General features: G+C 39.1%; 1 protein-coding gene across 2 annotated transcripts; it reads left to right on the plus strand.

The window, feature by feature from the left end:
* The first annotated feature begins 1,095 nt into the window (after window positions 1–1,095).
* STX7 (syntaxin 7) lies at window positions 1,096–47,335 on the plus strand. 2 transcript variants are annotated; one of them, XM_036120812.2, is made up of 10 exons: window positions 1,096–1,218; window positions 7,281–7,431; window positions 33,660–33,729; window positions 36,505–36,598; window positions 37,294–37,431; window positions 38,227–38,279; window positions 38,857–38,953; window positions 40,189–40,261; window positions 43,112–43,194; window positions 45,986–47,335. In XM_036120812.2, exons 2-10 carry the CDS (start codon window positions 7,347–7,349, stop codon window positions 46,076–46,078), a joined length of 786 nt encoding a protein of 261 aa, XP_035976705.1. In that variant the 5' UTR covers window positions 1,096–1,218; window positions 7,281–7,346; the 3' UTR covers window positions 46,079–47,335. The 2 variants fall into 2 exon arrangements, with proteins under 2 accessions (XP_035976705.1, XP_035976706.1); XM_036120813.2 differs by lacking the exon at window positions 1,096–1,218 and adding an exon at window positions 4,987–5,061.
* Window positions 47,336–72,089: the final 24,754 nt, after the last annotated feature.

Consider the following 72,089-nt stretch of genomic DNA (forward strand, 5'->3'; position numbering starts at 1 on the left):
CCTATTATAGAAGCTGAAATACCTACTTTATTTGATCACAGAATGTTTTACAAAAATTTAAAAATATTGATAAAAGGGATTTCACATAAAAATCCGAATTTCCTAAAAGTGCAATCAGTGCTAATTGAATCATGCTGCCTTTAGATGGGATGAATTCCTTCTGCTTGGCCAGCATGCTCACTCTATTGCCCCCTTTTTAGAGGCAGAATATAAGTTGCTGTTTATTAAAACACTTGCACTGTAGTTTTCTTCAGGAAAGATGTGAAATAGGAAATATTTCTTGTTCCCATTTTTCTGTTAAAAGCAGAATAATTAAAAATAAACTGAGAGACCCTTGTGTTTCTTATTCCTGTCTGACCTCACTCACTTAGGTACATATGTATGTATAATACTAAACAACCTAGAATTTGTTCAGGGGGTACCAATTCAAAATATTCTGGTTTTGGTTTTTTTCACCTAAGTGCATCTGGACCTTTCATGCCCTGATGATCCTTTCAGAGTAATAGTGTTGCCTTAATACAGGCAAAGGCCAAGCCAATCTATCTTCTAATTAATTTGCTGAGTATTTCTTTCACCCAAAGCAATCGATGCTTTTATCTAACAATTACATTGTTCCAATATTTACCATCAGAATATTTTCTGCTACTCCCTACCCTTCAAGGATGCTTAGAACGACCTGTACGTGCTATGAAAACTTGTCTACTAAATGGGCACACGAAGGTGACTGTTCACTGTCATTGTTCCTGCTAGGATTGCATATTTGCGTTAGCATTTTTTTAATGAAACTGTGACTACATTCTACTGCAGAGTAAGGACAAGATGGGCAGGACCTGATGGGGCGGGCTGAAGACACGAGTCTAGGGAGGCCGCCATCACCCGATAAAGACAGATGCTCTCCATTCCCTCCTCTTGTTTTTTGGACACTGGCTAAGGCGTTTGTCTTGCGTAAGTCGAGGCCTCAAAAAACATCTCCCTTGCAATTTTCTTGGTACCTTATTCCTTAGCTTATACTCAGAGGGGGCGGGCAGAATGGCTGTCACTCAATCCCGCCGGCCAACGAGAGGGGAGCGAGCCCCGCCTCCTTCCCGGAGCTGTACTGCGGGCATGCGCACTGGGCGTCACAGTGCCACCGCCCATCAGCTGAGAATCGTAGCTGGGGGCTCTGGGGCCCGTGGGTACCCGCGGCCAGAGGAGGAGGAGGAAGCCGAGGAGGTTGGGGTAAGAGCAGCCTGGGGGGTGCGAGGGAGGGTCCCTGGCCCGGCGCCCCAGAGGCGCGAAGTCCCCGCGGGTGCCGCGCCTCCTTGTTTGTGCGCGATGTCAGGTGGCCTCAGCCTTGCGCTTTGCGGCTGTGGTCGGGAGGCGGAGGGAGGGCGCTGCCCCAGCCCCGGAGCACCACCGCTGCCCACGCCCCCGGTCAGGCCGGCCCGGCCGGCCCCGTCGGCCCCGCGCCCGCCACGCCGCGCAGCAGCCCGGCCGGGGCGCTGGCTCCGGTGCACCCGAGGGCTGCGCGCACCCGGGCGGGGCCGGCGCCGGGGCCCGCTTGGGGCTGAGCTCGGGAATCCTGCTTCTGCCTGGAGCGGGACACCAAGTGACCTCTTCCTCTTTGCGACTAATGGAGTTAGAAAACACACTTTAAAGTTCTCTTCCCGAATACAGAGGAACTGAAAATAGATGGCTGTCGTAAAGGAACCCTGTACATTTATTCGGAGGCTCATTGTAGTTGGTTTTCTGTCTGGCTTGAAGGCAGGCTAACTTTCTTTGATCTCAGTACACGTCATTAATTGGTTTCCATAAAGACCTTTAAAAATACATAAAATATTTTAGGACTCCTCCCCCACCGCGCTCCTTGTTTTTTAGGTTCTTACTTTTTAAAAATTCAGACACAAAAAAATAACATTACCTTTCTGGTCAAATGCTGTATTTTTTTTCCTCTCAAGTTTCTTGTATTTGCTTTGTTCTTCTATACATACATTAATTTTTATTTAATTCGGATCAGTGTATTTTGACTATAACTTCATATAATTTAAAACTTGTGCAGAATCTGGAAGAAAATGATTATGAAGTGCTGTGCTGTTGAGTAATGTTGCAGGTGGACGTTTCTTCTGGAGCGGCCTTAGCCTCACCCCTGCAGAGACTTCTAGCAGTGTTCAGCAGTGTCTTGTGATGTGGACGGCCTCCGCTTTGAAGGCCGCTTTGAGAAGTTTGTCTCAGACTGTGACTAATTAAGAATTATGCTCTTGTTTCAAACTGTTTGTAGAAGTTATCATAGTACCTCATTAATGTCTGCATCATTTTTCTTCAGATATTTTACTTCTGCTCCTCCCGATAACATAGGCTCATTTTGGTTAGGATATCAAACTTTAGCCAAGTGCTGGGGGTGGAAAAATAAATTATATAAAACATCCATCAACAGTAAGTCCGAGTAAAGTTTGCCGTGATTCCATTTAACTCGAAAGTTTGGTGTATGGAAGGGTGAAAAATAAACCTTGGCATTGTGAGTAAAACCAAATAGTATAATAGTTTAACACATGGAGATGCTGAGCTAAAGAATTCAGTTAATTTGGTTTAGATAGAGAATGCTCACATCCCTAGAATGATCGCCTTCACATTCATGGAACAGCTACCGTGCACCTGATCTGTGGATTCCTCAAGGCTGACAAGGTTGTCTTGTGTTTATATCGCCGAGGTAGGGATAGATAATAAGCAGTATACTACCTAGATCATTTTAAATGGTGATTAGCACTATGATAAAAGAAGTTAGATCAACAGAGAGTGGCAGGGGTGGTGACTTCTCATTTCAGATGCAAGTAGTCACCAAAGACTTATCCAGCATGCAATGAGACTTTGCTGGGGCAAAGGAGTCAGTCATGTGGAGATCATGGGAAAAGCCTTCTGGGGATAGGAAATGACACTCAGCAAAGGCCCTAAGGCAGTAATTAGCCCAGTACATTTAGGATCTGAAAGAAGACACTGGAATGTAATGTCTTAGGATTGGCAAATATTTATCCTCAGACTAGGTGTGTGTTCTTAGGAAATAGGTACATTTATTCATTCAGTCTACAAATATTTATTAAGCACCTATTATATAACCAGGTACTGAGACTAGATTAGCGCACAAAACAGACAAAACCTTGCCCTCCTGGGAGTTTACATTTTGGGGCACGGGGTGGAGGGACGTCCAGTATTTTATGCTAGTAATCGCAAGTAAGAAAGTGAAACTGACTATTGTTCTGTCCATGCTTGATTTATAGAGCATGAGATTTATGCTTATTGGGAGTCTTGGGATTCTGCAGTGTGTCCAGGAGTAGTACCTGGGGTTAGTGTTTGACACTTAAGATTTCACAGTTCCCTTTGTTCTTTTATTTGTGCTCTACAGAAAGTCTTGGGAATATCCTCGTTGTGAGTGTTGCACTTTGATCCTGTCTTTCCTTCTTTCCCTTTACAGTCTTGATGTATTTTCATAGAAAGGTAATTGTTGAGCTGTCTACATAAGCACTATTCAATAGAACTTTATGCTGTGATGGAAATGTTCTACCCTAGAGCTATACAAGCCCCTGGCCTCACATGTGATACTTGAGTACTTGATAGGGCAGGTACAGATAAAGAGTTATTATTCTGAGCAATAAAACTAGGAATTCTGAATGAGCTTTCAAAAAATATTCATCAAGAGTTCTTTAGTGCTTGGTAGGTCTGGGCTAAGTGCTGGAGACTGATGTGGAAAGCAGCCTTCAGCATAACTTGGTTGATTCTAGTCTATATGCAAAGATCATAAACTTTTAAGTCATTTTATAGTTAGCTGTAGCTGTAGTTTGTCTGTCTGTGTATATTTTCGCAGTAAAGTTAGTCATTTGCCTCCTTTATTTCTCATATTTCATCATCAGAGGGGCCAACCAGTGTTGTCTCCTAGATATCACCATTAGCAGAATAAGAGAGAAAAGGACTAAGCTATTCTGTGTTCCCTTGATCTATTCGTGTAGCTATCTGTTCCTCATCCTAAGAGCAGAGTTGCAGGTCTGTTCCTCATCTGAAGAGCAGAGTCTGCAGAAAGGTGGTAAATTTGTTTTGTTCTGTTTTGTTTTTTTAATTGAGTGGGTTCACCTGTCCTGAATTTTTGTTATATGATGAAGCAGTATGGTTTAGTGTTTTAAAAATATGGGCTGTAAGATGTAGTTCCAAATTTTAGCTCTTAGATTAAGCAAGTTACTTATTCTAATTATGCCTTGGTGTCTTCATGTGAAAAATCAGAATAACAAGTGTACCTACGTCAGAGGTCTGTTGTACGAGTCAACTGAGAAAATAAATCTAAAAGTCCTAAGGGCAGTGCTTTGGAAATATGTTAGCCGTTGTTAATCTTGTTGACTTTTAATGTATCTTTCTCTTCCATCATTTGCAAATTTCTTTTCATTCTTCACTTAACACAGAGCTGAGGTGATAACCACTGTTCCCTTTGTCTAAGGAGATTCCAGCCAATCCAGCAGCAGCAGCTCTTTGGATGAAGGAAACCCAGTTATCTCAACAGCAGAAACTTTCGAGAATTTAGTTGCTTGAGTAAAGGGATGAGGAAAATTGGTGGTGGTTTAAGCTAATTGATTGATTCTCTGAAGAGGAAAAAAGGGGGCCTTGAAAAAAACAGGGAGAAGGCTTAGGTTAGACTCTTATGAGTTTCAAGGATTAAGGGGAATTCTATACTACTATGTATGTGGAAGGAGGAGCCTCCTGAAGACAGTAAATGAGAAACATTTCCTCATTCATATGTTTGTGTTGGCAGTGAGCCAGTTTTTCTAGAGCTCTAGTTGATGGGGGAAAGGAAAAGAAGGGTGTCAGTGAGCCAGGAGAGAATTGCTTCTATCCATCAGTGGAATATTATTTGGCAGTGAAAAGGAATGAGCTATTGATCCATGCTACATTATGGATGGACCTTGGCAACATGCTAAGAGAAAGAGGCCAGTCACAAAAGAACACGTGTGATTTTATTCATAGGAAATGTACAGAATAGGCAAACTCATGAAGACATAAAGTAGATTTGTGGTTGCCTACAGTGGGAGAGATTGCAGAGACATGGTAAGTGACCATAGGATTGTACACTTTATTTAAAGTTTTTTAAAATTCTAATTCCAATATAGTTAATATACAGTGTTATATTAATTTCAGTATACAGGATTGTACACTTTAATGGGCGAGTCATGTGGTTGTCAATTATATCTCAAGCTTTTATTGAAAAATAAGATGCAGAATTTCAAGATCTAACTGGTGGTTTGTGGGATGCATGCGATAGTGTTGGTTTCAAATAAATTCCCAGGTCCAGTCTTGTTCTGTCTGGGCCCAGCTCTTCAGGGGGCTGCAGGCCCAAGTCCAAGGCTATCTGCCACCTTGCTGAAGCAGTTCTGCTGTCTGAGTTGAGTTTAGGTCTATCTGTAGGACTAGGTGAGATCTGAAGGACCCAGAATAGATAAATTAGACCTATGGATCAATGAAGGATGAATGGAGAGCATCTAAAAGTTCCCAGGGATTCCATGGTGGCCAGGGACATTCCACATTGCACCAGAGTTTCAGATATGGAGGCAGTACTGTTGTGCCTGTCTCAGCAGTTCTCCAGGTGTCCTTCCTGCCAGCCCGCACCTTAAGAACAAAGACACACATTTCCTTGTGCCCTCCCCCTCCCCTACCAGGAATCTCTAGTGGTTTCTTACTGCAGCGTATTAAAACTAAACCTAGCATTCAGGGCCCTCCCTCTTCTGTGAGTTTTGTATGGTAGCAGTCATGGGTGGCTTTGGAACCCAAACCCTGGGATTGAACCCCACCTCCACATGGTCAGTGGGTTGGATTACCTTTACAGTAACTTAATCTTTATAAGTCACAGTTTGCTCATTGTTAAAACAGGGTTTATTTGCTACTATCTATTTTAAAGGGAAGGCTTTAAAAATTAAATTAGACGGTCTATGTGAAATGCATTTCATTTCACAGATGGGCAATATATTTCGGGTCATTTCTCTCTGTGTTGTCTCCCACTTGTCCCAGCCATGAATCACCTGATCCCAGGGAGACTGGCAACCACCCCTGCCTTTCAGAAATGACACACTGCAAATACCCTGTACACATGTTCTGGGTCTACCCATCCCAGGCTTCACATCTTTGCCTTTGTCATTTTCCATACCAGTCATGCCCAGGGAGTCACATCTTCTGTTTCTGTTTCATAAATTCTTTCTAGATAAGGGCAATAGTGAAATTTCCTTTTCCTAGCCTCTCACTTTTGCCTGGCACATGACCTTTTGCTGATTTATGTCGCTCTTGTTGTTTTACTCTACTTAAAGTTTCTCCCCTCTCCTAAATGGCAAACATGAATTGAGCAGATTCTTGTTGTTTTGCTTGCTTGCCACTCCCTAGTGTTTCGTTTGATGCTAGGCATGTAGCGGACTCTCAGTAGAGAGTTGGTTTTACAAATTGACTGCCTACAATTTTGCCGCAGCCAGTGCACTCAGTGAAAAGATGGGTGTGGAGTTATTGAGAGTCTTTGCTGTGCCCAGTCATGTATGCAGGGACACCCTTTCCGTCCTTCTTTCCAAACCCCAACACGTGTGGTATGGCATGGATTGAGAAAGAAAGGAACTCCCTCTCACCTCTTTCCTCCCCAGCTTTACTTCCTGTCCTGATGCCAGCTTCTGGAAGAGGAGAGCTGTTCTCCTTGCTCTGTTGGCAAAGTGTGATGAGCATTTTATGGAGCATTCCTTTTTTTCCTCACTTGTCAGCTGTGCCTCTCTCAGAGTTGACTTTTCCTATTAAAAGTAGAGACCCATTAGTCCTGTGTTCCCAAGCTGTTCCTCTGTGTGTTAAATTAGATATAGTGACGTTTCTGGGGACACCCTGAAGTCTGTATACCATTGAATAAATATGTAAATACCTGTTTTGTGTCAGGAATTGTTTAAATGTTGGAGAAAGAAAGATACATAGCATGTGGGCCCTGCTTTACAGTTGCTTGCAGTTAAGGAGAAAAATATATAAACAATTAAAATTATATACAGAAAAGGGACTTGGTAACTCTTCCTTAGATCAAAGTTTTCAAAGGGAATGTGCAATTTGAACCTTATTTTAATTGTTTAACATGACTGTGTCCTTTAAAAGGCCAATATTTTTGATAGCCATGAGAGTTTTACTATTTGATGTGTCCCTTTGGTATATTTCAACCCTGTTAGGTTAATCAACCTCCCAGATTGATAATTGATAATTTGGAAAATGTAGGCCAATAACTTTAAAAGTACAGTTATGTGACTTCTGTTTTTTAGGTGACTGCTTAGAAAACTGCCCAGTCTGCCAACATCTGATGAAATTAGTGAATAAGCAAATCAGCTATGTCTTACACTCCGGGAGTTGGTGGCGACCCTGCTCTGCTGGCCCAGCGTATCTCTTCTAACATCCAGAAGATCACACAATGTTGTAAGTTGAAATATAAGTTGACTTCACTGTTTTTAATTCTTAACTGAACTTAGAGATTCATAATAGGACAACTCCAGTGACTGAGAGAGGGAGGAGCAATCCTCTAAAAACAGATTTTAGAAGGCTAGAACTCTTAAAATTAAAATTAAAAAAAATTAAAAAAAAAAGAAGGCTAGAACTTTTTAGAGTGAATATGAAAGATAATTACATTAGAAGAGATAATACGTACTGCACTTTTCTGTAGAATGCCAGGCACATAATACACTATTTTATTAATGAAATAAAGATTTAAAAGGATAGATACTTATATTTGCTTTAAAATCATCTGGTTCTAGATGAGATTAAAGAGACTTGTTCATTAAATCCCATAGGATTGGAACTGGGGAGCACCAAGAAGAGTTTACATTTATTAAAAATAAAGTTTTGTAAAGGGAAAAATACATGGTCCTTTATTAAGGAGCAGGGAGTGACTAATGAGGCAACATTTGAATCCTTTCAGACAGATCTAGAAGATAATTCTCAGAATTCCCACAAACTACCTTTGCTATACCTATCAAAAACAATCCTAGTAGACCAATCCCATGTAGCATTTTATTGGAAATTATTACTCCGTGGGATGTATAGAGATAGATAGATAAATTGTTTAAAAGATCACTGTAGCAGATTTGAGACTAAAGTTTTTTTGTTTTACATTTGTTTCCAAATCATAGCTAATCACATATGTGGATTATTCTAGTCACCTTGTGATGATCAGTATTTTGGCCCTTTGGGCATTACCTGAACTCCTTTTTTAGAGTGTGTTAATACAGCATTATTCTTTAGCTTACTTTGTTAAGTCTCCTGTCCTCTTTACCAGAATGTGTTAACACACTGTGAAAATAAAGAATGTTTTCAGATGACCAGACCATGTTTTCTTATCTAATCATTAACTTCCCAGAAGTTACTACTCTGCCTAAATGATTTCAGTGAGATGTCAGCATGTTTTGGAGGCAAAAGGAGTAAAAGTAGATTATAGATGGTTCTAAAAAGGTGCTGCTGTGCACAGTGGTATAATATGAAATCCAAAGAAAACAAGATTTTGTTCTTTCTTAGAAGTAGTGCTGGTCTGCCTCAGGCTCATGTGTGAAAATTAAGAGAGGTTATAATTTTAATTTACAGGAGTGGGAAAATCAGGACCTTTATGTAAGAAAGGAGACCAGGAGGCCTTCCTCCAGAGGACAGGGCAGGTCTTTTGTGCTAGGAAAGGTGAACGTGTTAGGAACCCTGGGAGGAGGTAGAGGAGTGAATGTAGGCACTCAGATTATAGAGGCAGCAAGCATCCAGTGGTGTGACAAATACACGAATTGGAGATTATGTGCGAGCTTGAACTGGAAGGAGCTAAGAGTTAACTTAAGTCATGTCCCCTGAGAAAGAGATCAATTGATCCAGTGAGATGAGAAGTGATACGTTGGGCCAGAGTTGCATATCCATGGCGTAACTGATAACTAAGTATGTGACTGCATTGTGTGATTTAGGGCAGCTTTGGAGCGTGGGGGAGTGTGGTGGTAGGACCCACAACTCTGTCTTGTGGAAGGGGGTTAAGAAGACTAGGACTGGGGTGCCTGGGTATCTCAGTTGGCTAAGCATCCAACTCTTGATTTTGGCTCAGGTCATGATCCTCAGGGTCATGAAATCGAGGCCTGCATGGGACTCCCTGCTGGGTGTGGAGTCTGCTTGAGATTCTCTCTCTCCCTCTGCCCTTCTCCCTGCTCACACGCCCTCTCTTTCTCTCTCTCAATAAATAAAATCTTTTTTTTTTTTTTAAGATTTTATTTATTGAGAGAGAGAGAGCACGAGCAGGGGAAGGGGCAGAGGGAGAAGCGGGGTCCCTTCTGAGCAAAGAGCTCGATGTGGGACTCGATCCCAGGACCCTGGATCATGACCCAAGCCGAAGGCAGATGCTTAACCAACTGAGCAACCCAGGCGCCCCTCAGTAAATAAAATCTTTAAAAAGAAAAAAAAAGACTAGGACTGTTCAGCCGTGAGAAGCTACAGTCACCACATTCAAATATTGGAAACACTGCCTTATGTAAAATACAAGAAAGGTATTCTGCATGATCATGAAGGTCTCCACAAAGGAATAGAAGCAGCAGTAGCCAGACTTCAGCTCCTGAAGGAATGGGGCTTTTGAATAATCCTAGTTATTCAGGGATGGAATTGCCATGGTCAGGAGGAGTGCAGTCCCTGTTACTAAATGACGAGCATATGGTGGTCAGATACTATTTCTCAGGCCTATTAGTAAGAGGTTTAAACATTGGAGTAATGGTTCAGACTGAGTGACTTATAATTAGGATATTCTCTCTCTATTCGTTCAGCTAATAATTTATTGAGCACCTGCTGCTTGCTAGTCATGGTACCAGACCCTGGGAATCCAATAGTAAGCAAGAGCTCCAAGGCCCTGTTCTCATATAGTTTATAGTGTAAGAAGAAACCGATGGTTACAAAAAAAAATTAATGGGGATGGGGGGATGGGGTAACTGGGTGATGGGCATGTAGGAGGGCACGTGATGTAATGAGCACTGAGTGTTATATGCAACTGATGAATCACTGAACTCTACCTCTGAAACTAATAATACACTATATGTTAATTAATTTAATTTAAATGAAATTTTTTAAAAAGTAAAAAAAAAAAAAATTAATGAACCACATGGTGTCCTATGATGAAAATGAGAGTGCTGTGAGAGCAGGCGCCTTGGGGGAAGCTGCCTTAGCTGAGATGGCCCCCTGAGTGAGGATGAGAAGGGGCTGGGGGTGAGAGGATGTAGGACAAGAGCATTTAGAAGCAACCAGTAGCTGGTATTAAAATCCTGAAGCAGTCCAGAGCTTGGGGTGTTCAGAAAATAGGCAAGAAAGAGAAGCCCGGTGTGGCCGAGACACAGCACTTGAGGCAAGAGTGTCGGAGATGAAATCAGAGAGGAGGCCGAGTAGGCCACCTGGAGCCTTGGAGGCTGTCGGGGGAGTTTAGATTTCATTCTAAGAAGGAAGACACACAATCAGATCTGTGCTTTGAAAGGATTGCTTTGGCTGCCGCTGCTTAGAAAGTAGATTTTGGGGAATTTGAGGTGGGGACACATTGGCCATCGCAGGGGTCTGGTGAGAGAGATGTTGGCTTGTACCAGTGGTGGCAGTGGGGACGAGAGAACTGATGGATGTCCTTTGGAGGCAGAGCCAGCAAGACTTACTGATGAATGTGGGTGGATTGAGAGAGAGAGGGGGGAGTCCAGGGTGACTCCATGGTTTTTGCACTGAGCAACCGAGTTTATATACCAAGGTGGGAAGAACTGTAGTTCAGAAGTGGAGAGAATTTTGTTTTGGCCAAGTAAAGTTCGAGGTGTCTTTTAAACACCTAAGTGGAGATGTCAAACATCTAGTTTAGATATATAAATTTGGAGATCAGAGTGTCATCAGAGAATAAATGGTATTTGAAACCGTAAGTCTAAAATAATCACAAAGGAGTAAGAGCAGAGAGCTGGAGCATTCAAAAATGTGGAAGTCAGAAAGGCAGGGAGAAAGCATAAAGAATCAGAGTGACCAGTGAGGTAAGAAGAAAATCAGGATCTGGTAGATTTCCAGAAATCAAAAAGAAGTGTTTCAAGACTGAATGAGGCATCAGCTGTGTCTAATGCTGCCAAGAGACTAAAAAGCAGAGAATTGAATCGGGCATACTGGTCACTTCGAAAAGAATGGTCTCAGGGGTGCCTGGGTGCCTCAGTCGGTTAAGCATCTGCCTTTGGCTCAGGTCATAATCCCAGGGTCCTGGAATCAAGCCACGCATAGGGCCCCTTGCTCAGCAGGGAGCCTGCTTTTCCCTCTCCCTCTGCCTACCACTCTCCCTGCTTGTGCTCTCTCTGTCAAATAAATAAATAAAATCTTAAAAAAAAAAAAGAAAGAAAAGAATGGTCTCATATTCATGTTCTGGGTGTAGAGGGAGAAAAGGAGGGAAAAGGACTGACCCTTTTTTAGCTAAAGAGACTTATTAGAATCCTACTCACCTCTGCTTGTATCATTGACCAGAGTTTACATATAGTCAAGTGGCTACACCTAGCTGCTAGGAAGTCTGGATTGCACTATGCTCACTAAAATTGGGGCTTGCTCCATTTAAGAAGAGAAAAATCAGTATTTAGTAGGCAACTGGAAGATTCCACCATTGAAGTAGAAAGAGGGTCAAAGAAAAGGTTGCATTTTTCCACTGCACAAGAGAGAGTCTAGTGAGAGTATAATTGCAAAAGAAAGGTCTCTGAAGGCGAGAGGGGTAGGGGAATGGTCACCAGTGCCCAGTTTGCCTTTCGTCCACTGTACAGAGCCCAGTGTGGTGCAGACGGTAAACGTGGTGGGCAAAGATGGAGGAGTTCTGTCTGAGTGGGCTGGTTTTAAATGGAATAGGAGGCAAAGGCATTGGACAGAGAACGGGATGGAAGGCTGTGGGAAGTTTATGGAAAGAAGAGAACGTGATAGTTGTAGTTTTGACAACGGAGAGGATTGACATACCTCAGTATGAAGGGTTGTTTGGCAGGTTGAGTACTCACTTGAGATTTGGGATCATGAATTTAGTGAAACCAATCATCACTGTATTTTTTCTAATTTTGAGATTCAGTGTCTGAATGAAGGGACATTTAGATGAGGTAGAGTTAGTTATTGTTAAAGATCTAACCTGCTCCACGTGCATCACCAATACGGATATGAAGAAATCACGTGGAAGTGAAAGGCAGAAGTGTGAAATTTCAGTTCATTTTTTTCCCATCTGGTAGTGCTAATAATACTGGATGTGATTGAATAAGGTGGTACTTTGCACCACATTTAGGTGTTTCTCTTCACACTACATTTGCATCTTTTAAATTTGTGTCAATACAAATTACCTAGTTGTACAAAGGAAATCTAAAGAGAAGATGCTAGAAGTAAGGTAATACCCTTGTTAGAATATGTGCATCTGTTCAACTGAAGCTAAAGTCTTCCTAAATACTGCAGTGGGAAAAGTTTATTTTGACATTATTTTTTTTTTTTTCAAAGATTTTATTTTATTTATTTGACAGAGAGAGAGACAGCTAGAGAGGGAACACAAGCAGGCGGAGTGGGAGAGGGAGAAGCAGGCTCCTGGCAGAGCAGGGAGCCCGATGCGGGGCCCGATCCCAGGACTGGGATCATGACCTGAGCCGAAGGCAGACGCTTAACGACTGAGCCACCCAGGCACCCCTATTTTGACATTATTTTTGATTAAGATCAGTGAAAACTTGTAAAATATTAATTTGTATGGTTTAATTTATGCCAAAAAAGAAAATAGCAATCAGAAAGAGTTTTGATTCTTGGAGGGACCCAAGAATAACATTTATTAAGATTAGAATTTTTTCTTTAACTAGTGTTATATTCTGGCAGTACTGTTTTGCAAAGAGTAGAATAGATGAAACAAGATATTTTTAAGCTTTTTTTTTGTTTTAAGATACTTTTTGTTAAAAATAATCTGTAGTCTTATCAATTTGCTTTACTAGTGAATTAAACCATATTACAGTGATATAATTTATATTAAATAAAATATTTAAATATTGTAGGGGCGCCTGGGTGGCTCAGTTGGTTAAGCGACTGCCTTCGGCTCAGGTCATGATCCTGGAGTCCCGGGATCGAGTCCCACATCGGGCTCCCTGCTCAGCAGGGAGTCTGCTTCTCCCTCTGACCCTCCCCCCTCTCATGCTCTCTGTATCTCATTCTCTCTCTCAAATAAATAAATAAAATCTTTAAAAAAAAAAAAAAAATTTAAATATTGTAAATTCTTAAATATAAAATAGAAATAGATTATATTAACATAACTTTTTAAGAACGACTAATAAGCTTAACAGATTAGAACTTTATGAGGGATTTTTCTGTGGCGCATTTAAAATAATGAAGAAAATACATTTTTTTGTCTTAATGGAACTATTTATTTGAAAATTTTCCTGAATATGGAATTTTATTGACAGATCGTATGTAAGACAGTGGGGTCGGGGTAGAGGTGGGAGCATTGAGGAAAGTTATTTAGATCCCAATGTGATCTTGATTAAGAAAATATTTTTATCCTGTGAGAGAAAGTGTTTTGTTACTGACTCTGTCACAGAGTCAGCTAGGTGTTTGTGCCCCAGCTTCTCCGTCCTTTGCCCGTGGTATAGACAATATTCTGTCAGTGGCCCTACCATGGCATCCAGTCTTTCTCAACCCAGCGCTCCAGGCAACCATTCCCAATAGGCTGGAGTTGTCTTGTAAACAAAACCATTTTGTTATCCCAGGTCTAGAAGCTCATCATGCATCAAAGAAATGCTTAGACTTAATGCTCAAGCTTTGGATTGAGATGTTTACAAGTAATATTTTTATTAGTAGTTTCTGGAAATGAGATATACACCCACTTACCCTTTATTATCTGTCTGTATTTTCTTTGAAACAAACTCCTACCAGTGATGTGTAGTACAGGATGAACAAGCTTTTGTGGGTTGAAATGGCTGAGCCTGTTATATAAGGTAAACCAGAATAGGATATTTTCACTGGGATCATTCATCCTTGTGCAAGCAAAAAAAAAAAAAGAAAAATAATAATAATACAGTATTATTGTATTAATGTATTCAGGACACCCAGAACACACAAAAGTAACTCATGTTTTTGAAAGAAACAGAATAAATATATTGAAATTCATCACATAATGAAGATTTTTTAATCTTTAAAAAGTAGAACTATAATATATAGAGAGTAGTACACCAGTTATTAGTGTATAGCTCAATAAATTGTCTGTTACAACACTGCACATACCAAGAAGGAGAACATTACCAGCCCCTTGAAGCCCTTCTCATGTTTTATCCACTCCATACCCTCTAAAAGTAAACCTCTAACGTGACTGCTTAATAGTCCCAGTTTCTTAACTTTAATAGAGTCATGTATTATGTTTTATGTTGGGCTTCTTTCTCCCATTATGTTTGTGCAGTTTATCCATGTTGTTGCGTGTAGCTGTAGGTCATTTTTTTTCATTATTATTTAGTATATTTAGTATATTTCATTATTATATAGTATTCCATATTCAACCAGACCACAATCTATTTAATTCTTTCTACTGTTTATGTACCTTTCGAATGTTTCTGGGTTTTTGTTTGTTTTTGTTTTTTGCTGTTATGAGCAGTGCCGAACATTTTTGCAGGTTCTTTTGTCTCATGTATGTACCTAAGAGTTAGGTTGCTGAGTTATAGGGTGTGTGTATATTTAGCTGTAGTGGTTACCTAAAGTAGTTGTACCAAGTTATACTCCACCAGCTGGTGTATCAGAGTTCATTTTGCTCCAAATCCTTGCCAACATTTGGCACTTACAGTCTTAAATTTTATCCCTTTAGCCATGGTTCTGTCTCATTGTGATTTATATTGCAATTCTCTGATTAGAATCAGACTTTTTAGAATGTCGCTGAGTTAGGAAAATCAATGAGACGATAGGAAAGGTTTCTAATTAAGCAAGCTCTCTTTGAGTGTGTGCACACTTCCTGAAATCAGATCCTGGTAGCAGTGTGACCTTGAATAAGCTCTTTCATTCCCAGGACGTGATTTTCTTACATATATTTTCGGTAGGCTGGATTATGGTCTCTTTCGACTTTAACAAGCTATAATTGTAACCAAAGTTTTAAAGAATCTTGAAAGCTCTTCCAACATATGCAGAATTATTCTCTTTGTTATTAAGAGACCAATTGCCGTATCTGGATCCATAACACATACTTTTAAAATTCCATAATTGAAGTAGTCTTCACAAGGCCAGCTAGAGTTCCACTAAAACTCGTGTATTATTTCTAAGTATTAGAAGATGGGAAAGTTGCAGTCACAAGGGATTCTGGTATGAATTGTGTCTGCATTAATTAAGGTATGAATTGAAGGAAACTGTTAAGTAGAAATATCAGCAGCTGACCATGAAACATAGTCATTAATGGGATGCCTGGGTGGCTCAGTTGGTTAAGCGTCTGCCTTCTGCTCAGGTCATGATCCCCGGGTCCTGGGATCGAGTCCCACGGCAGACTCCTTGCTCAGTGGGGAGCCTGCTTCTCCCTTCCCCTGCTGCTCCCCTGCTTGTGTTTGCATGCACTCTCTCTCTCTCTGACAGATAAATAAAATCTTAAAAAAAAGAGAAACATAGTCATTGAAATAAAATTTAGTCTTACCACTGATCCTAATGAGAATTCTGGCATTTGAGTATTTTTTAAAAAGAATAATCTGAAAGAGAAAGAGAGTGGCTAAAAGTTAGCCTATGGGAAATGAACAAATTAGATCCATTGGTAACATAAAATATTAGCCACATTCATGAGTGCAGAAGTTTTCTGCTAAAATATGCATAACATGTCATATGTGCATGTGTGTTCATTCCAGAGGATTTGGGAAAGCAGAACCTTCTAGGGAGGCATAAAATGTGTGAACTTAAACCCATGTTGTAAAGGTGAAGAGAAGGTGACTAGAAAATGTTTATGTTGAATCTTCAGTTTCATTTTTTATCATTTATCTCCTGTAGATTAGTTCAACACAGATTTGTTTAGAGTTGCAAAAATATTATTGGTTTCTTTGTGTTGTAATTAACTCTCATTCTGTATGGGTCCTTTCCTTATTTATTAAAAAGGATTAGTGATTGCCTCTTGTCCTCGTAAGTTCCTAGGACTTTGAGATGAAATATAAAGTCTATATAAACGTGACTCCTTTTGTTACTTTTGAGAATGAATACAGTTCTTTTCATTAGAGTCTGGTGAAGGGGCCCTTGTTTTTGCATCTCAACACATGACTAAACAAAAGGGAAGCAGTATCATCGACTTCTCTTTTTTGGTGCCAGCGCCAACTTTTCTTTAAAAAGGAGCTCCAGTCCTAAGAAGTTAATAAATTTACTAGAACCGAGTATTTACCCAGGAATTAGGGATGTTTCCTTTTTTTTTCTGGGGTGCAGTCTCTTGGTGGGTATTGGTGGATGGAAAGGTGGTTTATGGAGGAAAAAGAGAGGAAAACTTTTTCTCCCCCCCCAATGCTGTTTGATATATCTACTTTTAATATCACACATCGACAATATTTGGTTGGATTCTTTTCCCCTTGAGCAGAAAAACTTCAGTAGCTCTGCTCTCATTGCTGTAATTTTCTTCATACCTAGGGTGTTGACACAGCGTAGAAATAGGTGTGGGAATTAATGCCCGATCCAAGAGAATTTTAACAGAGAGCGACAACTTTTTTTTTTCTCTCTGGTGGCTTTTCCTACATGACCAAACATGAGTGCTGTTTATGACAGAATGTGAATCTAATGACTACAGAATAACGTACACATAATTATATTCTTTCATTTTGTTATGAAAACAAGATCATACTATACATTTTTTTTCTGCCTGCTTTTTTTGCCTTCTATATTGGCCAAATAATTTTCCATTATATGGGTGTGTCACACTTCATGTAACCGAACCTCTATTAATGGACATTTTATCCTAAGATTATATGTTTAAAAGTCGGGGAACTTCCCATTTATGCTGCCTCCACACATGATCCTCCTGCATTCTACGTAGATAAGGTATGGTGCTGATTATATAATAAAAATTCTCATGTATGTTTCCACACCCATGTTATATAAAAACATTATAATTATTATTAGATTTTTTTCACTATATATTTAACATGCTTAGTACTTGTATATCACAGAGTAGCTTCTCTTTTATTAAAATAAAATTTGGGGTTGGTTGTGTAATGACCTCTCAGCGGCCCTGTGGTGCTGCCTATCTGTACATTTTAGTTGGCTCGGTGTTGGTGTGGGAGCCAGACCGCAGGTGTTAGGCTAGGTTGTTTAGTTTGGGTTTCCTGTAATAGTTTTGACAGTTCTTGTCCTCCTCTCTTTGACTCTTTTTTGTTGTTTTTCACCAATTACTGAGCAATATTTTCTGTTAATGAGTAATTGCCTTTTATACTCATTCCAGACCGGATTTTGTTTTTTAAAGCAGTTATTAATTGATTTGCCTGTTAATTTATTTGAAAGAACCTAAAAGCCTTACAAAATAGTGTTCTGTAAGTCTTGGTACATTTATTTTTCGCAGTCTTTTTTCTTGTTGGAGTGTCATTATCTTGGTCATTATTTGAAGAAACCGTTGTTGGGGTAGCATGTCTGATGTTGAGTATTGCCAGCTACTTCTCTGGGATAGCTTGGCTGTTACCCCATTTAAAGTCCAACAGAATGTCCACAGACATCAATGAGATTCCTTCCTAGCCTGTGGACTATTATTTTCTTATTGAGGACTATGAAAACTGTTAGCTACAAATCCCACTGAGGCCCACTTCTTTGTGAATACCCAGAGCACTGTCTTGCTGTTGGGGCTTGGGAGGAGAGCTGGGCAGGATGGCCCAAATACATCCAGTGATTTAGTTGTATAGTATTGCCCGTACACCCTGCTTTATTCAAAAGTCTCTAGAAGGTGTGTAAGTTAGTATCTTTTAACTATGGGCATACCTTGGAGATATTGTGGGTTTGGCTGCAGACCAATAAAGTAAGTTAAATTTTCAGTTTCCCAGTGCATATAAAGTTATATTTATATTATACTATAGCCTATTAAATGTACAGTAGCTTTATGTTCAAAGAAACAGTATACATACTTTAACTAAAACATACTGTATTGCTAAACCATGCTGACCATCATCTGAGCTTTAAGGGAGTCATAATCTTTTTGCTCCTGGAGGGTCTTGCCTCGATGTTGATGCCTGCTGACCGAGCAGGGTGGTGGCTGCTGAAGGTTGGGGCGGCCGTGGCAATTTCTAAGACAACAGTGAAGTTTACTGCATCAGTTGCCTCTTCCCTTCTTGAACAATTTCTCTGTAGCATGTGATGCTCCTTCATAGCATTTTACCTATAGCAGAACTTACTTAAAAATTGGAGTCAATCCTCTCAAACACTGCCCAACTAAATTTATGTGATATTCTAAGTCCTCTGTTGTCATTTCAAGAGTCTTTACAGCGGCTTTATCAGGAGTAGACTCCATCTCAAGAAACCACTTTCTGGGGCTCCTGGGTGGCTCAGTCGGTTAAGTGTCTGCCTTCGGCTCAGGGCATGATCTCAGGGTCCTGGGATTGAGCCCCACATTGGGCTCCCTGCTCAGCGGGAAGCCTGCTTCTCCCTCTCCCCCTCCCCCTGCTCGTGCTCTCTCTCTCTCTCTCTCTCTCAAATAAATAAAATCTTTAAAAAAAAAAAAGAAAGAAAGAAAGAAACCACGTTCTTCGGGAAGCAGCCCCGCATCCACTAAAGTTCGATCAGGAGACCGCAGCAATTCAGTTACATCTTCAGGCTCCACTACTAATTCTAGTTCTCTTGGGATGTCTGCCACATCTGCAGTTTCTTCCTCCATGGGAGTCTTGAGCCTCTCCGAGTCTTCCATGAGGTTTGAAATTGATTTCTTCCAAACCCCTGGGAATATTGATGTTTTGCCCCTCTTCTCATGAATCATGAATGTTCTTAATGGCATCTAGAATGGTGAACCCTTTCCAGGGATTTTAAATTTACTTTTCCCAGACCTATCAGAGGAATCCCTATCTATGACAGCTAGAGCCTTATGAAATGTCTTTCTTAAATAAGACTTGAAGGTTGAAAGTTGAAATGACTCCTTGATCCATTGACTGCAGAATGGATATTGTGTTAGCAGGCATGAAAACAATATGAACACTGTTGAACATCTCCGTCAGAGTTCTTGGGTGGCCAGGTGCATTGTCAATGAGCAATAATTTTTTTTTAAAGATTTTATTTATTTGAGAGAGAGAGGGAGAGAGTAGAGGGAGGAACAGAGGGAGACAGACAAGCAGATTCTGTGCTGAGCTCAGAGCCTGATACGGGGCTTGAACTCATGACCCTGAGATCATGACCTGAGCTGAAATTAAGAGTCAATTGCCTAACTGACTGAGCCACCCAGGCACCCCAATGAGCAGTAATATTTTGAAAGGAATCTTTTTTCTGAAGAGTAGGTCTCAAGAGTGGGCTTAAAATATTCAGTAAACCATGTTGTAAACAGATGTGCTGTCCTGCAGGCTTTGTTGTTCATCTCTAGAGCACAGGAAGAGTAGATTTAGCATAATTCCTAAAGGCCCTGGGATTTATGCAGTGGTCAATGAGCACTGGCTTCAACTAAAAGTCATTAGCTTCATCAGCTTACAACAAGAGAGCCAGGCTGTCCTTTGGAGCTTTGCAGCCAGGCACTGACTTCTCTCTGGCTATGAAAGTCCTAGATGGCATCTTCTTCCAGTATAAGGCTGTTTCATCTACATGGAAGATCTGTTGTTTAGTTTAGCCACCTTCATTAATTTTCTTAGCTAGATCTTCTGGATCTGGGGAAAAAAATGTTCTAGATGGGGAATAACAAGTACAAGGGCCCTGCGGTGGGAGCAGGACTAGGGGAATGGTGAGGAGGCCGGTGTGCACAGAGCACAGAGAGGGGAGAGTAGGAGCTGAGGTGGGGTTGGTGAGGCCTTGTGGGCCACTGTAAGTACTTGGGCTTTTATTCGAGGTAGAACAAGGGTTTTGAGCATTTCAATAAATGGGGTGTGGAAACAGATCTGAGAATTTTATCATGCAGACAGCATCACACTTCATTTGATCTGTGTAGAACTCAGTGGAGTCAGCATAAGTGGTAAGTTCCCCAACTTTTAAACACAGTCTTAAGGATAAAATGTCCATTAACAGAGGTTAGGTTAAATGCTGTGCAGCACATTGATCTAATAGAGGAGGCATGGTGTTGGGCGAGTTCTGGATTTGTCAAGTGGTTAAGATAAATGGAGAGAGGGGCTGGAGTCCTCGAGGATATATGCTAGAAAGTAAATATGATGAACTGACCGTAGAGTTTAGGTTGGGTGAGGAGATGACTGAAGACCTGGGAGGACAGGGAGGCTGTGTGAGGGACAGTGGCAAAGTGGTAGGACCAAAGGATAGAAGGTCCTGGCAGGTCAGAGGCTTGTTGTTGGAGCCAGGATCCCAGTGGCAGTGAGCAGGACATAGAGGAGGTGGTGGGTTGTAAAGAGTGTGCATGAGAGTAAGATGACAGAAGAGTTACAATTATTGGCACCAAGCGAGCATTTGATAGGATCTTGGAGCGTGTGACTAAGGTGGAATGGGGGACAAGATCTTTGGGGAGGAGCGTGCAAAGAACTGAGGCCAGATTGGTGGAAGGATCACCAACATGTGTATTGAAATCAGAGAGAATTGAGGCAGGAATCAAGAGTGACCGTGAGGCAGGAGCTAAACCCATCAGTAGGTGAGGGGGTGTAGCCAAAGAACACAAAGTGATCTCATCTGTATTGGGTGGGTCATCGGGATGCGGTCGAGGCTTTCTGTGTGTCCATTCTTTCTTGTGCTCCTTGTCTTCCCTTCTGAATTTGCCTTTTTCTTTCCTAAGTTCCTCAAGTTTCTGCTTCCCCAGTGCCTACTATCTAGCCATCTCCTCTCTGAGTTCTTTGTGCCCTAACTTTAAAATTGCAATTGCCTCATTGAGTTTAAAAAAAAAAAAAATTGTGGTGCTATTTTGGGCTATAATTTTCATCCTATCCACTTTGTGGCCACATTTTTTCCTGCTGTGTTTTCTTCGAAGGGAGTTTGCCATTCTTTCCCATAATTGTTATGGTCTTTTTTGTGGCTGCTGTATCTGTTCTTTTTCTGTTATTCAATGGAATGAGTTTGGTTTTCCTGGCAGGGGAGTCCAGTGAAGGGAGGAGTGCTGAGTCTCGCTGCTCAGGGGCTCATTTCTCTCTGTCTTGCCCTGAGCCACTGTTTCTTTCCTCCTCTGCCTCTCAAAACCTAGTCTTGTGCGGAAGGTCCTCCCCCCTCCAGTCATCACAGCCTCCCACCACTCTGTTGGCCCCAAGGTTCACAGCTACCTTTTGTAAGGCATTGCCCGCTCTCAGGGAAAGGTGGTACTTTCAGAAGTCAGCAGCCTCTGGACCCCAAGCATGGCCCAACTCCCTCCTTCCTCCTCCCCCGGGAGGGTGTCCAGTTCCTTCTCAGCCCTGCTCTTAGTCCCACTCAGGGTGTGATCCTCCTCTTCTGGAAGTGAATACTTGTTGATAACATCTTGGAGCTCTGCCTCCCTTATACCACTCGGCAGCCCCCCTAATTCCCTACCCTACCCATATGGCTTCCCACTCAGGATCTGCTCTTTTCTGTTGCTTTTGGTCACATGTATGTATTTTTGAGAAGTTTTTGTTGTCCTCATTTCTCTGAAAACAAAACTTCTGTGGGTTTTCTCCCCCCCCCCCCCTTTGTTCTCTGTGGCTTCAGGAGGGAGAAAGAGGGAAGATTCAGAAACAGACTTATACCGTGTCCCTCTAGGAAGCAGAAATCTATTTTCAGTCCATTTTAGTGACATCTGAGTAGCAGTGTCTTGGCAGATGGAACTGATCAGAAATTAGGAGTGAGCTAACGGTTTGGAAATCACTGCCATACAAACTGGAGGTGAACTTCGTGAATAGCTAACAACACTCAGGTAGAAGGAGAATGAATGGACCATTCGGTGGATGACAGGAGGGCAGCTTGTCAAGAAGGTGGGCCAGAAAGACCAGGAAGGCTGGATTGCTCGAGGGGCAGGGCTTGGCCACTGGTGAGTCTTTGCCTGGGTTTGCTGCTCAAACAAAATCACCTTCTTAAGGGGCTGCATCCACCTCCAGGCCTTCATTATTTCTGATTCTGGACTCCCTCAGAGTAGTAAGTAGACTGAGTAGAACCATGTGATAAAATGTTAGCACTGAATATCTTTGCTAAGAGAGTTTGTTATGTTCCAGCCATCTTAGAAATACAAAGTATTGTTTACATACAGTTTTCAAATGGCTTGATATTTTTATGAACCATGCCCTCAGATTTAACTCTTTATTATCTACAGTAGCTTTAAAATACCCTACATTTCCACTCTGTCAATCTGTATGCCTTCCTACCTTTGAAATATCTGGGAAGAAAACCAATGAGAAATTTAAAATTAAATGTGTTCAGTGTTTGAGTTCGCTTTGTGGAAGAGACTGTGCATGCAGTGTGCGGTGTGCTAGTTAGTTCTGGAAGAAGAGCACAGTGAACCAGTAGGCTTGGCCTCTGGAGGTGCAGACCCCATCGTGGAGTGTCAGCTCAAGACTCATCCTTTAGAAGATCCTTCATCTTGCTCTTACCCCTTTTCCTCTCTACAGTTTGCTTCAATTTTTTCACCCACAAAGAAGATAAGCTGCCTCCCCAGGTCACAAGACAGCATGAGATAGAGAGCATGTTGGAAAAAAGCCCATAATTATTTTAGTAGCTGTCTTTCAGATTCTTTGGGGGTTTTCCTAGCTAGTACTTTTTAGAATTACAGTACACTTTTCTTGGTTTTTCTTGATATATGAAATAGCCCAATTTCACTCGATTTTTTTTCGTAGCACCTTTTTATGTTGATGCTTTTTTCAACTTGCTGATAAGATTTTTTTAATGATATATTATACTGTGCACCTTGTACTCTGTAATGAACCTAACCTAATGGTTCTAACTCGAATTATAGTAAACTTACCAGTAATAATGTCATTTCAAAATGTTTTCATATATATCATCCCCTGTAATACTCTGAACCATTCTTTAAAACAGGTAGAGGGATTGACTGATAGATGAGAAAAGAGTGGAGGCTAAAACGGAATTTGTTTTCTTTTAACATTTCATTGTTTTCTAGTTCAGTTTCAATTATATCATTTGTATGTAACTGCTAGATACTTGTGTTAGCAACAGCTAACTCTTGCCTTCTAATTATAGAATATAACTATTTTGTGTCAGTTGATATTTATCATCTCTGCAGTTCTTGTAACTGTATCAGAGATTATGAGGTTTCAGTGCATGGTTCACTTTAGTCAGCTAAGATATGTTAATAAGAATATTCTTTGGGGCCCCTGGGTGGTGTAGTCAGTTAAATGCCTGACTCTTGATTTTGGCTCAGGTCATGATCTTAGGGTCATGAGATTGAGCCCCATGTTGGGCTCTGCGATGAGTGAGGAGCCTGCTTAAGGTTCTCTCTCTCCATCTGCCCCCCTGCCATAGGCTTGCTCTTTCTTAAAAAAAAAAAAGAAAGAATATTCTTTTTTTTTTTTTTTTTTTAAGATTTTATGTATTTATTTGACACAGAGAGAGATAGCAAGAGCAGGAACACAAGCAGGGGGAGTGGGAGAAGCGGGGCTCGATCCCAGAACCCTGGGATCATGACCTGAGCTGAAGGCAGATGCTTAATGACTGAGCCACCCAGGCGCCCCAGAAAAGATTATTCTTATTGTTTATTTCTGACTTTCAGGAGAAAGACATAAACCAGTTCACACCATTAGCCCCCATTTATTGAGCTCTTTCTTACAATATCTAGTACAAGGTGTTTACGTACGTTGTTCTCAGTTGAAATTCATAACTGAGAAAGAGGGGATTTTCTCTCCATTTGACTATTGAGGCAGTTAGAGCTTGGAGAGATTAGGTCAATTGCCAAAGGTCAGCAGCTCGGAAGAAGTGAGGTCAGGTTTCCAAGTCAGGCTGTCTGGCTCCAAGGCTGCTTGCTGGTCAGCATTATAGTTCTTCTGCTGTGCGATGTGGCTCACACTGAGTCGGGGTCTCAAAATCACCTGCCCGAGGGCTTTCCTAACTCTTATTTTGTCTTCTGTGATTGGTTATTACAATTCTGAGTTATTTTTTGGGTTGAGCAACAGAGGTGTTAGTGTCTAGAAGATAGCTGTATTTTGTTCTGTTTTTTGGAGGTAATTCTTTGAAGGCTCTGTGTGCCTGGTAGGGCTGGCCCAGGTGCCCCTGCATGCTGGCCACTCTCCCCGGTCAGATAGCATCCTCCGCATAACCCCGGTGAACTGTGACAGGTTGGAACATTACATAGTCCCTGTACCAACTGCTGCCTACCTACGATTTTACGGCAAAAAAATATATATATATTCTTTGCCATGAAGCCTTTTTCCCTTAAGGAATCCACTAGATGGCAGCAGAACCATGTGGAATAGAATGGGTCTTCGTTACTGAAGGTAAGAGCCAGAAGGGGACGACTTTGTTTTTGAGAAAATAATAATGCACCATTTTGGGTGTGTAGGAAATAGTGTTCTCTTTATGTTATGAAAAATGTGATGTATTCTTTAAAGTCACCTCTCCAGAAGTATAATGGTGCAAATAGTTAAAAATTGCAGGTAATGTAAAAATAATTTGTTCATTGTATTTGTTCACTGGATTTAATCCTACCTCCATGTATTAGCTGAATTTTTCTTCAAGACACTGTTTATGGCTATGTAAAGAATTTGTTCCGTAATTTTCACGTTTCATGAGTTTTTTTCTTCTTTAAAAGTTAGGCACATGCCAATTAGAATTGAATATGACTATCCTATAAATCTACAATACCCCAGACTCCATAATGCAGTGAAGCCATAAAGAACCTGACTTGGGAGAAGCTAGGAATGCTTATCAGTTTTTTCACATCACCAACCTGCTTGTCATCTACCTAGAAACTTTATTTTGTCTCCCTTTCTGTAAGCTCATCTTTCCTCAGCATTTTTTAACATGGTCAACTTGGATATGGCAAAAGATCTTATGGACCACTATCCTACTGTTGTTATCTGCCAGAAGAAAAAGAACTAGGAAGTCATGAAAAACTGGAGAGTAATAAAATAATAGAGGGGTAGCAATACAGCAGTTACTCTACAAAAATGTTCAGCCAATAGACAAGGTAACTGTAATTTTGTTTCTAAATTAAGGTGAAAAGAGCAGCAGTTGAAATAACCTATCAAGCCAGCACCTGTGATGTACTGATTCTGTATTCTTTGTGAAAATTGCAGAAATTCAATTCAGTATACATGCCTGGTTGGTGAAAAATTTGCAACATTGTTAAATATGTACCACATAGGCTTAGTAACATAGTGAGTACTTAATACTCTGAAGTAACACTGAGTCAGAGTTTGTGAATACAAAGTTTTAGTAATTTTTACTAATTTAGGACAGGGGTTGGCCAACTTTTTCTGTAAAGGGCCAAATAGTAAATATTTTAGGCTTTGTGGTCACATTTGGTCTCTTGCGTATTGTTTTTTGTTGTTGTTGGTTTTTTTTTTCTTAATTCTTTAAAAATATAACAACCATTTTTAGCTGGGAGGCTCTATACAAGACAGGCCATAATTTGCTGACCCTGTTGTAAAAGGGTTACACCAGTCATGTAAAATGATGTCTCTGGAATCTTGCTAGTTCATAAGATCTGAAGAAAGGACAGGCATTTATTTCCTGATCAGTTTCAGCCACGCTCAAGGGTCCTTGTGATCCAGGGTGGGCCATGAAACTTACAGCTCAATTCTTTATTCCAAGTTAGCATACACTTACTTGGCTCTTATTTGCTTTGGCAAACATACACCTAGATTATGAAATAATCCTTTAAAAAGTCTGTTCCTGGGGCGCTTGGGTGGCTCAGGATGTTAAGCGTCTGCTTTCGGCTCAGGTCATGATCCCGGGGTCCTGGGATTGAGCCTCGCATGCATCATTCTCCCTCTGTCTCTGCCTGTCCCCCTGCTTGTGCTCTCTCTGTCTTGCTCTCTCCCTCAAATGAATAAATAAAATATTTAAAATAAATAAATAGTCTGTTACTTTTAGCCCTTATAGTACACTGAAAAATATTGCTTTGAAAACTCAGAAATCTACATTTTTAACCCTAGCTCTTCTACTAAGTAACTGATTTCTTGGAGAGGTCAGTTATTCTGTTTGGTTCTCAACTTTTTTGTTTATAAAATAGGATCAAATGAATGCCATATAATATTTCTTCTAAACTTGATTCAGTAATTTCAGATTTATGTTTTCATAGGCCCCAAGTTTAGAGCTATAGAAATTAAAGGAACACAGTTGAATCAGTGTTGATGTACAAAACCTCTCCCGCAGTGCCGCATACATAGTGGATGCTCAGTAAATGTTTGCTGAAGGAATGAATAGTTGAGCATACTTACCTTTCTTAACTCTGTTCTTATATGTGCCTTTTATTTTAGAAATACATATCCTATCTTACATAAGGTTTGATCTTTCTAATGCCCTTTTGTAGTTCAGCTTTTAAAATATCCACTGAGTGTCAACCACGTGGTGGGTTCTAGAGATACAAAAATGAATAAGACTAGTTTTTGCTTTTATAAAGAGTTTACTTTGAAGTCAGGGAGACAAGTAATTTAATTATTTCAATTTATATGCTAATATGGTATTAGAGATTTGAATCGCCAAGCTGAAGTGTCCTGTTTCTTATGCCTTGAAACCATTACAAATACCATCTCCATTTAGGCTTTTTGGATTGCCCTCCAGTATTATATTATATTATATTATATTATATTATATTATATTATATTATAGTTCCAATATTATATTATATTATACCTCCTTATGTGAAGCATTTTTATAGCACTTAATGCTCCTGCTGCTTCTTTGAGTATATGTGCTGTGCTTTCCTTCCCTTTTTTTTTAGGGTAAATAGAGGAAGCCTTATTTTACTTATAGTTTCATGAAAAAGCATTCATGAAAAGCATCTACTACTCAGTTAAATGCATTCTATTAGGCAATAACATAATGGGAGCATTCCTAATAAATATTCTATAAGTACTGTGTTATCAAAAGAATTGTTTCAGAGTGAGAAGGTCATCAGCTAAAGTATTTCATTTGTGAGGAATCTCAGCATCTATACAATCTAAATAGCACTAACTAAATCTAGCTTTTGTTTACAACTAGCTTGTTTAAGAGTCTCCCTTTCTCTTTGTGATTGCTACTAGGCCTCTTACTGTTCATCACCTGTAATTACTCCTAGTGGAGGTAAGCAAAAATGCAGAGCCTCTTAGAACAGTTGTGTTGCTTTAACAACCAGGTTTTTTTTACTCCTAAGACTGGATCTGTGATGATCCTTCTCAGTGGTCATGATATCATAACCAAGAATATCTGGATGTAATTAAGAATTCTAGGTATTAGGTGGCCAAAAATAAATACCCGTATAGTTCATCCCTTTCCTACAGTGAACATAGTTCTTTTTTTTTTTTTTTTTGGTATGTTAGCTTTTTTTAAAAAAATTCTCCTGCCTAACATTGTGCTACTGTCTCCAACCACCAGAATTCCTCTCCCATTTCCACAAAAGGGGAAACCAAGGTCTGTACAGTTCTTGCATCCAGCACCAAGTCTTGAGGGTGATTTCCAGTCCATTTCTCTGTTTCAGCAAGGTCGGATCACAGTACTCCTTAGCCTGTGGACCAGAGAGCACGCGTAACCCCCACCACACACCCTGTGTAAAGCAGTGGAGGATGTGGGCAGGGGCAGAGACAGGTAGTTAAAGCCCCTAAACAGGTGCATTGCAGAATAAGGGAGAAAACGCGGGACGTGCTGCAGTTGCCGCCGCGCAGCCGGAAACACGGCTGGGCTTCATGTTACTGATTCCCCTCCTTTGGTGGCCGTTCCATGTCCCTTTGCCTGCAATCTACACCTTGTCTGTTTGGAGTAACCTGGACTCTCAGACCTGGGTCCTTGTTGCTCCTGCCTCAGTGCTCCATGATTAAAGATGGCAGCATTGGCAAGTTCTCCCCGGCTGATCTCCAGGGACACGTTTCCACGCCTCCTTCTCACTGGGCGTGGGCACACTCCCATCCCTTTGGCAGTTACCTCTGTGGAGACTCTACTGTCCTGGCTCCAGATGGCTCCATGGAACCTCAGCTTCTGCTCAGGTAGAAACATGGTTGTAGCCCTCACTTGACTAGTGTCTCTAAATTAGCCTTCAGGCATGAAAGAAAATTTGCAAATGGATAATTAGGTGTAAATGTGAAATGTTTCTTTTCACTTTCACCACTTAGTTCCCAAATCTAAGTTTTCTTCTTGGTTCTGAGTAAAACAGCAACCTGGAGTGGTTGTTCTTTGAGAGCATAAGGATCCTCCTGCAGGATAGAGCTTTACCTTTCCTGGGATACTGTCTCCCAAGTGACACCGTAATTGAGTCTAAAATGGGCCAGTAAACAGAATTTCTAGAAAGTCCAGCAGCTTCTAGATAATGGAGTACTGGCAAACCAGTGAACTCCATTGTCTTTGGAAGATCTGTCCATTTTTTTTTCTCTGTAAAGTGGGTGTCTTCATCAGAAACTGATGTGTGGAGTACCATGATTGTGACTAATGCATGGATTAGGAAGCTGGTAGAAGCATGGGGGAAGGGAGTAGAGGAAGCACAACAAAATGCATAATCACTCTTTCAGTGAACATGAAATTCTGCCTCATTCAGGATTGAAGAAGCACAATTATCTTGTCACTGGGTGGCTGGCTAATACTCCCAAGAATGGCACCATATCACATATTTACTTTTGGTTGCTTTTGCTACAAATTGGTACATGGCATTGCCAGTAACCCTGATAGTCTCAATTAAGGGAAAGTCCATGTTGGTGAGCCTGTATGTGGCTTTTACTCTTACACCATAGCTAATTTACTATTATTGAACAAGTACTGTAGGAGTTGGGGCAAGGGACAGGCTGACTGACATACATGGAACAAAATACAGAAAGAGATACGCCACCAGGATAATATAACACCTAATCCAGCTAGTAGGCAACTCAAGTCACTTGGTTACATGGTACACCATTGTTTCCTTTTTATACAGGGCTCAGTAGCAAGACTACAACTATTCCTCAAAAGGATAACATTGGTTGCAAGGAGAGCATGATTTTGCTTCAGGATTCTAAAGGACACCTCTCTTTGTTCCTATTGGGACTTGCAACTTGTTTTATAGAGTATCCTGATATAACACAGGCGCTTCTGTTGCCATTAGATCAACTGAGTCAGTAAAACCAAGTATAGAGCTGCTTGTGCCACCACTTGAGCTAGCTAGCTGGATAGCCTTTTCTTTTGAGGAGTTAAAGCAGAGCAGGCAACCTTTCGGGGCATTCAGTAAAATGGGAGCAGCATAAAAAGTCTCACCAAGCACTGTTCCCCATTTGTATTTGAGACTGTGGAGAAAGCAGTTTGTCATTCACTTTGCTGAGGTATGTCAGCAGTCCATACAGGGAGACAGGGCCCTATATTTTCATGGAATTTATCTTCTGCCTGCTGGCAAACTTAACATCCTTCCTAGGCACCTAAGAGTATGTATCTAGTCACTTCTTGCTTTTCAGGTCCTAAAAGCAAATGTAAGCAGTGTACTGGACTATTGTAGTGTTCTGTAGGAGGAGACGATCAGTATCTTTGAAAACAAAATTGGAGTACAGAAGCAAAGAGTGTGGATAACCCTGAGATAGGACTATGAAGTCTCACTACTGTCCCACCCAACTGAATGTGACCCCTTCCCATGTTCTCTATTTTTAAGATAGGGCAGAAAGTGTTTACCAAATCAGCAGATAAATACAAGATGCCAGAGATTGTGAAGGTCTGTTCTAGAAACAGATCACATTTTGGAGATCATTGCAATTGGAGTTACCATCTGAATAAACTTCTGCTAAGCTATCTTGACTATTTGCATCTCCAGGTGGGCCAGTTAAATGAGAACAGGAGAGGCATTCCCACTCTCAGCTTGTGGTAGCATTTCTGAGCATTTCCACAGGATGCTGCTCTTGGTTTACTCTTGTTAGACTGCAGAGCCCCTGGGGCCTTCTGATTACTTCTTCCCTATAAGAGCCTTGACTCAGGGAGTAAGGATGAAAGCTGGACTTGCTGAGTGTGTATGTTAAAAATGCCAGGGAGATAACCACTTGGTGGACTTAGGTTCCCACTGGGCCTATCAGAAACAGTTCTATATAATTCTTTTTAATGCTTGAACAATTTTACGTAGCATTCATATGTTAGAGTTGTTTATGCTTTTTAAGATCGATAGGCTTGTTGATCTTTTTTTGCTATTCATTTATTCAGTGAAGAATATTAAAGTCCCTCTTCTTGGCCCATTTTTATACTGGCTTGTCTGACTTTTCTCAGAACTAGAAAGTTCTTCATACATTATGGATATTGCTCCTTCTTAGATATGTCTCTACCTTTTGTTTTTAAGCTTTTGATGGTAATTGTATCTTTACTTGCTTATTTCTCTTAAGTTGTACATTCCGATACATGAAAAGTTATCAATGAAGTTGAATTTCTCATATGTTTATTTGCTTGTTGTAAATTTCGTGATGACATCTTTTATCCTTTTTGCACTGGACTATTTTTCTGTTACCGATTTGTAGGAGTTTTCTTTTTCCTATATTAGGGATATTAACCCCTTTGCTCATCATATGCTGGTGTTTTCTCACACACACACACACACACACACACACACACACATTATTTCTATATATCTCTAATACAGGTACACATTTGCATGTAACATTAAAAATTATTTGTGTTGTCAGGTTTGACATATTTTCCTCCATGGTTTTTAGTTTTATATCATGCTTTAGATAATATTCTATCCCTCACTCCAAGATCATAAAGATAAATTTATATTTATTGTTTCATGTAGCAGTTTAATGGTTTCAACTTTTAATATTTAAAGTAATAGTTGCAGATTTATTTTGCTGTATGAGGTAAGGTAGTTTTCTATTTTAATCCCAAATGGTTAGTCAGTTTTCCTGATGTCACTTATCGAATTATCTGTTTTTTCTCAACCTAATATGACTTTTTTAAATGACAAGAACCCTCTAGAGATGAGCTAAATGCTCACGCTACAGTTTGCCTTATCAACATACTTATTTTTGAAAATAAAAGCTTTAAACCCCTATAAGGCAGTCCAAGAAAACCTGTTGAGATTCAGAAGGAAATATATAATAGCAAGCAGCCATAAGTTAAACATAGCAAACAAGATTTCTCTGCCCTACAAAAGAAAAATCTACTACCCCCCCCCACAAAAGGCAACAAGAAGTTCTTTTTTTTTTTTTTTTTAAGATTTTTTATTTATTTGCGAGAGAGAGAATGAGAGACAGAGAGCATGAGAGGGAGGAGGGTCAGAGGGAGAAGTAGACTCCCTGCTGAGCAGGGAGCCTGATGTGGAACTCGATCCCGGGACTCCAGGATCATGACCTGAGCCGAAGGCAGTCGCTTAACCAACTGAGCCACCCAGGCGCCCAACAAGAAGTTCTTTTGAAGCTAGCTGAATGGTTAACAGTTGCTATATGCTATATGATTCCTTTCCAGGATTTATATTTTTCAGCTTCAACTTGAAAACAGTGTCATTACATCATCCTCAGTGAACCAAGGTTATCCTGCATTTGGGATACAGTCATTCCCTTGATCCTATAAATAAGTAATGACTATTTAAAAACATTTAAGCTGTATAAATAAACTACTCATTTAAAATAAAAAGAATGGGGTTGGGGTGCCTGCGTGGCTCAGTTGTTAAGCGTCTGCCTTCGGCTCAGGTCATGATCCCAGGGTCCTGGGATCAAGTCCCGCATCGGGCTCCCTGCTCGGCGGGAAGCCTGCTTCTCCCTCTCCTGCTCCCCCTGCTTGTGTTCTCTCTCTCGCTGTGTCTCTCTCTGTCAAATAAATAAATAAAATCTTTTAAAAAAATAAAATAAAAAGAATGGGTCAGTTGGATCATTTTTCTCTAGTTCTTGGAAATGTGCAAAGTCTTTACTTTGAAGATGGATATTCAGCTTCTACTTGACATTTTACTTGTCTGCATACATGCATAAAGCTATAGAACCTTCCCATTGGTGAAAGAATAACCTTTCTATAAAAATTGCAGTGTTTATAGACTTTGGATTGTGAGCTTAGCCTGAAGTTTAACTCTTGACTTTTAATTTTAAGTATAGTGCAGTGAACTTTTTATATACCCTTCACCTGGGTTCACCAGTCGACATTTTTCCATTTTTGTTTTGTATCTCTTTCCAAATTCGAATTTCAAAATCATATTCAAGTATCTTCAGTAGCCCCACATTTGTTTTATAGCATTTTTTCCCTTCATTTTTTCCCCTTTTTTTCATTTTTTTCCTTCTGATTTAGAATCCGGATTAGTCCAAAATCATACGTCGCTTTTGGGTATTTTAGTAATTTGGGTGCTTTAGTTCTTTAATTTGGAAAGCTCCCCTGCTTTGTCCTTTTTTTTTCCTTTTCATGACATTGACATTTTTAAAAACAGATTATCCTGCAGTCTAGATTGGTCTGTTTCTTCTCCCCTCATGATTAGATTCAGGTTAAACATTTTGGAAAAAAAAAAAATGTAGATCACATTGTGACTTTCTCATTGCATCATGTCAGGAAGCTCATCATGCCAGTTGGTCTCGTTGTTGCTGCTAAATTTGATTATTTGTTCTGGGATGCCTGGCTGGCTCAGTCGGTTAAGCATAGGATTGACTCTTCACTTCGGCTCAGGTCATGATCTCAGGGTTGTGAGATCGAGCCCTGAATCAGGCTCTATGCAGGGCATGGAACCTGCTTAAGACTCTTTCTCTCCCCCCCCACCACGCACACACTCGCTCTCTCCCTCTCTCTCTAAAATTAAAAACAAAAAAAATTGATCATTTGTGGGTTTTTTTTTAAGATTTATTTATTGGAGAGAGAGTGAGCACACGTGCACGCATGGGGAAGGTAGAGGGAGAAAAGCAAACTCTGCACTGAGCAGGGAGCCCAACTCTGGGCTCCATCTCAGGACCCTGAGATCATGACCTGAGCTGAAATCAGGAGTCCGACACTTAACCAGCTGAGTCACCTAAGGTGCCCTGATCATTTGTTTTAAGCAACAAATTTATCCAAGGTGAAGTTAGTTCTTTTACTAATGTCATCCATGTGGTGATAATTTCAGATTCTGTGAATGTTCTCTGGTTTCAGCATCCTCTGTTGGCACTTGCCTGGATCCATTATTACATGGAAAATTACAAATGTTTCATCTTTATTATTCCTCCTTTGTTTATTAACAGTCATTCGTTCACTTTGTATTCCACTGATTCATGTAATGTTACAATTATTTTCCTCACAGTTTTATGCCAGTAGAGTTAAGTGAAGGTCCATGTGCCATTGTTGTAAATGTTCTGAGGAGCTAGAGAGGAAAATAATATTTTTGGATCATAAGTGCAGTTTCACATGTTTACATCCCCACACAATTTCCTCTTGAAAATTAATTCATTATTGTAACTAATTAGATTTAAATAAACCACTTATTCTTCATTTTTTTTCTCATTTAACATTTTCTATATTATCTCTTTGGATTTTTTTCTAATTTTCCAATTGCCTGTATTAATTTCTAACTTAATTTCTGTTGCCCTAACATTTATAACAATTATACATTTATCTTTTCATCATAATAGCTGTGGAAATACAGAGGAGTCTGAATCAACTTGGAACGCCTCAAGATTCACCTGAACTGAGGCAACAGCTGTAAGTATTTAATAATTTAAAAAAAGGAAAAAAAATCACTTATTGTTATGTTGCTTTAATGGTATGTAGTGTTAGGTTTACTGGAGAAACAATGGAGATTAATAAGATTTTTCAGCTCCTTTATTTGTACCAACCTATTGTGTAGGTTTTTCCCTGTTCAGGGTAGGCAGATATTTTTCTTTATTTTAAAGAGCTGGCTCACTCTAGCAAAGCAGAACTTTGTTAGTTGCCTTTCTTATACTTATTGAATAGGTCGGGTTTTTTTGTTTTTTTATTTTTTTTAAGATTTTATTTATTTATTTGGCAGAGAGAGACACAGCGAGAGAGGGAACACAAGCAGGGGGAGTGGGAGAGGGAGAAGCAGGCTTCCCGCCGAGCAGGGAGCCCGATGCAGGGCTCGATCCCAGGACCCTGGGACCATGACCTGAGCCGAAGGCAGACGCTTAACGACTGAGCCACCCAGGCGCCCCTGAATAGGTCGTTTTGGTGGCTTTTGAAAAATGATATTCTAAGCTTCTCTATTTATGTGATTTACTTCCCATAGCTAACAATTGCTTCAGTGACTAGATTTTTATTTGGTTTAGATTCCAGTCCATACTCAATATGAATTGCTATCCTTAAAAAACTTATACCTAAATCTTTGAATTTCAGAAAGCGTTAGCCTTTGTTTAAGGGAAAAAAAAGTTCTAGTGAAGTTCTGTAGTACATGTTTCAGGAAATTAATACGCTGTTAGAAGAACAACAGTAATACTTTGTGGTGTTACAGATTTTACAGTGTTTTTACACATTTTCTCATCTGAATCTTTCTCATCTGGAGTAAAATACATAGATCAAAACAGTTATTTTCGGGGCGCCTGGGTGGCTCAGTCGTTGAGCGCCTGCCTTCAGCTCAGGTCGTGGTCCCGGCCGGGGTCCTGGGATGGAGCCCCACGTCGGGCTCCTGCTCAAGGATCATTCAGTGCCGTTACGGCCATATTTGAAGTAACATATATGTAGTAAGTGATATTCCACACAGTGTTAGCTATACAAGGAAACATTACAAAGAGGAAGAAATTAAAAGTTAGGTGATGGGAATTCATGTTTTTTATGAAGTACATTTTGAAGAATTTATAGTTATGTCTAATTTATACTGACTTTTTTTTTGCAGTGGAGAGATATTGAGGTGGTAAAAAATGCCCCAAGTGTAAATAATAAACCATAAACTAAAATGGAATAGAGGGGCACCTGGGTGGCTCTGTCAGTTAAGCTTCTGACTCTTGATTTCGGTTCAGGTCTTGATCTCAGAGTCATGAGATCAAGCCCCAAGTCGGGCTCCCCACTCAGTGTGGAGTCTGTTTCCCTCCCCATCCTTCTGCTCCCCTCTCACTTTCTGCACACTTTCTCTGTCTCTGATAAATAAATAAATCTTTAAGAAAAACTAAAATGGAATAGAAACATAATTATTAATAGATACAATATTTTGCTAAGGTTAGTAGTGGAGATTGTGAGTCGGTAGATATCAATAAAGTCTTCTTTTCAATTAATTAAAGAAATTTAGCTATCTTACATTTTCTAAAGATTTTAAAGGGCATCTTAAAGGTAAGGTACTTGAGAAATAGGTAAAAGTAGGTTGTAATTCTTCCTTTCTTCTCAAATAGAGGTATCTATACTTAAAAATACTATTATACAATATCTCATTATTTTAAAGGATCCCAAGTGTGACTAATAGGTGTTAAAAATGAGAGATAATATATTTGAGAAGTACTGATGTAATTTGTAAAGCATCACATTAATATTAACTATTTTTTAGAGTAAAGTCCTTTAGTTAAAAATCTGACTTTTTGGGATGCCTGGGTGGCTCAGTTGGTTGGGCGTCTGCTTTTGGCTCTGGTCATGATCCCAGGGTCCTGGGATCAAGTCCCACATCGGGCTCCTTGCTTGGCGAGGAGTCTGTTTCTCCCTCTGCCTGCCACTCCCCCTGCTTGTGCATGCACGCTCTCTCTCTCTTTAGCTCTATCTCTGACAAATAAATCTTTTAAAAAAAAATCTGACTTTTTACTTTATAAGCTGGCTAGCAAGATAGATACAGATACTGATATAATTTACTTCTTATATTGTGTTCTTCCTCTTTACAGAGAAATGGTATTATTTTTTCCACAGCAAACTTGAAAAATAGTAAATGCATATTATTGTTAATTACGTCTTCCCCCGCCCCCTTTTTTTAAGTATCTATAAGGATATAAATGTCCAGATAGAGAAAGAGGAGAGGCTACCTGCACCCCAAGCCCTGGGAATTGGATGAAGTCTCAGGTGACAAATCCTCTTCATTTATTCAACTGACCTCCCAATTGTGGAATGCAGACAGAAGGCTCCCACCACCCCACCCCCATATCTAAAGCATCAGACATCCCACAGTCTGGCTTTGGCTCGCGTCATCTTCCTTTCTTAATGGCTGCTGAGATTTATTTCTCAAAGCTTGGTTGCCCCGTGTGAGTAAAGAACTTTCCATATAATATTTGCTCAATATTTATAAAAAAAATAGAATTTGGAATTTTTTTTTTTTTCTAAGTAGGCTCCACGCCCGATGTGGGGCTTGAACTCACAACCGTGAGATTAAGAGTCACATGTTCTACCAACAGAGCCAGCCAGGTGCCCTGAAAATTTTGTTTTCATAGAGAAAATTTAGAGCCAGTCTATAAAATAGTGATTTTTATCAAATTATTCATCAACTGGCAGAGTTGTAACTTAAAGAAATCTCTTTGTTCTTTTGATATAACATGTGTTTTCTCACTTTAGGCAACAGAAGCAGCAGTATACTAACCAACTTGCCAAAGAAACGGATAAGTACATTAAAGAGTTTGGATCTCTGCCCACCACCCCCAGTGAACAGGTATCAAGCCTTAAGACACATTGTTGATGTATTGAATGTGAAAGAAATCACATACGTTGTAGGGTCTTTGAACTGTTATGCTAGAAAGGAAATTAAGGGGGAAAAATTGTATTTGAGATTAGTTCACAGAACACAAAACTATATTTAATTGCCCAGGTAGTATCCTGTGGTTCAATAAAGCAAAAATTATTTCCATGCAGTTGCCCTGACCCATAATTAAGCAAGTGCTCAGAAAATGCTTCCTGAGTAATTGTTTCCTGGCCTTCCAGAGCTGACTCCATGTGACATGCACACTCATTCAGGATGTGAGGTTTCCTAGGGGCACATATTTATTTCCTTGCTTATTATTTAGCAGAAGTTATTACTTAGGTAAGAGTACAAGGTTTTATTTTCCTAAAAAGAAAACAAAAAGAACTACTTCAAAATAATCTCAAAATCATGGCCCAGTTTTTAGGATGAAAATTTGAGGTGAGAAATCCAACATTATGAACCTTTTGCCTCAAGATGGTAAATATACATAGCATTTGAACATGTTGTCGAAATGTTATTGAGATTTAATCAGTAGGGCCCCGTAATTGGAGAGTGAGTGAGAATTTCAGAATAAAATGAAGAGCCAGCTAGTGGTGAAACAACTTTTGCGAATTCTATAGAACTTCACAGCTTGATTCTAGTAGGTTTCTCCCCCTTTCCTCTAGCGTCAAAGGAAAATACAGAAGGATCGCTTGGTGGCTGAATTCACAACATCACTGACAAACTTTCAAAAGGTCCAGAGGCAAGCTGCGGAGAAAGAGAAAGAGTTTGTTGCTCGAGTAAGAGCCAGTTCCAGAGTATCTGTAAGTATTTAACAAGGCATTATAAAGTGAATATGATGTTCCTTTGAAAGACTACATTAGCATTTTTCTAAGTCGTAAGGATCTGTGACTATCTTGGCAGTCAGTATTTGAATATTTATTTTCAGGTTTTTCTGCTCAATTTTAAGAAGGATGATAGTTACGTATTGCTGTGATTATTTTGTCCATGTTATGGAACCAAAGATTACAGATGATTATATAAAAATTTGGAAGCATTTTGTCAGAAAGGCTAGGGGTCAGACCCTGAGTGATAGTCCCACATTGATTTGTACTAGAGGCCGTCACGTTCTGTCAGGGCTCATGTAGGGAACACTTTACTCCTGGGTCATATGAAGAGGACAGGAATGAACAGTCAGTATGTTGTGTGGATACTGAAAATGAATATAAGCCTGGGGAAAATAAAAGGAAAACTTAAAGTAGAATTTTGAGTTAATCTAATTTTAAATTCCCTTCAAAACTATTGCAAGTTGTTTCCTTGTTCCTTAAGGTAGAGGCTCCAGGACTATAGTACATTTTAATCGAGTAATATTAATTATTTGGCCCTTGAGAATATTTAATGAATTCCTTCCTTGTCAGCTTAGGATACAATTTTATTATTACTCGAAGCACTTGACCTAGAAAATGAGAACAAAAACATTTCTCTTTCTCTCCACACACACACACACATGTGCGTGCACATGCGTACATAAATCAGTTTAGATTATTATAAGAGAAAATGTAAGTTTTGGTGTTTTTTCTTTGCCCCTTCTCAATCCATTCTATTACTAAATTATTCAGGGTGGTTTTCCTGAGGACAGCTCAAAGGAAAGGAATCTTGTATCCTGGGAAAGGTAAGAAATAACAAAACATACAGATCAAAAGATAATTTTTCAAATGTATTTTTTTGTATAAATATATTTATACATTATGATCCCTGCAGCAGAATGAAAGCTTTCAGTTGATTATATCATGACTGTCCTAAGTTATTTATAAATAGAAAGCAATAAATCTGAAATTTTTTTCAAAATAATTATTTATAAAGTCTACATATATATAAAATATTCCAATATAGCAGTAATACTTTGTAAATAATTATTTACCCAAGTAAATATGATTGACTTAATTATTATTTGATGGAGATTATTTCCTCCCATGACGTTTAAGTCAACCAAAAAGAAATACCCAGTTGCCAAATACAGCTTCCAATAATTAAATAATAACTCTAAAAAAAAATCAGTGAAATGAAACATGAATAGTTTAATATTTCTGTTATAATCTTAAAATTGAAGAATATAAGAAGTTGAAGCAATTCTCTGACTTTGAAGAAAAGATACTCTGTTTCATGTTTCTTAAATAAGGAAAGAAGTCCCATTAATTTAATACCATTCCATTTTTTTTTTTTTTTCCATGTTCTGTTCTGTCTGTTAGCCAAGCTCAACCTCAGGTGCAGGTGCAGGATGAAGAAATTACAGAGGATGACCTCCGCCTTATTCAGGAGAGAGAATCTTCTATTAGGCAGCTTGAAGTAAGCTTGACGTGGCAGTTGGATGGCTGCTCTGTTCTCAGTGTGTTTGTCCTCAAGATGCTTAGACAATGCTGGGGGAGGGGCCTGAGAAAGAAAACTAAATATATCAATGTGGTGGCATTTCGTGTAAATGAGAATAATTCCCTTTTTTTAAATAAATCTCGTTAGAATTCTTGCTAAAATGAGAGAACATACCTCCCTCATCTCCTACTTTTGTTTTTTACCCTGTCAGATCATCTCAGGTCCTTAGCATGGAGAAAAACTCAGTCCAGACAGGTCTGCTCAGGGAGTCTGGATGACTTCCGGAACACATGATACACCTCAGAGCTGCATGAATAAGACTTGACAGGGGCTGTACAAGTATTTTATTTCTCTGTAGTATGTTCATGACGTCAAAGAGATCTGAAGGGTTTAGTAAGCCTTAGTTCTTATGGAACCTACCTATTCCCTAGAAGACTGGCTAATAGCTCACCGTAGCTACAATTTATTGAGGGTTTTTAAGCACCATGTGATAAATTCTTTGCATTATCTCATTTAGTTCTCATAAAAACCATGAAGTAGTTAACTGTGTCATCATCATCACCATTTTATAGGTGGGAAAACTAAGGCACAGGATGAATATGTAAATTGCCCCCCCCGATAGACTATTTAAACTTAACTCTTTAATCAGGCAAAATAATAGTTATCATATATTAAAGAAAAGTAAAGTTGTAACTTGTTCATTGCTATTCCATTGCATAATCAAACTTACTAATGTGAGACTTAAAATTTATACCTAATGTTTTATACTTTTATAATGTCAAATTGATGTGTAAGTTTTTACTAGGAATAAATCATAACAATGATATTTTATATTCTTATGAGGTAATACTGCTAGTGATAACAAAACTATCAGGTTATATCAACATAAACTCAGTGACCCAGGGCACTTCTCTGTTAATAGATTCCTGGTGTCCATGTGCCTCACTTGGTATTTTTAATGTCACAAACTTACCTTTAGAACTGGTTACAGTCATTCAAGGTCGTCTTACTTAGGGTTGCCTCTAGTCATATAGTTTCCTGATATTTCCAAAATTTATGTATTAAGCCTAGATGCATTCTCACTTGTGTCTAAGTGGTGGTTTGGGGTTTTGTTTGTTTTCTGTTTTTTGGTGTTGTTTTTTTTTTTAATTTTTCCCCTTTGTGGGTTGAGGGCTGAATTTCTGATTATAGTAACACATGCCTTTTTCTCTCAGGCTGATATTATGGATATCAATGAAATATTTAAAGATTTGGGAATGATGATCCACGAACAAGGAGATGTGATAGGTAAGCCCCACTGGGGTGGGAGAAGGCTACACGCAGTTTACCTGCAGGAACCTCTCAAGCAAGAGTAACCCCTGTGTCTCTAGGACCCCCTGGAATTAAAAGCACAGCCTCTACCAACAGACAAAGCATCACCCTTGGCATTATCTAAAACAGATCTCATCTTTGGCTCCCACTGATTGAATCAACTGGCTTCATTTATTTCTGAAGCCCCACACCTCACCAGAGCCTGCTGCTGCTGCTGAGACCGTGGAGCCAGCCTCTAGTCTCACTGCCGCCTGCTTGCCAGACCCCCAGTTTCCATCTCAACCCCACTAATTCTCATCACACCAGGCACTTTCTGGGAAACCTGTGCTCTTTATAATTGTGCATGCTACCTTGTCTTTTAGATCAGAGGGAATAGGTAGCCGTTTGCCTGATCATTTATTCCAGTGTCTTTTCTGTACATTAATTTAGTGGTATTACTTAGATGCGAAGCATTCTTTTACAAATTCTTTAAAAAAAAAATCAGTGGCTAAGACTCCCTGAAAGTTTTAAATGTAATAGCTCTTCAGGTAAGGTGTAACTGCCAGCACTGATCAGTGTCCTGATCATTTTTATCATTTAGAAATATGAAGCTATCAGTGGATGTGGCTAAAGATAGATTTCATATGTTTTCTGATTTTGGTTCATTGAAATACTTGGACCTATATTTTACTATAGCTATTATTTGTCCATTCTTACCCTTCTCTGTAGCCACAGTAGATAACGGGGTAAAATTTCAAAAACCAATTCATTCATTCATCCAGTAAACATTTATTGAGTGCCTGCTATGTCCGGGCACAAATCTAGGCACTGGGGATTTAGCTGAAATTAAACAAAAGGTAGAAGACCCTGCCTTCATGAATCTTATAATCTAATTGGAGGAGAGAGAACTTTTGTAAAAGGAAAGAAAAGTAACTAAATGCCGATAAGTGCTCTCGGGAAAATAAGGCAGGTAGTAGGATGGGGCTACTGGTGGTGGGGAATGTTACTGCTTCACTAGGGTGGTCAAGGAAGACCTTACTGACAAGTAACATTTTAGTGAAGACTTCATGGAATTAAGGGAGCAAGTGAAAGAAAATTTTCCAGGTAGAGCAAAGGGCAAGTGCAAAGGCCTTCAGGCAGAAGCACATCTGATGTTTTTGGTGAGTGAAATGAGCAAGAGGGAGATGGAGATGACATCAGAGGTCATAAAGTTTGACATCATGTAGGGCGCTGAGCCCTTGTGAGGACTTGCATTACTATTAACGGATGGGAAGCCACAGGAGGATTTGAGCAGAGGAGTGTTATCATCCGACTTAAGTTTTAATAGACTCGCTTTGGCTGCTAGGTTGAGAGCAGACTGTAAAGGGACAAGACCAGAAGCAAAGAGACCCCTTCCAAGGTGATGGCAGGAATCGGGGCGGGCAGTTGCCTCAGATCAGGATGGAAGCAGCGAATTGGTGAGAAGCGGTGGAATTCTAGATAGCTTTAAAATGTAGAACCAGAAAGATTTGCTGACTTGGCTGGATGTGGGTGTGAGAGAGAATGAATTCAAGGACAACTCATAAGGTTTGGGGCAAGCCCAGGGAAATGATGAGGTTGCCATTTTCTAAGCTGGGGCAGTCTGGAACTGGAGCGGGTTTAGAGGGATGGAGATCAACAATTTTGGGATATGTTAAGTGTGAGGTGCCAGTTGAAATGAAGGAGGCTTGCTTGGCAGTCACGAATTCGAAGTGAAAGAAATCAATGTCAGTTATTTTTTTTTGTACCCGTGTGCAGCTGTGAGGGTGCAGGTTGAGGTGTTGTCACGTAAGTCTGACTGAGGCAGGTGGAAAGGGAGCCGAGGGTGAGTGCGAGAAGTATGGCTCAGCGGTGGCCCGGGGGATCTAAGCTGGATCAGGAGGAAGGTGAGGGCACGAAGTGTGTTGAGGGGCAGTGAAACAGTGGTAGGTCAGTGACGTCGGGGTGTTGGAAGGAGAGTGCTAGACAGGTAGCAGGTGATGCTCAGAGAGTGAGGTTTGAAACTGAGTTTATAGAAAAGCTGCAGTTACCAGTAGTGACGAGGCTTGGGATATGATCATGGAGGTGGGTGGCTGGGAAGGGGAAACAGGCAAAGTCATTGAAAAAGTATGGTCAAGGCATGGAGAAGGCAGGTGTTAGCAGGTCAGCAGTTGGCTTCTGAAATTGCCATTTTGTGAAAGAGAAGCATTGAAGGGTCCATCGGCGAATCCAGGGCTAAAATATTCAAAGAATGAAGGAAAGACCATGAGGTCTATAGATGTCTGCTACGGGGGGTTGGATGCATTTGCAAGCATGAGCTGTAAGCTGAGTGTTGGGGAGAAGGGGGAGGCCGTGGTCTCAGGCTGCGGGGGCCACTGGTTCCACGTCTAGGCCAGAGCAGCGAGGGCGGGGAAACTGTCGCCACGTGAGAAGGCTGCCTGAGCCCTCAGGGAGGGCTGGGTTTTAGCTCGGAAGGAGGAGGTTGACTGATGGTTTTCAATACTCTGTTGACTCTCAAGAACAGTTGTTAGATGTTTGGTGCTGCCTTGACCATCAGAGCACACAAACTCCCTAGTACTTTTCAGGGGTTACCAGGTAGAACAGGAATTGTGTCGTAATGAGGATGATCCAGTTTCTTTTCAAATATCTGTGTGTTTGGATCATTTGAGAAATAGTGTAAAGAAGACTCTGAGCCAGTTTAAAAAGAAATTCAACTTTGCCCGTATACTACCAGTGTTAACATTTGAATATGTTTGGTCTTAATGTTGCGTGAAGTCTTGTGATTTAAGCAGCTCTCTTACTGGAGCATCAACACACGTTGTGTGTGTGTGTGTGTGTTTTATTTTAAAGACAGCATAGAAGCCAATGTGGAGAATGCAGACGTGCACGTTCAGCAAGCAAACCAACAGCTGTCAAGGGCAGCAGAATATCAGGTAATATTAACCGCAGTGAGTTATCTTGTAACTTAGGCTTTCCAATCTCGTGTGTGTGTGTGTGTGTGTGTGTGTGTGTGTGTGTGTGTGTGTGTGTGTGTGTGTGTGTGTGTGTGTGGTGTGTGTGTGTGTGTGTGTGTGAGAGAGAGAAAAATTGATCAGGTATAAGGTGGCTGGAGATGTTAAAATTTAAAATCCCATGGAAGACAGGTCCAGAAATCTGCCAGTCTGTTTAAAACTGGGGTTATCCTGTTTCCTGTTTATTCTCAGGGTCGAACAGAATTGTGGCCCCCAGGGATAGGAAGCTCAGTGTTTAGAGTCCTGAGGGGAGCAGGAGATAGACAACTGCAGGCATTTCTGACAGCTGGAGGTCTCTGATGCTGTTGGGACCTTCCAAACCAGAAACCTCTTTGATAACTTTCTCCCCCTGTTTCTCTCACTGTTTCCGTCCACCTTTTCTTTCTTTCTTGTCCGTGGCACTCTGCAGTAAGAAGGCAAAGATCTTTGCTCTAGAGAGTTCTCATCAAGTCCTATGGAAATTCTATTCCCTTGGCGTGCCCTTGATCACTGGGTATTGTCAGCATGCAGCAGACCCTTCACCAGGAATGAATTGATTTCTTCAATGGATCAGGTTAATATAGGGAGTCCGTATATGCGACAGATATGAAGCAATCAGAGTACTACACAGATGTTAGGACCATGAACTATGAATATATCATACGATATATAGACAATAAAAATGAGGCCAGGCTCTTTGGGAACCCCTAAATACCACCATAGCATTTGATTTCCCTCTTAAAATTCCACTTTTTGTTGTTGTTCATAATTATTTTCTCAGACCGTGTTGCCTTCTTCTAAAATACCTAAGATATTATCACAGTCTTAGATATTTTCAATTGCTTTTTGCTTTTCTAACTAACCTCAGAAGTCCCCTTTCATTTCAGTGCCATTTTTCACTAGACAAATCACTGCATACTTAGTGATACATAGAGAACAGTAAAGCTATATGGAGATTGCTGAGTTACAGCCAACTGTACTCAGTGATGTAGTAACTCTAACTCGCCTTTACCTTCTGTGTGCATGTGATTCAGGTATGCAGCTCAGTAGAATTACTGTCACACGTAGGTATCATTCATGAACACGTGCACACACACACACACACACACACACACAGGATAATCTATAAATGCCAACAGTTACTCAAACGTAGTGTTTAGCAAGATTTATCAGTAACTAGGTTTACATGTTATTTTGTTTTGCTTTTGGATTTTGGAGGGATGTAGATATATCTCCAAGTTTTACTTTTCCCCTCCTTGGGGAAGGGTAGACCCTACAGCCACCCTGGGAGAAAGGAGCACATCTTCCCAAGCCACACCTCCATATCTAGAGCTGCCCCGTACTTAATCCCATGGGCCCTGGAGGGATGAGGGAAGAGCCATGCAACATCAGTGCTGAGGAAAAAAGCAGCTTCCCTGTAGTTCTCCTTGGAAACCTTGATATTAAACTCTTGCCTCTGCAAAATATGGTGCTTCTTAATAGTTTGGGTGAACCATGAGTGTAGGGGAAGCTGATCAGTACTCATCATTGCAGTACCCTGGGACCTCACCATCCCACACTAGGGAGGGTGCCCTGGGCCACAGATACCCTGTGGGGGAAGCCTGTGATTATTCTTACAGGTATATTACACATGTGTCTATGGTACTCAAGTGGAGTCTGGGGAAAATATGTAGGCAAGATGAGACTGAAACTCTAGAGAAGTCATACTTCACGTAAGGAGGAGTATTCAGTTGAAAAAATTGCTGAATATGTGGTATACTGAGTCATCATAGTTTTCAGGAGAATTTCAGAGTCGGAAACCTGTCTTTCTGTAAATTTTATGGTACTACTAGTTGACAAAGAAAATTTACAAACTTTTCAACCTTGTAAGAAAAAAATTCTGGGGCACCTGGGTCGCTCAGTCAGTTGAGCGTCTGCCTCCGGCTCAGGTCATGATCCCAGGGTTCCCCTTGTTAGGCTCCCTGCTCAGCGGGGAGGCTGCTTCTCCCTCTCCCTCTGTCCCTCCCCCTGCTTGTGCTCTCTTTTGCTCTCTTTCTCTCTGTCAAATAAATGAATAAAATCTTTAAAAGAAAAAGAGAAAGGATTCCTGCATGTTGCTATGAGATAATGCAAGCCATTAAAGAAATATGGAAATGTACAGCTGGGCCAGAATGAAGAATGGAACAAAACTCTTAACCTCTATAATTTAAATGACTGCATTATGATTTTTTAGCTCTTTGTTTTTTATATGTATGTTGAGATTTTTAAATGCAGTTTCCACTAATATTAAAAGAATGGGAATTTTGGAAACTAGTAAATTTACTTCAGGAGAAATTGCCAAGCATTTACACTTGCTGATATTTTCAGAGAACTCATTTTGAAGAGCAGCTCTTTGATAAAAGTTAGCTTTTAAGCTGTTCTTAGTTTTTATACATAGGACTACCTCAGTCTGTTGCTTAAGTCAGTAACTTTCATTTCTCTCTGTCTTCTTTTTTAAGCCCAACCACACTCAGAAATATGACCACAAAAGTTGAATAATTAGCCCCTGAATTATGTCATTAATTCAAGACTTTTCTTGAAAGAATAGTGCCACTTGTATTTGAAGAGATTTTTGAGAAGCAAAAAAATACAGCCAAATATTTGAGGGCGATTAATTACTATTGATTTTACTCTAGAAATGAAGCAAGTGATTTTCAATTGCTATAGAGATACTTCAATACATCTGTAAACATGGTTTTTGTTTTTGCATCTGCAGCGCAAATCCAGAAAAACCCTGTGCATCATCATTTTTATCATTGTCGTTGGAGTTGTAATTCTCGGTCTCATCATATGGAAAGTGAAAAGCTAAATTATAAAGGAGCACCCTATTGCACTACATTCTCTAAATTATGTAGGAGGATTCCTGTAATCATGGTTTTTTTTTTTATTATTATTTTAAAGATACTCCATAAAGGATGGCTCCCATACTTTGTTATTTTCATTTGCAGGGGGGGGGCAGTTTCCTTTGGATTCAATCTGATATTTTCTAACACTGAAAGTTTTTCTCAGTATGACTGCTGGCATTATTTCCATGCTTTTCGATCTAGTAACTGTGAGGTTTTGTCCACGTTGTATATGCCTTTCATTTATAATTTATTTACCTGTTGACTTAGCTCTTGGGATTAGTAAATGTAAAGGTGTGCGTGTGTTCCATGTGCATCTGTCTCTGACAGAGTGATGTGCACTCAGAGTTGTGTTCCTTCAATTAAAAATCTCAAATTTAGTTTTGATTTGAGCCAGCAGAGGAAATATTCTCAATAACTTAAAAAAAAATTATCGTACCTGTTTGTGGTGTGTTTTTTTTTTCCTGGTTCATAGCAGCACAAATTATTTAACTTTTCTTGTTGGTTTTCTCTTAAGACCCTTGTTTACTCTAAATGAAATTGGTGAATAATTTCCTAGAGTATCTCATACTCCCGACGTGTACATATTAAGCATTTGCTGTAGATTGCCTAGTAAAATACTAAGGATAGATTGTTTTTACATAGGCCCTGTTTAAGTCTGGTGTTTGCTGGGGTATGTGTAGTCACTATAAATGTTTAATGTAATTTGAACGAAGAGTATGAAAAATCAGTACCTATCGCATTAGAAATCCGAAGATCCCAACTTGGTATTTTGCTGTGTCCTTCCACAGCTATTACTGTGGAAAATTAATTATCTTCCCTTAAGTCCTTTAGAATAATGGCTACATGTGTATCCTTGGGTCAGAATTACTTTGGGGGAGCAACTTTCCCAGAATTATTGTTTTTGAGCACTAACACTTAAAATTTAGTGTTTACCATTGCATACCATTTTGTAACACCCTTCATTAGAAAACAATTTGGATGTTTGCCAATTAACTCACTTGCTTTTTTTAAATCAATGTTGTTTTAATGCACTAATCTGAATACTATAAAGAGGATTATCTTAGTTTATAGTTCGTATTTTATAACGTTCTTATATAGCAGTTTGATAGTGAAGTCAGTGTTTTACATGGCAAAGCTATGAGACTTCAAATGGGAACAAATAAAATGTTAAGTAAGTAAACTGTATCTTTGCAAACAAAATAAAGATGATTTTAAAAGTGTCTGGATAGTTCTGTGTCATGAGGACTCTGCTTCTGTGGGAGCAACACTTGACATAATCACACAGCAGCCCTTCTTTCTGGAGTACTGGTTTATTCAGTGTTTTAGTTTGGCAGTCTTAAAATGCATGTCAGCAAAACGCCATTTTTTTTTTTTTTCTCCATAAGAGACTGTAGAAAATTTTCTTGTGAGTGAGTGAGTGGAAACTTTGAGACTTTATGTTTACCAAATCAGTTTACTTTAGTGAACAGGACAGGCCAGGCAGGGAGGGGAATTTATACAAATACTACCTGTGCTGAGGTCAGTGCAAGCCCATCAGGGCTGATTGAACATATTCTTTCTCTATAAGAGCACCGAGAAGCGTGTGATAAACCAGTATCCTATGGCTACATAAAACTCCCACGGCTCCCACAAATCAGTTCAATTTTTTTTTTTTTTTTTTTGCACAGTTGTACTTGATAAAATGTTTATTCTCATAGAGGCAAATGCACTTACCCTATTCTCTTCATGATGAGTTCCCAGTAATAGCAAAACCACTTAATTTTTTTTTTGCATGATTTTAGCACCTTCATTTGATGTGTAGTATTTTATAAATTATTTTACCTGGGACACAGATCAGTGATTAAAAACAGGAACCTTAGTGGCTTGCATTCTTTTAAGAAACATAATGATTTTTGAGGGAAATTTTTACCCCAAAATATTTGGAACTCAAAGAGTAGTCTTGATTTGAAAAAAATCAAAGGAAAAACATAGCACAACAGCCAAGGTTTTCAAGTTCTCAAAGTTTTCCTTCAGGTTAGTCTTAGAATCACATTGAAAGGTGAAGCTCACACTATGGAAAATAAAATTGAAGTTGTTTTTATGACAGTCAGCATATTTGAATCAGTCCACATGCGTCTCAAACTGAAGAAGTTTCCTCATCAGGTGACACATCATTGTTCATTTTAGCGGGCTCCAAAGACATTCTCGAATGGTGCAGATTGAGATCAACCAGCCTCTGTGCAGAAATTGAATGACAGTGTGGCCTGAAGTGTTTGACTCTTGCACTGGTCATTAAATACAGAAGTGTTCTGGTTTTGCACAACGATTGATGGTAAAAAAAATATAACAGGTGCCATTTCAACATAAGGCAGCTTGTTTGTTAGTCGGCAGGGGATCAGTTCTAGAAAAATAGACGTGTGGGCACAGACAGAGCTTGATCTAGGCCAGCAAACCATGAAGGCGGCGGTTGGAGTCAGGCCTCCGAGCGCTCGGCGCGCCCAGCAGCATCCGCACGGCCGTCGGACAGCACTGCATCTCCGAGAGGTTGCCACCGACTCCTTCACCGTCGTCACTGCTTTTTTTTTTTTTGAAAAAAAAGGTAACATTTTGTACACACAGAAAAACAGTGTTTTGAATATCAATGTTTTTCAACAAGTTTATAATGAAAAATGATTTTTGAAGACTTTTTGTTCCACAAAATCAGCCTGTGCTTTAGCAAAGAAAGTGCAGAATAGTGTTTCTAGTTGGTGTAATTTTCGTTGCTGCGTGTAGAAAAAAGAACACAATAAAAGATAAAACCTGTCTAAAGAAAAAAGTCCTCGTCCACCTTCGTGGTAAAGAACAATTTACGAGGGGAACGTATTTAGCATTTATGTTTTTTTTTTAATTTTTTTTGTTATGTTAATCCCCATACATTACATCATTAGTTTTAGATATAGTGTTCCATGATTCATTGTTTGTGCATAACACCCAGTGCTCCATGCAGAACGTGCCCTCCTCAATACCCATCACCAGGCTAACCCATCCTCCCACCCCCCTCCCCTCTAGAACCCTCAGTTTGTTTTTCAGAGTCCATCGTCTCTCATGGTTCTTCTCCCCCTCCGATTTCCCCCCTTCATTCTTCCCCTCCTGCTACATTCTTCTTCTTTTTTTCTTTCTTAACATATATTGCATTATTTGTTTCAGAGGTACAGATCTGAGATTCAACAGTCTTGCACAATTCACAGCGCTTACCAGAGCACATACCCTCCCCAGTGTCCATCACCTAGTCACCCCATCCCTCCCACCCCACCCCCCACTGCAGCAACCCTCAGTTTGTTTCCTGAGATTAAGAATTCCTCATATCAGTGAGGTCATATGATACATGTCTTTCTCTGTTTGACTTATTTCGCTCAGCATAATACCCTCCAGTTCCATCCACGTCGTTGCAAATGGCAAGAGTTCATTCCTTTTGATGGCTGCATAATATTCCATTGTATATATATACATCACATCTTTATCCATTCATCTGTTGATTGACATCTTGGCTCTTTCCACAGTTTGGCTATTGTGGACATTGCTGCTATAAACATCGGGGTGCACGTACCCTTTTGGGTCCCTACTTTTGTATCTTTGGGGTAAATACCCAGTAGTGCAATTGCTGGATCATATGGTAGCTCTATTTTCAACTTTTTGAGGAACCTCAATACTGTTTTCCAGAGTGGCTGCACCAGCTTGCATTCCCACCAATAGTGTAGGAGGGTTCCCCTTTCTCCGCATCCCCGCCAACATCTGTCATTTCCTGACTTGTTAATTTTAGCCATTCTGACTGGTGTGAGGTGGTATCTCATTGAGGTTTTGATTCGGATTTCCCTGGTGCCGAGCGATATTGAACACTTTTTCATGTGTCTGTTGGCCATTTGGATGTCTTCTTTGGAAAAATGTCTGTTCATGTCTTCTGCCCATTTCTTGATTGGATTCTTTGTTCTTTTGCTGTTGAGTTTGATGAGTTCTTTATAGATTTTGGATACTAGCCCTTTATCTGATATGTCATTTGCAAATATCTTCTCCCATTCTGTCAGTTGTCTTTTGGTTTTGTTGACTGTTTCCTTTGCTTTGCAAAAGCTTTTTATCTTGATGAAGTCCCAATAGTTCATTTTTGCCCTTAGCATTTATGTTTTTAAAGTCAGAACTGAGTACTGTTTGCACGTATGACCAGGTTACTGGAATAAAAGGAAATTTCCAAAGGGGATAGTGTTTGGGCAAATTATGAGTTAACTGGGATTTTTTTTGGTTCATTTGGATATGATGAAGATTCCTCATTAGTGGTAAAGAACATCATCAGGCATCCTACTTTCCTGGGGGTGTGGAAAAAAGTTGTGTATTTTCATGATTCACTTAAGAAAATGAAGCGCTTCCCTGTGGATTGCAGACCTCTTCCGTCCACCCTAAGATCTGAACAGCTTCATGTCTCAAGCAAGGAAATACACTTAGCAAAACTTTCACCAGCCGGAGCTTGAAAGGGCTACACTGTACCACTTCTCTGACAGAATGCATGACATCACCTCACGCTAACCCATTTTCTCATCATTGAAACACTGCCGTTTTAATCCTTTGTTTCGGCAATTATTTGGTTAACGTGAAAATGATGGGATAACTTATTTTTCTTCAAATAATCCTAATTTTAAATGCAGAAATAGAACTAAATAACTGACACACTAAATCGATTTTTATAGACACTGTTGCTTCTGGCAGGTTTTTAAGAGGTTGGTCACTTAATTACTCAGAGTGGGATTCCTGTAGGTTTTGTGTAGTGATGGCATTTCTGCTTGAAACGTAAGTGGTGGAAGGCAAAAACCAGATTTCCTGTGCAATCGTTCTATGCATAACACCCCTGCTTGTTTGAGAGGGAGTCTGCTAGAACTGAACTGAGTCTTTAAATAAACTTGAAAGGGTACTAATGCCCACTTTGGCAAACCCAAAGTACAGATTTTTAAGTGTTTACTGTAAGTACTGCTAGACAGTAGTTCCTAACTCCAAAACCTATTAGGCTTGGTGGAAAACTTAGAAATGCAGTTATTTAGCCTCAGTGAAGATTTCCAGACACTAATTTCAGTTTCCAATGCTTTCTGAAAGTTTCACACCAACTGTTTCATGACAGATCTTAAATAACTGAAGTCAGACCAGATAAAGAGAACCAAGTTTACATCTCTAGGAACTAGAGATTTTAACCCAAGACAAGGATACAAGCTTTTAGTAACTTGCATAGCTGAGACCTGATTTTTTTAAAAAGCTTTTAGGGCAAGGCAGATTCTTACGTCAGTAATGATTCTAGAAATTAAAAAAAAAACAAATTATAACTTAGTGGAGAATATTGTTTTTCATCCTTCCAAACCCAGGTGCTATGGTCATTTTAAGTTCATTTAAAGGCGTTTCCAGTGTACCTGACCACATCTGACCTATTTCCAGTGCCAGACTTAATGTTTTAATCTTCCTAAGGGTTACCATAATTTTAACATTTAATTATTACTTTGTGGTGGGGCATCTACCACAATTCAGTAAGGTAACCATCATATATCATTTAAATTAGTTCTATCTTGGATGCAAAAGGATATTATTTGTTCCAAATTAGGACTTCCCTTGTGTCTTTTCCTGATCTACACTCAAACATTTTTCTTAGTAATTTAGAAGTTGTCTATGTTACATTAAATTTCTTAAGCCTGAAATGGAGGCCACAGACCAGTACTTACCTTTGGAATGGCATGGACATTTAAAATAAAGAGCCCATTTTATAATATGTAAAACATGTTTAATGCAAAAATTTTATTTATTTTTTAAGATTTTATTTATGTGAGAGAGAGGGGGAAGCAGGCTTCCAGCTGATCAGAGAGCCCCACACAGGACTCCGTCCCAGGACCCCGGGATCGCGACCTGAGCCAAAGGCAGATGCTTAACCAACTGAGCCCCAAAGGCTAAATTTTTTTTTTTTAAAGATTTTATTTTATTTATTTGACAGAGAGAGACACAGCGAGAGAGGGAACACAAGCAGGGGGCAGTGAGAGAGGGAGAAGCAGGCTTCCCGCCGAGCAAGGAGCCTGATGTGGGGCTCGATCCCAGGACCCCGGGATCATGACCTGAGCCGAAGGCAGACGCTTAATGAGTGAGCCACCCAGGCGCCCCAAAGGCTAAAATTTTAAATTAAACTTTGCTTTTGAGGTAACAGTAAATTCACATGCAATTGTAAAAACCAATACAGAGATCCCTCTTGTACTTTTCACCCAATTAATCCCAATGGTAACATCTTGCAAAACTACAATATCACCACCAGGATAATGATACTGACAAAGTCAATATGTAGAACATTTCCATATACAACATTCAAACACAAAGACCCCTCCTGATGCCCTTTTATAGCCACACTGACTTTGCTCAATCCGCATCCCCTCCTTCCAACCATAATCTGTTCTCCATTTTTATAATTGTTATTTCAATAACATTATGTAATGGGGATCATACAGTATGTAACCTTTTGGGATTAGCTCTTTACATTCGGCATAATCCTCTGGGGATTCATACCACTTGTTGCATGTATCAAGTGCATCTGATCATTCAGTTTTCAGTGCTGAGTAGTGTTCCATGGTATGGATAGATCACAGTTTAACCCTTTACCTGCTGAAGGCTATCTGGTCAGTTTGGGCTATTATGAATAAAGCTATGTTCATTTGTGTACAGGTTTTTGTGTGAACATAGACTTCATTTCTCTGGGATAAATGCCCAGCAGTGAAATTGCTGAGCCATATGACAGTTGAATGTTTAGTTTTTAAGAAATTGCCAAACTTTTCCAGAGTGGCTATTCCGGTTTACATTCCCACCAGCAATGTTTGAATGATCCAGTTTCTTCACTTCCTTATCGGCATTTGGTGATGTCACAAATTTTTATTTTAGTTATTGTAATAGGCTTTGTTTTATACTTCACCAATGGCTAATGATGTTGAGCACCTTTCCGTGTGCTTATTTGGCACCTATATTTCTTCTTCAGTGATGTGTTTCTTCATGTCTTCTCCTCTTTTTCTAATTGGGTTGTTTAGTTTTTCATTGTTGAGCTTTGAGTGTTTTTTTTTTTAAATATGTATTCTAGATACTAGTCCTTTGTCCAATATCTAAATTAATTTGCAAGTATTTCCTCCCACTCTGTAGCTTGTCTTCCTCTTAACAGGGTCTTTCACAGAGCAAAAGTTTCTCATTTTGATGGATGAAGTCCATTTTATCGATGTTTCCTTTTTATGGATCATGCTTTTGGTATTACAGACTCTTTGCCTAGCCCTAGATCACAAAGATTTTCACTTTTACCTTGTGTTCTTTTCTAAAAGTTCTGTGGTCTTACATTTTACTTTTAAGTCCATGATCCATTTAGAGTTAATTTTGCATGAAATGTGAGACTTAGGTCTAGGTTTTGTTTTTGGGTTTTTTTGCCTGTGATGCTCAGTTGTTCCAACATCGTATTTGTTGTAAAGGCTGTCTTTACTCTATTGAATGGTTTTTGCTCCTCTGTCGAAAACAAGCTGAACAAAAATCAGTTGGACATATTTGTGTGGGTCTATATCTGGTTCGTCTGTTATATTCCATTGGTCTATGTGTCTATACCTCCACCAATACCAGACAGTATTAATTTTTCTATTTGATAAGCCTTGAAATCATATAGACTGCTTGTTTATACGTTATTCTTTTCAAAATTAGGTGCTTTTGTCCATTGTCTTTCCATATACATTAAATTTTTAAAATTTTTTTTATTATGTTAATCACCATACATTATATCATTAGTTTTTGATGTAGTGTTCCATGATTCATTGTTTGTGTACAACACCCAGTGCTCCATGCAGAACGTGCCTTCTTTAATACCCATCACCAGGCTAACCCATCCCCCCACCCCCCTCCCCTCTAGAACCCTCAGTTTGTTTCCCAGAGTCCATAGTCTCTCATGGTTCGTCTCCCCCTCTGATTTCCCCCCCTTCATTTTTCCCTTCCTACTATCTTCTTTTTTTAAACATAAAAAATTTTAGAATAATCTTATCCATATTTATACAAATATCTTGCTGAGATTTTGATAAGAATTATGTTAAACCCGTATACCAATTTGGGGAAATTTGACATTTTACCATGTTGAGTCTTTCAATCCATGAACACAAGATATCTCTTTATTTATTTAGATCTTCTTTGATTTCTTTAGTATTGTGTAGTTTTTAGCTTATTAAGTTCTATATATGCTTTTATTAGGTTTACACCTAAGCATTTCATTTTTTTGAGAGATTGTAAATGATACTGTGTTTTTAATTCCCATATTCACGTATTTATTGCAAATATATATACAATTGTTTTTTGTATGTTTATCTTGTATGCTGCGATCATGCTTAACTCACTTATTAGTTCTAGGAGGTTTGTGTAGATTACTTGGATTATCTTACATAGAAAATCATGTGATCTGCAAATAGCAATAGTTTTATTTCTTTTGTTCTGATCTGTATGCCTTTTATTTCCTTTCTTAATGCAGTGCTTAGAACTTTCAGTGCTATATTTGAATAAGAGTGGGGAAGAGATATCCTTGCCTTATTCCCAATCTCAGGAAAGGATTTAGTGTCTCACCATTAAATATAATGTCAGCTGTAGGTTTCTTGTAGATACTCTTCATCAAATTAAGGAAATTCCCTTTATTCCTATTTTTCTGAGAGTTTTTCTTTTCATGAATTGGTGTTAAATTTTGTCAAATATTTTTTCTGCATCAATTGATATGATCATATGATTTTTCTCCTTTAGCCTGTTAATATGATAGATACATTGATTGAGTTTTGAATACTGAACCAGCCTTGCACCCCTGAAATAAATCCCTCTTGGTCATGGTGTATAATTTTCTTTATATGTTACTGAATTATATTGACTAATGTTTTGTTAAGGATTTTTGCATTTGTATTCATGAGGGATATTGATCATAGCTTTCTTTTTTTGCAGTGTTTTGTCTAGTTTTACTATCAGGGTAATAGCTTCAAAATGAATTGGGAGGTGTTCCTTCCTCTTCTATTTTCTAAGAGGTTGTTTAGAATTGATGTTAATTCTTTTTACACTTGATAGAATTCTCCAACGAAAGCATCTAGACTTTGGAATTTTGGTGAGGGAGTTTTTAATTATAAATTAAATTTCCATAATAGTTGTGGGACTGTTTAAGTTACCTATTTCATACTGAGTTGTGGTAGTTTGTGTTTTTCAAAGAATTGATCTATTTCATCTCAGTTTGTCAAGTTTTTGTATGTGGAGTTGTTTGTAGTGTTCCTTTCTTAACACTTTTGATGTCTGTAGTGGTATCCCCTCTTTCATTCCAGATATTGTTAAATTGTGTCATATCTGTTTTATTCTTTGTAAATCTTTCTAGAAGTTTGTTGATTTTATTGATCTTTTCAAAAAACAACTTTTTGCTTCATTAATATTCTATATTGTTTTAATGTTTTCAATTTTATTAATTTCTGCTATCTTCATTATTTTTCCCCTTGCTTTCCTGGGGATAAGTTGAATATATTTTAGAATTCCATTTTAATTTTTCAATGATGTTTTTAGCATATCTTTTTATAAACCATTTTAGTGTTTGCTCTAAGTATTACATTATAAATATATAGTTCACAACATGTATGGTGTCATCCCTTTACCAGTTCTAGTCAAATGTAGAAATCTTACTTCCCTTTATGTCTCTTTACTCTTCCCTATTTATAATTGTCTTAAGTAGTACTTCTACATATATTTAGAACCACATCGATGTTGCAATTTTTGCTTCAACAATCTAACGTAATTTTGAAAACTCAAGAGGAGAAGGAAAGTCTATTGTATTTACCCAGATTTTTACTTACTTTGTTCATTCCTCGTTGCTCTTCTAAAATTCCTTTGTATATCATTTCCTTTCTGTTTAGGGAAATTTTGTTAGGCTTTTATTGTTCTTATTGTATGTCTGTTGGCAATAAAGTCTCTTAGTTTTCCTTCACCTGAAATTCTCTTGATTTTTCCCTTCAGTTTTGAAGGATGTTTTCACTAGACATAAGATTCTACTTTCCTTTCAACACTAGCAAACTGGTGAAAGTTTGAGATTTTTTTTTTCAAAAGTTCCTTCTTTTTCCATTATGAGTAAGGTGTCATTTCTCTATTTCTCTTCCTCTCTCCTTTCCTTCCTTAGGTTTTCAGAAGTTTGACTATGTTGTGTCTTGGTGTAGACGTTTAGAGTTTAACTTATTTAAGTTTTGGTCAGCTTCTTAAATCCATGTACTTATATCTTTTGCCAAATACAGGAAGTTGTCAGCCATTATTTCTTCAAGTTCTTTTCTGCCTTGCCTTTGTTCTTTCCTCTGGGACTCTGAAGACACAAATGTTAGATAATTTGTGATAGGCTTTTAAGTCCCTAAGGTTCTGTTTATCTTCTTAAAATTTTTCTTTTGGTTATTCAGACTGGTTAATTTCTATTGTTTTATCTTCAAGTTTATTGATTCTTTACTCTGTTTATTCCATCCTATTCCTCTGTCTCTTCCATCCTATTATTGAACCCATCAATTAAGTGTTTTATTCTGATTACTGTATTTTTCAGTTTTAAAATTTCTGGCCCTTTACAGAAAAATGTTTGCTGACCTCTGGAGTATAAAACTGTTATAGTAGAGAGGGTCCACTTAAACTTAGTCAAAAGTTGGTTTCTTAAAAAAATATGTGTGTGTATACACACACACATTTATATATAGCTTTGCTGAAATTGATTAAGAAAAAATAGAGACATGCAATTATTAGGAATGAAGATGGAGATCAAGAAATAAACACAGGAGAAATTTAAAAAATAAGAGGGCACTATAAACAACTTTATACCAATACATTACAAAACAGATAAAGTGAATAATTTATATGAAAAATGCAAATTGCCAAAATTGACTAAGAAAGAAGTAGATGATTTCTGCTTCTGGCAGTATGGTTGACTAGATATGCTCAATGATCCTTCCACTAAAATAAGTTACTGGATAAAGTAAAACACATAATATTTGGTTCATTTTTTGGCTTATTAGAAAGCGAGCTAATCATTACAAATGAAAGTGAGTTAAACCCGAAGTAGTTGGGAAACAGGAAAAGGCTGTGATTCAGAGACAAGTTATGGATTCCAGGTAAATAAAGTCAAGAAGCTGAACCTAAGACTCCTGCATAAAACCAGGAATCTTTAATGTATGAAAGTAGTCCCAGGTCAATAAATTCTGATGGTTACTCTAAGAAGTGAATGAAAATCCTCTCTGAAGGAAAGCCTTCCTAATTAATGCTTCTGGATTAATTAATCAAATACATGGGGAAACAAGCCATTTTTATTGAGAAACTGATTTTATATTCAAGGACTTCAGATATTAGAATTAGCAAGAATGGAATGCTATGAAATGCTTAAAGAAATAACTATGAATTAAAGTGATATGTAATAAGAAATATGTAAAAAGATCAGGCAGGGGATGCCTGGGTGGCTCAGTGGGTTAGGCGTCTGCCTTTGGCTCAGGTCACAATTTCAGGGTTCTGGGATTGAGCCCCATGTCGGGCTCCCTCCTCAGTAGGGAGCCTACTTCTCCCTCTCCCTCTGCAGCTACCTCTGCTGTGCTCTCTCTCTCTCTCTGTCAAATAAATAAATAAAATCTTTAAAAAAAAAAAAGATAAGGCAGATAATAACTCTGAAGGAACTATGAAATATCATTATTGAAATATATAACTCAATGAATAGTTCAAGAGAATATTAGTTACAGCTAAAGGAATCATTAGTTAACTGAGGAAATAACTAACACATATTGTATCAAAGATAGACAAGGAGAGAGGAAATATAAATGACAGATTATGAAACCTGAAAGATTGAGAATATCTGATATATGTCTAATTGGAGTCTCAAAGATAGAGCAAACAAAAAACAAAACAAAAAACAAACAAATCCTAGAGTTGGGAAGCGCAGTAACTGAACTAAGGAATTTAGAGGAGAGTGTCAAAAGTGGACTCAACCATGCAGAATAAAGAATCAGCAACCTGGGGGATAGGACATTGGAAATTACCCAGAGGAGCAAAAAGAAAAACAATGAAAAAGAGTGAAGAAAGCTTATGGGAATTAGGGAATATAATGAATAGAAATAATATTCTCATTACTGGAATTCCAGAAGGAGAAAAAAAAAAGGGGGACAGAAAATATATTTGAAGCAATGTTGCTGAAAACTTCCCAAACTTAGGGAGAGAAATGGACATCCAGATCCATAAGGTCCAAAGGACCCCAAATAGCTTGAATCTGAATAGGGCTACACTGATGGACATTATAATTAAATTGTCAAAGTTCAAAGACAAAAAAAAATTTTAAGGGCAGCAAGAGAAAAGAGAGAAGTTACATACAAGGGAGCTCCCATAAGACTATTGATGGATTTCTCTGCAGAAACTTTTCAGGCCAGGAGAGAATAGGATAACATATTCAAAAAAGCAAAGAAATGGAAAGCATAGTAGATAAATAGTTGCAATAAATATAAATAGCCTACTCCATCAGATAAAAGGAGGCTACATTTCCCAATATATGCAGTTTACAAAAGACAGAAAGCACAAGGATAAAGACAAAAAGTAGGATTAAGAAAAATTATATAACAAGCAAATATACCACATTAGGGTAATTATATCAATATCAGCCCTTGTAAATACTAAGGTGAAAAGCCCTAATAGGGGTAAAAAGGGTCTAAAAATAATAAAAGCTTTAGTTAATGGAGCAGGACTAACAATTCTAAACAGTTGTAAACAAAGTAGGAAAATCCAAAATTAACAGAACTACAGAGAAAAAAATGGAGAAACCTATTATACCTCCTTCAATTTTTAGTTCAATCAGGAAAAAAATATTTAGAACACAATAAGCAAATTTAATAAATACATAACGGATCATGCACTCCAAAACACAATAAGCAAATTTAATAAATACGTAAGGGATCATGCACTCCAAAACATTTTCCTCAAGCATGCATAAAAGATCTAGGGGGAAAATGTTAGAAGAACGTTTTTATGACCTCTGGTGAAATATTTCTTAGAAAATATGCCAAAAAAATAGCCATAATCTACATAAAGTCAACCACTTTTAATTTACAACCTCTCTGGAAATAGCATTGTTCACTGTTTAAGAAACACTCAAAATCAATCAGCTAATCAAGGTCTAGTTAAACTCTAAAGCTCCACTAGACAATAGGTGGCATCCTATCTTAGTGTTTCTTCCCTAAAAACAAGAGCACGGTGTTAAGTGCTAAAAATCTTTTAGGTTTGTTTGTTGTTTTAACCAATTTAAAGGAGATTTTCTTTAAATCTCAAAAGATAAGGAATTATTTCTAACACGTAAGTTAGATTTTTCATTGAGTCACATTAAAAATAGAAATTACACTGTCAGTATTTCTTAGTTGCCTGCCTAGCATCCATGCTACCCTTGTCAGTTCTTAATGACCCCAGACTTTAGAATATTCTCTCTCCTCCATTCAGTAGTAGCCATATGCTTTGGGTGGAATTGACTCCATCCTCACTCCAGAGATGGTGGGCACACTTTATAGAAATCAGTCAGCCTGATCCCATTCCTTTTGTTTCAGTGAATAGTTCAGAACTGGGCAGAAACCCAGTCTAGGCAATCAGCTCAGGACTTACTCTCCTTCAGCCTATAATCCAATTTGAACAATACCTGGAATGTGGTACTCTGGATGTGAAGCCAGACACTAATGCAATGTTTTAATACTTCACAGGATGATACAGCTTTAATACTAAGAGGGATGTTAGGAGTTTGGTTCATTGATTCATTGATTCATTCATTCATTCAATAACAACTTGCTAAGTGCTTAATAAATGCAGGGCCCTGAGAAACAGCAAAATCTTATTCAGCATATTCTCACCCTGAGGAAGATGAAATAGTTGATAACTTCCACACTTGATTAGAAACAAAGATCATCTCTTAAAACTTCATCCTTGTATCTAGGAAGACTTTTGTTTTTTCAATCAGGAATTTTAGTTCCAGAAAAAGAACAAGACAATGAAAACATTGTATGAAAGTTCTCTTTCAAACTTTCCTCAATTGACAGTTTTTACCCCAATCATCATAATGCTGAGAGGCTTCAGAAACACAAGTGACTCTGTGTTCAGACCAAAAACTTGGCCTCGGGAAGATGAATGATCAGACCTACTCACCATATGATTATAAGGGTCAGGTAGTTTAAAAAGAAATTACAATCTGAATTGAACCAAGGATGAACAGTGTTGCCATTGAGCTACAAATCCCAGCTAATAAGCATAACCTTGTGAAGAGAGGTTAGTGTTTGGGAAACTGCATGTTCTTGCAGAAGGGCAAAGCTTTTGCAATATAAATAGTTGTAAGTGTACTAGCTTTCATCTTTGATGCCTTAGCCCTCTGTGTTTACAGTTTTTGTATCCAGAGCCAGATAGAGAATTTTAGAAGCTCCAAATACAGAAAAGATTATGATGATAACCCCACATATAATTGAAAAGAAAATTAATTTTTTCATAAGGTCATAAAATTCATGTAAATATTGAAATTAAAATTACTTCCTTCTAGATTTTTCTTACTTTGAAGTGCTGTATAAATTCATCACAGTTACACTTTTCTTAGTCATTCCTGGTTTGTCTGCTTTGCTGGTATCCTAAGCACTTATGTAACCTGTTAGGTCATAATTCAACATTGATTACATTACAAATCTATTAATCTTTCTGTAATTTCTAAAATATAGATGGAGAAGAGGAATGTTATATCAGAGAGGAATTTGATCACTCACAGCAAACAGAATTCTTTGATTTGGGTCCTTCAGACGTACTTTCTTTCTGCATAGTTCTAATAAGGAACAACATGTAATCCCGAGTATATTACACAATGACAAGGTAACATGGGTTTCAGAAAGACAAAGCAAGTCTTAGTTTGGTACTATGCAATGTTTAGTTTATATTAAACATGATTGGAAGAGACACTCACATGTCTACAGGTCACTGAGATTCATGGGTCAGGTGTTTTCTGACTTGCTTTTCTAAGACTGGTAGTAACATGCCTCAGCGAACGAGGGGAGGTCCAGCCAGTCATTTTTGACTGAATAATGAATGCTTAAAGGTCTACTCTTTCCTAATCTCCAAAGCTATTGATGATTTGTAAAGTAGTATGATTTAACCCTTTGTTTTAATCATTGTATTAAAAACAAATTTAAAGGCCAACAGCTCCCACATAATGGTTCCAACAGGACATTTGTGTTCTTTTTTTTTAATCTAACAACCTCCTTGAGCTCTGTGGAAAAGAGCAAAGAGAAATTGACTCTCTTTTGTTGGGCGAATCGTTAACTGGAAAATATTTGTCATATCAAGATCTTAAGGCATAAGTAAATATTACCCTTACTAAGGAAATAAAAAATCTTTCAGTACTCACCTAACCCATTTTTAATACCTTACCTTTTCTTTCAATACTTTTATTTAATTTTTGTTTCTCTGCTTGACTGTTTCCAAATTATATAAATTTAATGGTGTTGTTGTCTTTTACAAAATGGCGATACTACTTAGATGACACTATTCTTTTTTATTGAAACATATACAACTAATTATTGAGGAGAAACAAACACAGAGAGAGACACACATAGGCAAACATTCTACGGTGGCACAATTTTATCTGTTAAATAGCATTTAAGTCACTGTTTAGTATGTGGTACTTTATTTTGGGTCATCAATTATACTAAGTTGTCTCAGACTTTCAGCATCTTTGCCCTTGTAATTCCTTTAAAACTATTGAGGACTGTTGGGAAAGTATTTAACAGGGAGAAGACAAATAGACTTTCTTTCTTTCTTTTTCTTTCTTTCTTTCTTTCTTTCTTTCAAGATTTTTCTTTAATTTATTTATCTGAGAGAGAACGTGAGAGAGAGAGAAATCATGAGCAGGGGGGAGGGGTAGAGGGAGAAGCAGATTCCCTGCTGAGCAGGGAGCCCAATGCGGGACTTGATCTGAGCAGAAGGCAGACACTTAACGGACTGAGCCACCAAGATGCCTGACAAATACACTTTCAACAGCAATATTTTAAGGTGGTAAAGTCAAGTTGTTGTCTCCATTTAAATTATAATATGCAACTAGAGAATGTCAAAAGGAATGAGAACACTATTATTGAGCCACAATACTTCTTAGTTTACATCAGCATTCTATCATCCATCCCCTAGGCCACTTCCTCTTAACCTGCAAAGAGATTATTTCCTGTTACTATGACCATCAGAGGGAGAACTGCATGCTCTTTTCTTATAATAATCATCATAATGTAAGAAAAATTTCATGGAGTGGGTTAAATAGGCAAAGAGGACTTTATTCAAGACTATTGCAATAGGAGAGAGAAATTGAACTCAATTCTGCTGAAACAAAAGGCAGAAGAGTTTTTAAGCACTGAGGGGAGCTATTGGAAAAGCAGTGGTGAGGGTGGGGGTGTCAATATCATTAGGCCACCTGTGTTTGCTAATTGTACTTACTGAAGTTAGGCTCCCATCTTCCCACAGAGACTAGGAGATGAGGGAACTTTCTTGATGACTACATTTCAAAGGGATGACTCACAGGTCCTTGAGAAAGATATTCTTGGGCTATAAAAGATGTAGATCTCAAAGGGACAGAGAAAGAATTTGGAATTACAAGCTTGCTTGCTTTTTTTTTTTTTTTTTTGCTTTCCAAATATGAACTTTATTTTGATTATTTATCTTTATATTTTAATTTAAATTCAATTAATTAGCTTATAATGTATTATTGGTTTCAGAGGTAGAGGTCAGTGATTCATCAGTCTTATTTTGATTATTTTTAAATTGAAGTATAATTAACACACAGTATTGTATTAGTTTCAAGTGTATAATATAATGATTCAACATACATTACTCAGTGCTCTATAATTACAAGTTTTCTCAAGTAAATGCTCTATGACAAGGGAGGTCAGTCAAGAGGAAACTGGTCTAAAGTTTAGTCAAGCTGAGGAGAACTATAAAACACCTTGGTCACTAATTGCTACCATTTGTTGTGTTCTGTGTGTCCGGTATTGGGCTCCATGTTTTACTTACACTTACTGATAAGCTTCCCAATCTTACTCCTTACCCTTTGGAGTAAGTGGTATTATTGCCCCATTTTATAGATGAGGAATTTTAGAGATGAGGAATCTAAGGCTCAAAGAGTTTAAGTAGCTTACCCAAAGTCACACAGTAAGTAGGTGGTAGGGCCAGGATTTTAACCTAGGAACCCTGCCTACAGAGACCACACATCACTAGACCATCACATTTCATCTGTATTTCTATTAAATCTTCAGGGTAGGGGCCCTAAGATCATTGATAAATACTTCTAGAGGAGCTGCTTATAAAATATTTACTGTTGTGGGGCACCTGGGTGGCTCAGTCAGTTCAGCATCTGACTCTTGATTTTAGTTCAGGTCATGATCTCAGGGTTGTGAGATCGAGCCCCACATCGGGCTCTGCACTCAGCACAGAGTCTGCCTGAAATTCTCTCTCTCCCTCTCCCTCTGCCCCTACCCCCACTTGTGCATGCTCTCTCTCTCTCTCCAAAATAAAGAAATAAATAAAATCTTTAAAAAAATAAAAATAAATAAATAAAATATTTGCTGTTGTCAAGTCATCCTGGGAAGAATGACTGCCAATTTATCACTATAACAACACAATATTTACCTATCTGGACCCTGGGGTATGCCTACAAATGGCATAACATATGCTTCTTAGTCTCAGTTTTGGAGAAACCCCAGTTGTTCTAGCTCTATACTTGCTCAGAAAGAGTAATCCTAATAGGCAGAGATGAGGCAAGATTAGGTATAACAAGATAGACATTAAAAATGTAACTTTGGGGTGCAAGGTTGGTTTAACCAGATTCATAGAACAAAGCAAAAAATCCATGATCAGCCTAATAGATTCAGAAAATGCATTTGACAAAATCCAGTACCCGTTCATGATAAAACTTCTTCAACCTGATAAAAGCATCTTTAAAAAACTCAAAGCTAACACCATCCACAGTGATGGAAGACTGAATGCTTTGCCTCTGAATGAGAACAAGACAAAGATGCCCATTCTCATCACTTCTACATCACCTTGTACTGGTGTTTATAGCCATTGCAATAATGAAAAAAGAAAAAAAAAAGCATCTAGATGGGAACTGAAGAAGCAAAGCTGTCATTACTTGCAGATAACATGACCATTTATGTAGAAAATCAGATGGAATCTACAAAAAAGCTCCTAGAACTAATAAGTGTGAGTTTTGCAAAGTTGGAGGATGCAAGATCAATATACAAAAATCAGTTTCTATACACTAACAGTAAACATTCTATAAATGAAATTAAGAAAATAACTATTCACATTAGCATCAAAAAGAGTATAATAATTAGGAATAAATTTAACCATTTAACCAAGAGGGGCAAGACTTATACACTGAAAACTAGAAAATACTGCTGAGAGAAAATAATGGTATCTAATAAATGGTGATGTACTTTGTGTTTATTGATAGAAATCTTAATATTGCTAGATGGCAAGTAACTTTAAATGGATCTATAAATTCCATGTAATCTCTACCAAAATCCCAATAGGAATTTTTGTAGAAATTGGCAAGCTAATCCTAAAATTTATGTGGCAATACAAAAGACATAGAATAGCCAAATAATTTTGAAAAAGGAAAATAATATTGGTAGATTTATGCTACTTGATTTCAAAGCTTACTGTCAAGGCACAGTACTCAAGACAATGTGGTATTGGCACAAAAATAGGCATACAGATCAATGGAAGAGACTTAAGAGACCAGATATAAATACTTACACTGTGGTAAACTGATTTCATTAATTTGAACTTCATCAAAATTAAAAACTTCTGTGTCTTCTGCATATGTCCCTGCAAGGTCAGCTTTTGCTAAGTCCCAGCCTGAATGGGAACCAGACAACAGCTAGTGTTGGACAGACCAGAGCCAGGTGGTTGGGCCTTCTTTAAGAAACCCACAAAATTACCAATACAAAATTCATTATAAAAGTGAGTATCTAGAATGAGAAAATGAATCACAAAAAAATACAATTTTTTTAAAAAGCTGAAAAATAGTACAAACACCACAAAATCTAGAAAAATAATAGGTGGTGATGATAGTAATGTTGACGATGACCTGCCCAACACCTTTATAACAATTTTTTCCCTACCTTTTTTGGGCAGCACACACTTTGAAGTTCTCTCCATGTGAAAAATTTTGTAATATTTTCTCTAGAAACTAAAAATATAATCCAATCTTTACTATGATTGATAGAAACTAAGAGGTGAGAAAGCTTGCTTGCAACCTCATCATTCATTACTGGTGATACGACATCTGAGTTTCTGGCTCAGACAGCGATGAGGAAAATCAGAGCAAAACTCCAGCCTGTTTCTATCACTGAGTATGGATGTCGATGACCCCTGCCACAGAAGACGGTCCACTTTGGCTAGGTCTTTGCTGCCTCTCTTCCCACTGGGCAGTACCTGAAAAGTCATGGTGCCCTACAGACAGGGAGACATCTCCCGGGCCCTTCCTCTTGGAGTCAAACATAGGGCCCGAAGCTCTACCTGGAGGCACAGGATGACAAGGAAGTATGCTGGCAGGCTACGAGGCCCCCTCCAGTCTTAGGACCACCTCCAGATTGTAGAGGGTGACCACCAGACTGGGCAGCACTGCCTGCCTGGCTAGGGCCACTTCTCCCTTGCTTATCCAGAGAACACAGCAAGCCTTAGAGCAGGTGCAACTGAGACTCTACAGATTAAATTTTGTTAACAGTAAATCTATAAATCCACTTCTGACCACAGCTAACATCTTTCTGGAGGGTATCTGTGTACATTGCCAAACAGATCCTCAAAGCTTCTCTGTCAGAAACTTAGAAGGCAATTAGAAGTAATTTGCTCTTGTTAGCATGCATCCCTACAAAAGACGTTGAATCGGTTCAGGCCTCAGGTTTAGTTGAGCGGAGATAGGCCAGTAGACAGACTGAGCAGAGTGAGAGGGATGGCAAGTGGAGCGGCGAAGGAAGACAGACAGCAGGGAGGGCCAAGAGGATCCTTTGGGAGAAAACCCACGGTAGCAATAAAATTGTCTGGCACTTAGATTCATCAACCATCGCTTCAGTGGTTTATTTTACAACGTGAGGAGCACTAGAAAGGAAAGCGAACAGAACAGATTACTACAGAGGCTACTTCTCTGCTGGAGAATTTCCTCTGAAAGAGTTGGACACGGGGAGAGAACCGTGCTTCCTAACTGGCAGAGATGGCAGTCAGTGCTGGGGATCAGGAGTCATGCTGCAGACAGAGAGGGTCTCGGACAAGAGATAGCAGAAATGAGAGCATGAGAGGCGTCCTGGGGTAGCACCGGCCAGGTCTTGATCAGCACGGCATGGGCACGCCTTAGCTGAGGCGGCCAGCATCATTTCAAGTCCAAGGACCGAGAGGCAGGAAGAAAGAGCTCTGGCAGCGAGGGAGGAAGGGGAGAAAGTGGACACCCAGGAGATCACACTGAAGTCATTATTACCCCCATGAGTCTCTTAGCATGTCTGTGGGCAGGTGTTTTAAGGTGCTGGAGATCCAGGGGCAGATGGCTTTTCTGAAGGCCGAACATCAGCTGGTGCAAAGCAACCCATGAACTGGCTCCAACTGCATGCAACACACTCTTCCTCTTTCCTGGAAAATTCTAGACAGACACAAGAGGGAAAGGACTGAGATTTTGTTACTTGATGAATTGAAGCTATTTATCTATCCATCTATCAAATGTAAGATTAGAAATAACCATACATGAGATACTACTGTTAGTGGGATTTAGAGAAACATCAGGTGATATATTTTGAATCGCCTTCACACTAAGAATTCTCCAGGAACAGCCACCTCTGCTAGGAGTCACCTGGTTCCTTCCAGACCAAGAAATGATCAGCAATATGGTCTTGATTCTGCAATCGACAGCCTCTAGTGACTAATGAGGAGAGCTAGTGTTCTGTTTCCCACAAGAGTCTCCTAGACCTGTGGCAGGGATGAAGGATGCTTTGGTCGTCCTGTTGGCTAGCCAGCAGAGAGAGTGAGAATAATAAAGCTCATACCTTCTAAACAACACCATCAGCTAAGTTACCACTGGGTACGTAAAAATAATGGTCATGAAAATATCTTTACTGATTTTCATGTTTATAAAGACAGTCCATGCTTATTTTTAAAGAATGTAGAAATATAGAAAGTAGAAAACGGAAGGTTTCCAGTTATCTCCCTTCCCAGGAAATATTGTTTAACAGTTTGATTTATATCCTTCCAGAATTTTTTTTTATGTAGATAGATATTCCACCTCTATATGTATGTAACTCAAATCTTTCTGAGTTTCCCAGGCTATTGGGGTCACCTTTTACATGAATAATCAAGTAAGATACTCTGGTCCCCCATCTTAAGTAGTTTTGGGGTCTGGCATTTTCTCTGGTTCTTTCGGCTATTCCTGAGGAGGAATACAGTGGGTGGTTGTTACCTCTGCATCCTCTTCTGAAATCAACTGCTTATCGGTTTATATTGGCTCCTCTCTCCAGCTTTTCTCTGGTTTTCTTTTCTTCAAAACCTGAACATGGTCTCACCTCATTTTCCAAGGCCCTCGTTAGACAGATACTGTCGTGTGACATCAAATTTTACTGAATGTTCGGGGTTTTGGAGAAGATACACAAATTAACCCTCGCTCATATTACGCTTTTACATTTAACTTTTGCTTGGTTATAGTTCATGGTCCAGCACTATTTATGGGTAATTATTTTTTTTCCTCTTCATTTTTTTAAATTTAATTTTATCATATTGTTAGTCACCATACAATACATCATTAGTTTTTGATGCAGTGATCCACGATTCATTGTTTTCGAATAACACCCAGTGCTCCATGCAGTACGTGCCCTCCTTAATACCCATCACCGGGCTAACCCATCTCCCCCACCCCCCTCCCCTCTAAAACCCTCCGATTGTTTCTCAGAGTCCATAGTCTCTCATGGTTCATCTCTCCCTCCGATTCCCCCCCCTTCCTTTTTCCCTTCCTTCTCCTAATGTCCTCCATGCTATTCCTTATGTTCCACAAATAAGTGAAACCATATGATAATTGACTTTCTCTGCTTGACTTATTTCACTTAGCATAATCTCCTCCAGTTCCATCCATGTTGATGTAAAAGTTGGGTATTCATCCTTTCTGATGGCTGAGTAATATTCCATTGTATATATGGACCACATCTTCTTTACCCATTCATCTGTTGAAGGGCATCTCAGCTCTTTCCACAGTTTGGCTATTGTGGACATTGCTGCTCTGAACACTGGGGTGCATATGGCCCTTCTTTTCACTACATCTGTGTCTTTGGGGTAAATACCGAGTAGTATAATTGCTGGGTCACTTTTAATTTTTTGAGGCACCTCCGCACTGCTTTACAAAGTGGCTGTACCAACTTGCATTCCCACCAACAGTGTAAGAGGGTTCCCCTTTCTCCACAACCTCTCCAACATCTGTTGTTTTTTGCCTTGTCAATTTTTGCCATTTTAAATGGTGTAAGGTGGTATCTCAATATGGTTTTGATTTTAATTTCCCTGATGGCTAATGATGATGAACATTTTTTCATGTGTCTGTTAGCCATTTGTATGTCTTTTTTGGAGAAGTGTCTGTTCATATCTTCTGCCCATTTTTTGACTTGATTATTTGTTTTTTGGGTGTTGAGTTTGAGAAGTTCTTTATAGATCTTGGATACCAGCCCTTTATCTGTAGCATCATTTGCAAATATCTTCTCCCATTCTGTGGGTTGCCTCTTTGTTTTGTTGACAGTTTCCTTTGCTGTGCAGAAGCTTTTTATCTTGATGAAGTCCCAAAAGTTCATTTTTGTTTTTGTTTCACTAGCCTTTGGAGATGTATCTTGAAAAAAGTTGCTGTGGCTGATGTCAAAGAGGTTACTGCCTATGTTCTCCTCTAGGATTTTGATGGGCAATTATTAGTAATTGTCATTATGATACACAGCATCTTTAATGGCTAAATTCATAGTGTGCTCATGAGGGGCCCCACATGGTGCTAAGAACCGTTGATGCATTACCTTATTTTATCTTCACAGCAACCCTGCGAAGCAGGTATTATCACCATCATTATTTACAGATAGAAAACTGAGGTGGAGGAAGGTAGCTTATCCGTGGTCACACAGCTAACTGACATATGGAGAAGTTTTGAAACCAGGCTTGCTGACTTACAGTTCCATGTTCTCAATCACTGTGCTGTTCTGCCCCCATGCCTTCATAATTATCAGAAATATTGCCCATCCTAGTAATTACTACTGTCTTTCACGAAGATCAGTCTTACTGAGATTGCATCCTACCTGGCCGCTCTGGCCTCTCCTCTCGTCTACATCTTCATCTTTCAAAACCTTTTTTTTTTTTTGTCTTGTTTTCTTCTTACAATCTCCCTCCAAAACCATTCCCCTTTTCTTCAGTGGTCATTCTAGTCTTAATAATCTTGAATGAGCCTGAGTGTACCTTCATTTTTCCTTTAAGACTCACCTTGGCATTAAGACACATCAATGTCTATATTAAACTTCCTCAGCTCCATGATTTCTCTGTTACCTCTTTTTTCATGTTTTTCAGGCTGAAAACCATTCTGTTTCTATAAGGGCAACTCACTGGAGGACTCTAGAAACCAGTATGTGTACAAAGCATGAGAAAACCCCAGAAGCCACAGAAATACCACATGGAAGGCTTCATGTTGGTTGTGCTAGGCATCTTTGGCGGTGTTGTTGACAATGAGCTGTGTCTGGGTAATGAGCTGGCTTAGTGTAGACGCTGGATGTGAATGCTTTAGAGCTTTGTCGCGGGGCATTTGCTTTCACAAAGGCACATTTATAAAGTGTTCGCAGAGATGGAATTATCTAGTGTGACAGATGCCTGTAGCTGATCTGACAAATCTTATTGGGTTTTTCCCATCTCTTTCATTGGGCATAAGAAACATTTCTAACTTCAAGTGAATTAATGTAAGTATGGGTCCAGATGGAATGATATTAGCGTTCCTCCATATTATCCTAGATCCTAGAATATCTTGAGAAATCTACTGTAATGTCACAGATGCTTTGAAACTGGACTTATGAACCGGTATCTTCCAAAGAGGATTTTATGACACTTCTTTTTGACTACAAATGGAAGCATCTGCTTGAAAACAAGGGTTACATTGCATTTTTTTTTCTAAAACAACTCTCACAATTTAACAGGATGTATCAAAGCTGAGCAAAAAGACATGCGCCATTTGACCAGAATCCCAACCTGTATTCTGGGACTTGTAGAAATTTAGCCTAGAAAATAAGAAAAGATGCTCTATCACAAAAGATATTAATTGCCGTGTAATAGCAAAAACTTTGAAGTGATATGTTATACCCTACATAGTGGAGCAGTTGTTTAAACTACTGAAAGCCTGCTTGATTTTACATTATGCAGAACATAAAAATTTTATAGAAGTATGAAATGATGTTAAAGATGTGATCTAAGTAAAAAATAGGATACAAAACTGTATGTTTCTTTTGCTTACAACAATGTAAACTCTGTAGGTACATGTTCTGGAAAAAGGAGCAGGCCTTCTTGAAAATGTTGTTCTCTGACTCCTACTCTTCTTCCTGCCTTGCCCTGCTGCCCTGAGTCAGGGGTTTTTACCTCACGTAATAAAGAATGGTTAAAACCAGCATTAAATGTCCATGGTGTCAGCCTCACAACTTCTGGGGCGTGTGGACCCGTGCACTTCTCAAAAGATACAGAAATTGACCACACAGTAGGACGCAGACAGAAACTTATTCCCACCCTGAAAACTCTGAAAAAAGTTCCAGTCCATGCCTCATTGCCAAAAGACAAAGGCACTGTACCTCTGATCCCTTGCACCAGGGTTTCCTGAAGTGTTGTTCATAAACCCTGGATTGGAACAACTTCTGGTACTTTTTTAAAATTCAGGTTTCTGAGCCTATGCAAAAACCTCCATCACTAGAAATCCCCGCGTGGCCTGGGAATCTGCATTTTTACAAACTGTCCCAGGAAATTCCATAGGCCTGCACTGCACCAAACCGTCATCCTCTCGCCCTGCCGTCCCTTCACCTCCTCTGTGACTCCCCAGATACTGGCACTCGGGCGACCTCTGCCCCCAGGTCCCAGGTTCCCTGGTTCTGCCCCTCAGCTTTGCTATCTGAAGCCCATGATCCTTAGTTCTCGAGAACTTGGACTTCTGTTTTTTATACTTCTGCTTTTCTCATGCTTTCCATCACCACTTGGCTTTTTGGGGGGAGGTGGGGTTTGTTGAGAAGCATTCTGCTGTAGCTCTACAGCTCTGTGGTGAAGCTACTAGACCCCACCCCCCTTCTCTCTCTAACCCTCTCACTCTCGTCCTCAGCCACCCACCCCTGGAAGAGGCAGAAGGAATTGGAGATGATCATTAGCATTCACCAATTCTTTCTTTGCCAAAAATCATCATTGTCTACGTCATATTCCTCTAATGAAATATGACTGTAGTTCTATGTCACCTCTCCCCAACCCCTTTCAGATATAGAAGATTTTATTTATTTATTTGAGAGAGAGAGAGCGCATGCTCACAAGCCGGGGGAGGGCAGAGGGAGAAGGAGAAGCAGACACCCTGCTAAGCAGGGAGCCTTATGCGGGACTCAATCCCAGCACCCTGGGATTATGACCTGATCGGAAGGCAGATGCTTAATCTACTGAGCCACCCAGGTGGCCCCTTCTATAAAAGCAAAAACAAACAGACAAATAAATTAATTAATGTTAAAGTTATCTTTTTTAAAATTATTTAGCATTACCAAAAAATGGAAGAATCATTTAACCCTCAAAAAGAAAGTCTTTCCTGATTTTCCACTGAATCACTCATCCAACAATAGCATTTATTTAAAAGAGAATGCCAGTAATGTTTTACAAATTCTAGACTTGCTTTTAAAGTCTCCCTAAAAAAAAACAAAACAA

Source organism: Halichoerus grypus, chromosome 9 (assembly GCF_964656455.1).
Source record: "Halichoerus grypus chromosome 9, mHalGry1.hap1.1, whole genome shotgun sequence".
Taxonomy (NCBI): Eukaryota; Metazoa; Chordata; class Mammalia; order Carnivora; family Phocidae; genus Halichoerus; species Halichoerus grypus.

Coding starts and splice junctions, on each gene's coding strand:
- STX7 (XM_036120812.2), top strand. CDS start 7,347: ATGTCTTACACTCCGGGAGTTGGTGGCGACCCTGCTCTGCTGGCCCAG. Junction 36,599..37,293: donor CCACCACCCCCAGTGAACAG/GTATCAAGCCTT, acceptor CCTTTCCTCTAG/CGTCAAAGGAAAATACAGAA. Junction 38,954..40,188: donor CTTCTATTAGGCAGCTTGAA/GTAAGCTTGACG, acceptor TTTTTCTCTCAG/GCTGATATTATGGATATCAA.